This window comes from Bacillus rossius, chromosome 13, assembly GCF_032445375.1.
Source record: "Bacillus rossius redtenbacheri isolate Brsri chromosome 13, Brsri_v3, whole genome shotgun sequence".
Classification (NCBI taxonomy): Eukaryota; Metazoa; Arthropoda; class Insecta; order Phasmatodea; family Bacillidae; genus Bacillus; species Bacillus rossius.
Window position 1 is genome coordinate 12,289,503 of NC_086340.1, and position 72,089 is coordinate 12,361,591.

Here is a 72,089-nt window from a genome sequence, read left to right on the forward strand (position 1 = left end):
TCGTTCTCTCGTTCTCTCCGCGTTTTCGTTCTTCCGAATCTTTCAAGGTACCGGCTCTCAAAGAGCCGGTTCTTTACATCGCGAACGAATCGCAAGATTTCGTTCTCTCAAAGATTCGTTCTTTTTGAACGAATCGTTAACGAACGACCCATCACTAGTACGCAATACGACTCGATTTGTTGCTGTAACATAACATAGCATGTTATGCGGTATCAGAAGTAACGAGTAATGTAACGATACGAAAGTAACGAGTACTAATTACTAATTGTTATAGTAACGAATACATACGGGTACGCTTTTTTTTTGTTACTTTTACACCTCTATTTATGATAAATATTCTTAGTAACGAACAACAACAAAAATCAATGTTGCCAACCATTACTTTCAAATAATTTACTTTCGAAACGTTAACGAATTTTAAGTTGTTAGGTTGCCTATGTTAAACCGCACAGGTACTAGGGATGGGTAGTTCGCGAACTACCAGTTCATTTGGAACTGTTCTGACGAGCGAACTAGGTGACTAGTTCGCTGTTACCAAAAACAATCGTTCTTTCGTTCTTTGCGTGTTTCTCTTCTCCTACACTGTTTGGTCCTTACTGCACATGCGCGAAAGATCCCTAGGTGACTAATTCGCTGTTACCAAAAACAATCGTTCTTTCGTTCTTTGCGTGTTTCTCGTCTCCTACTGTTTGGTCCTTACTGCGCATGCGCGAAAGATAAACCACCCCCCCCTCCCCCTCCCCAACCAAACCACTGTCACCCAATATGCCACGTCTTTCTTTCTTGCTTTCTTCCCTCTCTTACGTTTGTTCTTTATTTGGTCTCATCCCCCCCCCCCCCTACCTTTATTTCCCCATCGCTTCGTCAGTTCTAGACTTGCGCATAATAGTTCGCGACCGGGAGCGCTCCTTTTAGTTCGCAGCTCCTTGGCGAACTAGGTCGCTCTTTTAGTTCGTCCGCTCCCATCTCGAATTCAAAGAAGACAGGTCACAGATAGTTCGTTCGCTTTGCTACCGCTACTGCAGGCGATCTTCTTTGTATGTTATAATAGTTATTTTTTATAATGATCAGTGTTGTGAACGCCTAGATTATTATCCTTTTTTGGGTTATTATATATCAAATGAGTAAATAAAACAATAATTTACATAATTGGGTAAAATGGCGTATATAACAGTTCTGTTTTTATTCTTCACTTAACATACACTATAATCGAAACATTTTAATTTATAAAAGGATTTATTTTATAGCTAGTTTAAGAAATATTATTTATGAAATGCGTTTATTTTAGTGAATAAAATACCGTTTTATAAATATACAAATTATATTTTTTTTAAGAAATAATCAACAAAAATGTGTTATTATGTGCAGGCTACAAAATTACGTAAATTATTAAGAATAGAGACCCATTACTCTTCTAATTTGTTACCTTACAATTAGATATAGAAAAAAAGCCGTAATTAATACCCGAAAGGGAGAACGAGTGACGACTTTTGATAAGAGCCAGATCATGTGCACAGAACTAAAAGAAGGAGATCGGTAAAAGAACGAGCTAATGAACTGAGGAGCGAGGGATCTGGGAACTAGTTCGCGTAGTTCGTCTGTGGGAGCGCTCTTCCGAACTAGTTCGATCGCGAACTACACAAGTCTAGTCAGTTCCAAGCAGAGACGTTCCAAGTACTGATCTGAACTACGAAGACCGAAGAGAAAGGGAGTACATATACACACTGAACTAGCTAGTTCAAAGACATAGATAGTATCGTTTGACTATCGTGAACTCTTAATTTTTATCTAATATTCTTTAGACATTTACATTACATATTGACATTAAAAAACGTGTCACGTAAATAAGTGTAATTACGTTAAATTTCAGATAGCCTATATAACCTAAAATTAAACTTTCATTACACATAGACCACACATTACAAAACTACACTAAAATTTAAAGAAACATAATAAAACTTACCTAATACGAAAAAAATCAGCTTAGGTTGTCACAGATGAGAAAACATGTGAAAATAAGCACTTTACTTGCAGAAAATAAATTAATACACATTCAAAAATGTAAGAAGTGTGTGAAAGAAAAACAATATGATAGTCGCTCATTTGTAATGGGAGATATTGTTTACAAGCATCGGATTACTGTGTGCCTCTTTTATTTATAGAAAAAGAAATGCCCATAAAACAAAAAGTCTGTAACGATTGTGTTGGTGCAATGTATGGAATATTTTGTTTAAACATTGGAAACCGCGATACAGTCCGCGACCGATGTAGTTCAATAGAACGGTTCCTAAAGAACTAGTCTTTGAAGTGACTAGTTCCGAACGAACTAGTTCGTTCCAAAGAACTATATTTCCCATCCCTAACAGGTACTGATTTCCAAAGAAAATCAGGGCGTTAGTTATAGCACTCCATGGTTATAGCACTGAATCGCTACTTTTTATCCTCTTTGCTTTATGCTCGGACGTGACTATTTTCCAGAAGGTGAAAGTGTGCTGAAGCGTCAACTAGGCTATGCGGCTGAAGAATCGCACTGGGGCAACCGATTTGTGAAAACGAAACGTTTTCGTTTCATATAGGAAACGCAACACCGATGGCAGTTCTTCGACCAACAAGGTAATAAACTTAACTTCAATTTAATTTTATTGAGTCGTCGGCTTTGTCAGCTATACTCGAGGCAGGAACCAAGTACTGGGATGCAATTTTTATTTGCAACATGTAATTTTTCGTCAACTACAGGTCCAAATTTATGAATTTGTTTTCGTCACTTCATGTGTATGCAGAATTTACATACCTAGCATTGTGGTTGCAAAATTAACTGGCACAGTATATTGGGGTGTCCTATTTGATTGGGCTTGGTCGAATTGAGTACCTACACGAATCTGCCATCGTACGAGTAACTGTCACGCTACGTCATTACGTTAGGAGTATTCAAAAGTTTACGCGAACTTTCAGAACGTGAAGGCAAGAAATGCATTGTGTTTAAACCGGACAGAACGATTTTCAGCCGTGTTTTACAGTAACTTGCGTACATACCTTGATTGCGCACCAAGTAAACTAAAATATTTCATCGAATTTTTAATACTGCAGTTTTGAGTACGTTCTCAATGTTTTATAACGGTATTTTAAAGTGTTATGTGATGTTTTATTTAGCCGTAATCCTTTCTGAATTTTCCAGTCACGATCATTTTTTGAGCACAAAAATACATTTTAAGTGACTATTTCTTTCGCAAAATATTTTTGTAAAATAGTTTAAAGCACTTGTAGGCACATTTTCGTTTAAGGAATGCGGGACGACAGTTTTTGTTTGGAGCTTTTGTCGATTCCTGCTGCAATTTGTAGATTGAAGTACGATTAACGTTTTTGCAGCTTAATTGGCAATATTGCGGGTTTTGGTGCTAGTCATTTTAGGTTATTGCGTGCTGTGTGCATTTGGCAGGTTCTGCATGCATGTGCCCGGTATTTTAATTTCTAAGGGCATAGTTTTTTTTTGTAAAGAAACGGTCAAAACCATGCTGTGTATTATTATCGCGTCTATGACTTTTATTTATTTGAAGAAAAAAAAATCCTTTCAGAAACGTTTTGTAATCCTACGCCCTATAACCACTCATTGTTTTATTTACAGCTCTGCTTCACCACCTTTAGGCGATACCTTTTTCAGTAATATTGATAGTTGTGCACAGGGCCGGTGCAAGGTAAATTGGTGCCCTAGGCGGAAAACCTTAATGCCTCCCCCCCCCCCCTTCACCCCCCCGGCCGGATACCCCAAAAAAAATTTTCCTTGCCTCAAAATACATCACGAAAGCCTAAGATTTTGTCAACAATCAAATGTAAGCAGGCTTGTGTTTTTTTTTCTTTTTTACTTATTACAAATCAGAAACAGGTCGCCGTGGACTTTAAATAATTACTTATATCAATATAATCATTCCAAACTGTTACAAAAATCCATTTTAATCTAGTTTCAATAATCGTTAAACATATTGTATCAGCTGTCATGTGTCGTGCTGCGCCGCCCCCAGCTACTTGGCGCCCTAGGCGGGTTGCCTAGTTCGCCTATATGGACGCGCCGGCCCTGGTTGTGCAGTTAGTCAATTATAATTTTTGTTTTGTTTTTATAAAGTGAATCCTATCCGGGTATCGTGTTTGAAATTTTTTTCTGGAGCTGAGTTCAAGAACGGCAAATTTTTCATTTGTTAGGGTGAAAAGAGTACAATCTTCTGAGGGACCGACATTTAGTATGGAGAAAAACCGTGGACCATGGTTTTTCGGGATGTTCCCGTCTCACCCCTCCCACCAATGCGTTGCATCTCTACTCAGCCTCTGAACCATACTGAATGACACAGAGGTCGAAGAGACGTAATTATTTGATTAGTTTTTCAAGTCCACCGCAGTCGAGCTTTGTTCGCGGGTGTCAAGGTGCGTGAGAGACATGATCTCTCACGCAAATGAACGACAGTTGCGTGAGCTACGTACACGAGTTGACAGGGGAGGCTCCACGAAAGGTTCTCGGGAGGGGCTTTCGTACAAACATTTGCCAAAGTTTTTAATGTTGAGCAACATCTTGGCTCTCGGTGTACGACATTTAGCGGGAGTAATTTCGTGAATTGAAACGGAAATATTACCATGGTGCTGCAAAACTGTGGCGGATGGCGTGAAACAAAGTTCACATAAGCCAAAGGTAAACTTTTATAGAGTATTATTAACAGTTTCGTGAATTTTAACAAGATGGGCCAAAGCCGGGGTCTCCCCCCCCCCCCCCCCCCCCCCCACCATTTCACTATACAGTTAGAAATTTCCCTCTGCAAATGGAATTACTCGATAGTCGACGTAGCTGCTTCGGCAGCGAATTTTAATAAACTCAAATAAGTAATTTGTAATTGTAGATGAAATTTTTTAAAAATATTTTATAACTTTTTTTAAAATTGAATTTAAGTGTTTTCTAAATTTTAATTTAAAAATACGCCTATACATTTTACGAACCTTAGGGTTTGAATTTCGCAAACTGGTACAATCGTGGTTAGTAGTGATATCCGTATGTTTATTAGTACCGTATCTACCCAAAACGTATAACTTGGTGTAATACCAAAATCTCTTGTCTGAATAAGTTTTTGATACGACCAACGATAACTGCAAGGGGTTGAAGAAACAAGGGTTGGGAATAAAAAATAATATAATTCCCTTAATGATCGTTTGTAAATCTTATAATTTTTATCCAAACCTTTTTTCTGAAACATTTTTTTGATACAATCCATTGCTGCAAAGATTAAAAAAAAAATGGGATGGAAATAAAAAAAAATTAATTAAATCCGTACCTTATACACTATTAAATCCATTCCTTTTTGTTGTAAAACCTAAAAATATGATCTACAATTTTTGTCTGATATTATTTTTTATATGACCGACCATTATTGCAATGGGTGGAAAATAACAGAGGTTGAAATACAGAAAAATTCCTAACTCCTTTAATATGCTCACTATCAAATCCGTTAAACTTGTTTGTAAATCTTATAATTCTTTCAAAAACATTGTTGGAAACAATTTTTGACCATTAAAAAAATTATTACAAGGGGTTGAGAAACCTGGGGTTGGAATGAGAAAATAAAACTTCCTTACCCGGTACACTATCGAATCCATTAAAACTATTATTAAAATAAATTTTTTTTTAACCCAAACATTACTGCAATAAGGTTCGAAAGTAAAATAAAAGTCATTACTTTTTTTAAATATATTTACTATCATATATTTTGATTAAACGTATTATCGCCGTAAATACATGCGTTTGGAATTGAAAAATAAATTCGAAATTTCTTAGTACATAATTTGATTGTCACGTTAATAGTGCAAGGATGCAAATTAACGTTTGAAGGTAAAACAAATTAAATTACTTTAGTTGGCATATAATATGAAATTCGTTCTAAGCTATTCAATGCTGGATACATAGTTGACGTCGTCCAGCCGAAGGCCACCTGAAGCCCGACCTGCACCCGCCAGTATCCGACCCCGCTAACGGAACGCACCCCTAGCCATGGCCCACCCGACTCAGGCGAGCCCCTGATGACAAGATAGAACCAAGGGCCGTGTCTAATTAATCAAACACCTCGACCCCAGTTCATTAACAATTAAACCTAAATTAATAGTAACTCCACTATTAATTAAAACCCCCGCCCAGAGAAAGTGCGATGCAGAAGTGCCCGAGTCACTCATGTGTGAACTTGCCATAATAAGTTTGTGAGTGTCTCCGTTGCGGCCTTCAGCCTTAATTAATTATAGTGTTGTGTTAACGTAAGTATTACCTCCCCGTTTTTTATGTGTAACTAGCCACTGGAGCAGTCAGCAAGCGATGAACAGTCTCTGAACATTGAAACTTAAATTTACACAAATCAATTAACCGTAATATTATTAAAGACCATCTGCCAATCATATTAATTAAGAATAATTAATGTATGAATTTAGAGCTGCTCTCAGCTTATTATTATTAAAATAAATTCCGAATAACGGAACTTTAGCAGCATTGGCGCGAGAGAACGCTGAGACCTTCCCTCGCGCCAAGGCCAGACGCCAGTACAGAGCGACTCGCGGACCGGGGCGGACGTGCGTTCAACGGGGAGCCATCATCCTTTGTTCTACACTGAGCAGTATTTCTGGTAATTATAAGTCATCGACCTAAACCTATTTTATTTCTCTTTACGTAAACTGCCCGTGCGTCCCCGGTTCTTTTACGGTGCAGGGCCTAACCCGACCGCTTAACTTTAAACTCCCCGCACGAGCCATCACGCGGTGGTTGTTCATCTTACGGAACGTGCCGACTCCACTACCTACGAACTTTTACTTAAATGCCGAGTGCACGGGCGCCGACAGCTACGTGTAAAAACTTTTCGTCTAATTTAACTGCGGGCCGCGACTCACACAGGTGATCACGGACGCCGCCAAGTTAGTAACTTTCGGGATTGGCCGTCTCCAATCAACCCCCCCCCCCCCCCCCCTCCTTCTAACCTCGGCTGGCGTGAGGGCTTAAACTAGAAATAGTGCGTCAGAGCACTATTTTTTAACCAAGTGTATTTTTTTGTAGGGTAATTCCTTGTGCGCCGTGCAAGTGTAATGTAAGTGTAATTGTCCAGCTGATTAAACGACCACTTCGCACACTCCGTGCGCGACGTGTCATCGACAGTATAAATCTCGAGTTCGTGTTCGTTCTTGTATTGAGTCTCCCTACCCCAGCTAGGAATCAGTGTATTATGCTGCACAGGGCATGTGATGTGATACCAGCTAGGGACCCCTCCAGCCACGAACTTCGTCGACGGTCCTAGCAGGCCACGCAGGGGCAACGCACCCACGAAACCCGAATTTGGTTAGACGCCGAGTTAACCTGGCGCCCTCCCGGAACACAATTATAATAAGAGCCAATTTCCCGCTAGGATACACGCCCGGTCTCGAACACGAGAACCCGGACGGCGGCATATTTAAAAATATTCGTATTATTTTCTATGCATGGAGAACGAGCAAATATTCAATCGATTATTTTGTAATAGTGGAGAACATTATATATGTTCCAGAAGTCTCCAAAATGTTTCCAGAATAAATAGGTAATTCTAAATCTACCTATGGCTGTAGGCTGTGCCGAAAGGGATTTTTTTGTTTGTAGCTTTTTTTTTAATCCTTTGAAAATTTAGTTGCATGGTGCGCGCGCATTGTAAAAATTCACTCCAGTTTTTTTTTATAAACACCCCCCACCCCCCTAAATAAGTATAACTTTAAAAAAACTAGACTTGAGGCCAAAGTTACGTTGTGAGATCAAATTGCGTTGTCTTAGGAGGTGTTGAGACGAGTGGTCCCACCTCAAATTATTTTATATTTATTTTGCAATAAATATTTTTTTTTGTGTTTGTAATCTTTATTACTGTTAGTTATTGGTTCTGCCTTCCGCAATTGTGTGTCGGTTCAAGTTTTGTAACGCTACGTAGGTTGTGTTGGTACGGTTGTGTACATTATCTATGGCGCGCCCTGGTTGCTTTGTTCCGTGGCCGCTGCGATTGTCGCTGCGACACGGCTGCTGTCGCGACAGGGGTTAAGCCTAGTCCAGACTAAACAAATTTTTCAGAACAATGTTCCCGATGTTCCTGAACAGCTCAAATTTGTTTATGAATTGTTCCTGGAACTGTTCAGAAATGTTACGAAACAAAATCAGTCATGTTCCTTGTTTCCCGTTGGAGATGGAAAAACACGGGAACATTGAACAAGTTGCTACTAAACTGCTACTTGATGCGGCATTAGACTTGGCAGCATGGCCCAGCTGCATCTACCGAATGAGACGTTTGGCAGCCTATTTAACTGAAGTTACGTTCAACACCTAAGGTGGACGATCTAAAATAATATGTTCTTGAACGGAGGGCCGTTTTTTTTTTTTTTGCTTGTTGATTCGTGACACAGTGAGGCTATAACTTTAAGCTGCATAATAGCCAGGGGCGGAGCCAGGGGGGGGGGGTTTGGGGTGTTCTAACCCCCCCCCCCCCCCCCCCCCCCCCCCCCCCGGGCCCACTATTTTTTTCTTATCTGAAAGTAGGTTAGCTAAAAGCCTGGGTGTCTTACTGCTATCACCGGCCACTGCACTGGAGGGGAAGAGTAAGCGAGCCCTACCGATTATCCTTCCCTTCCCCTACCCCTGTCGCGAGCAGAAGCTATAAGGTTGTGACGCAGTGACGGGTCCCAAGTTTTCAAATATCTTACAAATATTGTATTTAACCAGCGCGGTAATTATAAGCAGGTGGTGTCTGGGTAACTCTTCAAACTAAAGCTTATTGTTTCGAAAAATAGGCCAGTTCTGCCGAAACCCAGCCATTTTTATCCTTTTTTTTTTCTGTATTGTCGAGCTTCGAACATGATTTATGATTTTGAGTGGACGTGGACAAGGCACTTGGATTGATTAAAATATCTTTAATTAATTTCTTTCTTCATCACTCAAACAATTTTTTATTAAAAAATTAATAACATTTTTACCATTACAATATTTAAAGTTAAGTACCGAAAACTGCTCAAACAGCACAATTTAAAAACGTTAAAATCCAAATTTTTCCGGGGGGAACCATGTTTCTTAACCCCCCACCCCCCCATACACAAATCCTGGCTACGCTACTGATAATAGCTTTCATTTGTGAGTGGCTGGCACTTATTTTTTTTTTTACATGCTTTATATTAGCTTCACCTGTATGTTTGTCTGTCCGTCTGTAACTCTTTCGACTAAGAGTGAGTGGCTCATTACTATAAAATGTCCCACCAATTTTATTACGTTCGTTAGCCGAGTGGTCTAAGGCGCGCAACTTCTGTGACGTCAGCTTTCGGATTCAGCAATCATGGCTTCTACTCCCGGCCACGCCGAAAAAAAAAATGTTTTTTTTTTTCCCCTGGTAAATTCTAAGATTATATCCATACATCTAACTGTAAATGAATCGGAGAGACTTTACTATTTCTTTGTGACGTTGCAACTCCAAATAGTTATCTCAGATGGTAACAGGTAGTGTCGGTAACTCATTTCCCTATGATAATTATACATAAATATAGTTTAAAAAACTTAAAAAAAAAAAAATTCTTTTAAAGAATTTCAAACTAAAAAGTTAAAAATAAATATAGTTTAAAAAACTAAAAAAACATGCTTTTAAAGAATATCAAACTAAAAAGTTAAAAATAAATATAGTTTAAAACACTAAAGAAACATGCTTTTAAAGATTATCAAACTAAAAAGTGAAAAAATAATTTTAAAATTTAATTTATGACAATAGTATATAAGCAATACTAGTATAAATGAGAAAAAAGCATGGGGCGCTTAATATACAAAAAATATGGCACAAAGCGCCTCAAGCTTATTTCTCATTTATACTAGTATTGCTTATATACTATTGTCATAAATTAAATTTTAAAATTATTTTTTACTTTTTAGTTTGATAATCTTTAAAAGCATGTTTCTTTAGTTTTTTTAACTATATTTATTATATCGGAGGACTGAACTGCGTAAATTTCAAGTATCATACTATTACAGTGGATTAATAGAAACTTTTACTTAAAGCATAATGGATTTATAGATATGAGTCTTGATTTATTAAACAGCAAATACTCTATCGCATTCATTGTTGCTCACGACAGACTCTACGGCAGGCTTACAGCGGAGTGCGTGGTGTTGGTTAATACTGCTTGTTCCACGCAGCAAGATCGTTTCATAGCTAATCTGAGGTGACACACTTTATTTTGGACCTGTAATGTTCATGTTAGTCCGTATGATTCATGGCAGAGACTAAAAGTATATGGACGTTTGAGGTTTCTGGAACAATGTTTTTTATCAGAATTAAATGACCAGGAAAGCGGAAGAGGCTATGTGTAATAGAGCTGTAGCAAACCGTATGTATTCGGTACTGAGTAACGGGTGCGCAATCTAGTACCGCGTAACGAAACGTTACACACGAATGGATTTCGTTACTCGCATTTTTCGTATATTTTACGCATGCGCGCGCTTATTCGATGAATTTAAAAACATACGTTATAAAGAACGATGTTTGTTTATTAATTCAACAAAAACTGTTAATTATCAAATATTATTAATTGTTTATAATTATCAAATATTATTAATTGTTTATATTCGATTTATTATTATTTACGCGACGTCATACTGTACGCGTATGCAATACGACTCGATTCGTTGCTGTAACATAACATAAGCATGTTTATGAGGTATCGGAAGTAACGAGTAACGTAACGATACGATAGTAACGAGTACTAATTGTTATAGTAACGAATACATACGGGTACGCTTTTTTTCGTTACTTTTACACCACTAATGTGTAAGTAGGCGAGCTATAATCCAGCAAATTTGTTTTCGACGTGCGCAGACCCCAGTGTCAGGCAGCGGTCACGTGATTCTAGCGGTGGAGTGGAGGGGATCAGTTGACGGTTGTGCTTCCTGGATACGCAGCTCCCGAGATAGTGCTTCGCAGGTCGGTTTACACGATACTGTTTGCGTTATGGCTTCAACTTCAGGAATTAAGTCACGCATTTCAGCCGGTACACCATTACGTGGACAGGCAAGGGAAATCGTTTACAATGTTGTAACACATTTAAAAGACCATAAACGTTTATATAAATTAAATTACAACGTCACAGAATCGGCAAGTGCGGCGACAGGTGTTTCGCAATCAACCATTAAAAGTATCATTGCGGAAGGTAAAATTAAAAGTAGTTTATCATTTTCCACACCCACGGGTACGAACAAAGACCGAAAGAATTGAAGTTGATGACTTTTCCGAATGTGCGATTCGTAGGAAAATTCATTAATTTTATACCGTTAGAAAAACAGTGCCGACATTAAAGAATTTGACAAAGTCCTTACGAGATGACGGTATTTGTGAACTGCAGCAAAAAAAAAATACTTGCGCAAACTGTTGAAACGTCTCGGTTTTCGATGGAAAACATGTCAGTCTGGAAGAAAACTTTTGATAGAGAAACCTGAAATTACCGCATGGATAGGAAAATATTTACAAGATATTCGTGCGTACCGAAATGCAGGGCGGAATATAGTATATATTGATGAAACATATCTACACGCTACTCGCAGTTTAAGTTCTTGCTGGCAATCCAGCACTGAACTGGAGGTCACATAATCTATCGGTAAAGGGCAACGATTGATAATTGTGCATGCTGGTGGCGAACAAGGCTTTGTCCAGAATGCGTTATTGATTTTTAAATCAAAACAAAAATCCGGTGACTATCACGATGATATGAACTATGCAAATTTTTCGTTGTGGCTAGAACAAAAGTTACTACCAAATTTGCCAACGCACAGTGTCATCGTTTTAGACAAAGCTAGTTACCACAATGTTCAAACTAATAGAAAACCTTCATTAGCTACTCTTAAACATGACATTCAAGATTGGCTTAGGGAAAATAGCATCCAGTTTTCTCCTGACATGAACAAATCAGATTTGTTGTGTTTGGTGAAACACCATCCTTCCCCAAAAATATTCAAGGTAGATGAAATCATAAACAAATATGGCCATGACGTGATTCGATTGCCCCCCTACCACCCGGATCTAAATCCGATCGAGCTAGTGGGGGGGGGGGGGGGGGGGGGGGGGGGGGGGACATCAAGAGGAAGGTCTCTGAGGAAATAGGTAACTCGTTGGACGAAAAAAGAAAACTATGTGAGAAATTGTTTGCTTCGTACTCCATCGAACAGTGGAAAAAGTGCTGCGAACATGTTAAAGGTGTTGAAGCTGAATATTTCAGAAGTGATCGAATCATGGACATCGACAAAATTATTGTAACCCTTCAATCATCTGATGAAAATTCAAGTGGAACAGATACTGCATATAGCTTCGATTTTGATTTCGACTCGGACTAGGTAAGGTTAATATTTCTTATGGTTATTCAAAATATTAATTACTCTTTTTAATGGTTCTTTTGCAGCTGTATGTGATAACTATGCAGGTTGCATAGCCTATGCGAATTAATGTTCTATTGGCTTAATATATTAATATTACTTATTATGGGGAATGGTGTACTTATACCTGACAGCAAACATTTCGACTCAACTTGGTTGTCAATTTTGTTTACATTTAATTGACACTTTGCGATTGCCGGGTGCATGTAATGTATAGTTTTTTTTTTCTGTCCAATGCCCTAAATAGACATGCAGTTGTTTCTCAGAGGTTCCAATTTCCTATGAGACTTTCTTCGGTGACAGTGACATTTCATTAATGGGATATATTTAGAAAAGTTAAGTGCATGCTTCTATAGATGTGCCCGTGCATATGATCAATATGTTCATCTAGATATATAGAAGTGGGAATGAATATGTAGTTATCATAATTTTGAGGGTTTCCAAAATACGTTTCAGGAGTCTTTTCCCCCTCGATTACCGATATCGGACGTCGATTTCATTATTGCGTCAACCAAATGACCCCCATAATGCTGCGTCAAACGCAACAAATATTTTGTTAGTGCGAATACCTTTCAGCCTCATCGCGAAGCGAGTGAAGTGCGTTCGTGTAAGTTGACCTTGAGGGAGGAGTGGCCCTCCCCTACCTGCAGACGATAAGGAGAGGCAGGAGGGGTGGAAGCTAGGGAGGGAGGAGCTGCGCGGAACAGAAACGTACAAGGTCAACATAGTGGTTGAGTGGTTCGACCCCAGGCCTGCCACCTAGGTGATCCAGGTTAGATTACTTCAAGGGTAGGGCCAGCGATGCTGTGGTCTGTGGGTTTTCTCAGGGTTCTCCCGTTTCCCCCACCAATCCATTCCGTTGATTAAATCTGCATGACTGGGTTGTTTCTTTCCAAGTGTAAAAATAACACATTTTGTACAATAATTTTGTAAACGGTCAAAAATATGTAGCAGTAAAATGAAATTTTAAAAATTTAGCTGAAACAAGCAGCATTTATGTTTTAAACTAGCAAAATTATAATCTGAAGTGTAAATTAGCGAAGAAAGAAAACAGCATCTATGGCAAGATGCTGATTTTTTTCTGCCCCTAACTAAAATCAGCAAAAGATGTAGACATAATTTGAGACCATTGTAGTATGTGGTATATTTGTTGTGCATTGTCTTGTCCCAGTATTTAGATGGTTGTTACAAGGAGCAGTTAATGGGGATGTGTGGCTCGTATACATGGAAGCGTCGTACTCATGTAGTTGTGTTTTGGCAGGACTGTCTACGGAGATGGTCTCCCGGTCCATGTTGTGGACCCAATCGACTCAGTTGGACTGTAGCCTGCCTCTGATGGCTCAGCGACCAAAAAAGGTACAAGTCAGAGTTGGGGGGAAAAAAAACAGTTTTTTTTTTTTGTTTAGGTTCAAACCAATTTTTTTATTACATTGGTTATTTTGGTTCTCAGCATGTTCAAATGAAAGCCATACAACATCCACCTTTCTGCCACTCATGTTGAACTCATGTTGACTGAGACTTAACCACAGAAAAGGGTATTTCCCCGCGGGAGGAAGATTCTCCATAGAAAGGGGATTTGCAGTACACCTATCCCTTACACGTCTTCAGATTGCGCGAATTAATTTAGCACGATGTTGATTTTACTGCCCCCAGTCTTGAGTAGCACGTCTGTAAGTTCCAGTAGCAGTTTTACTTGGTATGTACCTTAAAAGTTTAATTTTTAATGACGGTGAAGACGAAATCCACTTTTTAAAATTATGAAATTTTGCAATTTTATTACTCAATAAAATCTTGGCTCTGCCTATCTATTAGTAATTACTACTTTGACTGTGCTGCTGGTTTCATTACTTCTTGGTTTATTCCGTGCGTGCTCTCGGGACGGTGGGCGGGCGAGTGGGTGTTGACGCCGTGTGTTGCAGTGCGCCAACTGCGCGGAGTGCCAGCGCAAGGACTGGGAGAGCCACCGGGTGGAGTGCGTGCTCTCTGCCACGGATGCCTCCACCATCACCGCCTCCTCGGGCCAGGTGCTGCTCGTCGTCGAGTAGAGCTGTAGCAAACCGTATGTATTCGTTACTGAGTAGCGGGTGCGCCGTCCAGTAACGAGTAACGAAACCTTACACACTGCTGCATCTCGTTACTCGCATTTTTCGTATGTTTCACGCATGCGCGCGCATATTCAATGAATTTACGTTACAAAGAACAATGTTTGTTTATTAAGTAAAGTATAATTTGGAAAGTCGTCATCTCAAGTTTTTTTGCTGTTTATTAAAGGTATTGAGTGTGTAGACAAAGTTTGAGATTGGAACAGAAACAACGTAAGAAAGTATTTTTTACAATTTAAAAATATGATATGTTTTTGTTTTTTATTGTTGTGTATTTTCACTTTTTTTGTTCTTTTTTTTTATAAAGCCACTCTAAAGAGATTTAATTGTTTCTTGGTTAACAAAAACTGTTAATTATCAAATATTGTTAATTGTTTATATTCTATTTATTATTATTTAAGCGACGTCATACTGTACGCGTACGCAATACGACTCGATTCGTTGCTGCAACATAACATAGCATGTTATGCAGTATCAGAAGTAACGAGTAACGTAACGATACGATAGTAATGAGTACTAATTGTTATAGTAACGAATACATACGGGTACGCTTTTTTTCGTTACTTTTACACCTCTATCGTGGAGAGCTCGGAGAAGGTGCTCCCGCACGAGGGCTGATTATCCCCCGTGTCCGCCCCCTTGTCGCGAGTACTCGCGGGAGACCTGCCAGTTACAGGGATGGTACGAGAGCTTAAAAAAAAATGTTCCGTGTTCGTGAATGGTTTGATATTCATAACTGGTGACTTAATTTGACAGCACATCCGACATTTCAGATAGAATAATTTTTTTTTAAAATTTACATTTCACCGATAAATACACCAAGTGGTACTAATCCAAAGTATACTTAACAGTAAATGAAGGTGAGATTCGCAGAGAGTTTTGGATTTTCTTTTTCTGCAACATTTTACATATTTTTTTTTATATGTAACAAGTAATATGTGATGATTTTAAAATTTTATTATCAACTTTTTTTTTGTGTATAATCTGTTGGATCAATGAAATTAATTTCAAACGTAAAATTTTTATTGAATTTTTATTGAAGTAATTTTTTTTGACACCTCTCAATTATGGTTCCATATTTATTTATTTATTTTTTTCATTTTGTTATTGTTTGAATCGATTTTTCTTAGAAACCTTTGAAATGTGGAGGGAAAAAAGTTTCACTATATGTTAAAATTCTGTTTGAAGAATATTAATTTGGTATTTATGAATACCTAATGTGATCTTAGATTCGAAATTGTTTGAAGTAACAGTTTATCTGTTAAATTATTCAGTTGGGACCCAAGCAATTTTTGAAAGAAAATGTTGGGAATAAAACTGTATATACTAGCCTACTTAAAAGCTTTTTGGGTGAAATGAGTCTGTAGTTAACTTTGTGCATACTACCTTGCACCTGTTATGCATGCCTTTGTGGATGATTGTACCTGAAAATATCTGTTGGGTTGGTGGTATTGAAAGAATAGGTATGTGCACACGCCGTCCTCTTATTTAGGCTTCCAGGTCGACGGTATAAGAATCTTGCACTGTTAGGCAAAAAAAGTGCCATCTTTACTCGTGTAGCTGTCGAACGCAACTTTCAACCCTAAGCCCCACGTAATTCTTTGCAAAGTGGTCCGTGACAGCAGGATTTTGAGCGTACTTTTTCATTGCGACAAGAGTAATGAATGGCAGGAAAAAATTTCAAATTTTTCAGTAAATGCTTTTTTTTCTTTCTACATGGCATTTTGAAAATGTTTGTTGCATGTCCGCTATGCGTAGAAACAAGATTTTATGTTTTTATTTTTAGTCCAGTTTAATTTTCGAAGCAGAAGATTTTCGGTGTGATTATTTTATGTGTATAATAGCTGTTTTTAATACTTATTCCACCTAAGTAGTGATAAAATTTATATTCTGCAGTTTTACGAGAAAAAAAAATATTGTTAACAAATTGGCCTAAAACATACATTCTGAACAATAAAAATAAATAAGTGAGCAGTAGTGGTTTCCAAGTGATTCTATAAGAGATGAACAATGAAACAAATTAAGTTAATTTATCTAATCCATCCATTTTGGTACAGATTTGTCCGGAAATAACAGTACTTGAATTTTAAACATTAAAAGATTACATTTTTTTTTATGATTTGAATTAAGTTTTGGTTCAATTATACTTAATTGCATGGTATAACGTGAATTTTGGTGCTACACGGTGTATTAACTTGCATTTTGCTGTTATGCAGGGTTTTGGCTTGCTTTTCCGTGTTATTTTGGTTTTATCTTAATTCACCATATAAATGTGTCCCTAACTATGCGTTTCAGAACTGAAATTTGACACTTCAGTAACCCACTGAAGCGGTTGAACAAAATATTCAATGATTCTTTTTAATGATAAAACCAAACAATAAAGTACAAAAATGGTCGCTTTTGTTGTAAACGTGGCATGGAAAACCTTTATTGTTTCTCCTTCCCCCTCTGGAATCAAACACCCCATTGGTGTGTGTTAATGACTCTGCACAGGTGCAATGCACTTGCAGTACGGATGACCACGCCATCGCTACCGCCTGCTAGCCGGTTGTGCTACTCTGAGGAGCACCGCCGGCCGGAACGAGCACTACTCCGGTCGTCATGTAACCTCCGCAGCTGGAGCGGAGGTAAGGCACGAAGAGCACCGACACCTTTTACATTTCCACAGCTGTTAGTCTGTCTGCACTCATCTCCAATTCCTCTAAGAGTCTAAAAGTTTGTTTCGTCAGACATATCTTACCTTAAAACTTTCAAGCACACTTTATCAATTCCCAGTACTTTGTGCTCGAACTAGACTTTTTTTTTTCCACATATGATAAAACTTATTAAATATATTTACTATATAACAATTTTGTGGTTTTAGTGTTTATTTTAATTGTTGTTGTCTTTATTTTTTATTTATGACATCTTTTTAACCATTTATGTTAGAAGGGTTGTGTTGGATCTGTGTGCACATTCCTAGTCTTAGGATGGTTTGTGTGCATGTTGCAGTTTTATAAATAAATAAATATCATATGTAAAATATCAATCAAATTTAGGTCATAGAGGATGGGACAAACATTCTTAAGTTTTTGTAAATTCACTTGATTATTGAAATCTAAATTCTTTTTTACACTGGACAAACACACAAAAAAAAGTTTTGTTCAATTATCCGGGCAGTTTTTACATTGCACATCTTGACTGACCAACTTCCAATCAGCTAGTAGTATTTTAGTCTCGGTGAGCTTGTACGTAACTTTTTTTTTCATGTCTGGAAAGATGCTAATGTACTTGCTCTCTTGACCCAGCAGTAAACAGACTTTTCCCAGTACGTGTGAATAGTGTTAATATTTTAGTTTATGATTTTGTAAGTACTTTTCAAATACATAAATTGTACTGGAGGCAAACCAGATAAAAGAAATAATGCCATGGGTAAACTAAGCACTGATTACTATGCTTTCCAAGTATAAGCAAATATTTGAAATCTCGATCCTGCTTGAAATCATGTTTTTTCATAGTCTACCAACCTTAGTTTGCTGAAAATTATCAAAAAGTCATAAAATAAATCAAAATAGGTAATAACAGCTTATACATACTAGGTACAGTAATAAGTTTTTTGTGTTTGCAGGACAACTTTTATGCCAAAAACAGTATTGCTATTTCAATGTGCTGCATAGAATTTGTTGTGCTTCATCGTACTGATTTGTCTTACAAACTCTGTGGGCTGTGTGTGGTGATTCATTCTTGTCACATGTTTGTTGAGGGATAACTGGGATTATTTTAATCCACATGTTTTAATGATAGTAATTTGGATTTTTTTAAATGCCATGTTACTTTTTAATGATTTTCTCACCAGATGTGTACTAAATTTTATTTTCGACTTGAAAATATATATTTCAAGTGGTCATGGTTTGAACATTTAAGCAATTTTTTTAGAATTGTTATTTGATAATATTTAGTAAATATCTGTTGAGAAAATTTTAGACCAAACAAACTGCAAGAGAGAGCTATCATGATCAGTTCATAGGAAAAGTCCTTTAGAAATAAAAAGTTGAAAGGAAAAAAAAATTAAATAACATTGCATGTGGGACAGAGACTTAAGTTTAATGCAAAATGCAATTTCTTTTTTAAATAGTATTTTATGAAGGGATTTTAGGTATTATTCTGGCTTGGCAGGTATCTTTAGTATGGAAACTAAAATTGTGTGAATTAATAATGGCTTGTGTGTAATTATGGTAACTTATATGATGAGGGTTGACATGTGATTGGGGTTTCAGAAACAAGAATACCCTGAGAATCCGTTGGCTGTTGAATGCCCACGAGAAATACTAGGGAAACATCCACCAATCAGGTAGGATGATATAAACAAATAATGTTTGATTTCTGGCATTTGTCTTGCATTGAACTCATTATAAACTGCTGTTTGTTAAAGGGGCAGACATTGATTGGGTTTTACTTGAATTACAATTTTTTGTTTTGCATGTGTTAACCATTTCGACTGTAGGAATGTTTATTTTGAAATTAACTTTTTTTTAACAGCTTATGTACATGTAATTTATTAAATTCTTTATATAATTTCTGTTTTAACTCCCAGTTTGGAACTGAGCAAAGTTTGTGGGTTTTTTTATATGATTGTAATATTGGAGCATCTTCATTGATGCATTTTTTAATGGTTATTTTTATTATTCCTGGTCATTATACATTATAATTTCATACAATACAGCCCTTACAATCCTTATTTTAGTAATTTTTGTCCTTTTATGAGTATTCATGGTGGGTCAGCTTAGGGTTTAGAGATAGGTATTGGAAGAAGAGAAGGTATTAGATATAGTGTTTGTTGTGTTGGTTAGGTCAGTGAGTTGAACAATACTTAAATTCATTGTGAAAGTATTTAAATTACTGATTAATTTTTTTATTAATTTCTCCCCACGTCTAGGAGACCGTAACTAAATGTAGGGTTAAGTCGAGTCCACGTTAGATTATTTTTCAGTCTAGTAGTTGCAGAAATTAAGAGCAATTTTATGTACCACGAGCATCATAATTAAGTCTGTACGTGTCGTCTACCTGATGAATATTTTGTAAAGCTAATAGGTGTTGTAAAATTATCCTCGCTGAATACTGGAAAATTAAATATTTTTGAAGCTTGAATTTTAAAAAAATTGTGTGGTTTAGTGCATTAAAAATAAAAAAACACAAAAGTTAACATTTATCCTCCTTTTAAATTATTTTACTCTCGCAATTTCCTTAATGATAATTCTGAATGAGAATAAAAAATTATTTTATTTTTTTAACAGGAAATTCTGATTTCAAGTAGTCATACGTTTTTTAAATGAGTAGTGAGGTACATTAAATTTATTTTTAGAAAATTGTGAAAATTTAGAAATGAGATTATGTAGTGAAGTTTTTGCAAAATAATGGTATGTGATTTGGTGCTCTTTGCACGTGTCATATGTGTATCAAGTTTTAAGAAAAATACTGTCTTGTATAATGAACTCAAATTTTTAGTCTATTCAAGCTGCAGTTACTCATTTGACACATAGAGTTTTTGGATTTCATCTCATCTCTGTTACTTTGATGACGTCAGCAACATTTAAAATCCAATTTTTTTTTTTGTTCCAATCACGAAGTTGCCCATATGGTCGGCAAACTGTGGTTATGTTCTTGGACTTACCAATTAGGTAGATCAAACCCTTGAGTGATGCGTACTATAGCAAGTACATTTTTAATATCTGAATAGCATCACATTTTGACTAGGATTGTTTCAGCATTTTTCAGTGATAAAGTAACGGGCCATGACTTGGTTTGCCACGTTTTTGCCTTGCATGTCTGTTAAATATAATTAAAGTTGTTGCAAATATGAATCTTTCAACCACTGTTTGTGTCAATTTGATTTGTAGCATGCTGATGTGGTTGCAAACTCTGTTTAACTGAGCATCTTAATAATTAATGGTTGCCATCCTATTGTATATTAAATTGAATCCACAGCAAGGGAGTTTACTGAATTACCAGAGACAATTAACATGCAGTGTAAAAACAAATAAAAAAACAATTATTTTTGTATCATTTCGTATATATTTGCACTATAATAAACTTAATCAAATTATCTGATAAATATTTCATGTAGGTATTTTAAATTAGTGTTTGTTATTCATCATAATTTTCAATGTGCACCGTTTAGACTGACTAGTATTGATGATTTTTTTTTTTTTCGTTGTTGCAGAGTGGCCGCGTGCCTACCATCAACCAACTGTGTCAAGCCCGTGTTCAGTGAAGAGAATATAATGTTTTTATGTACAACTGACTGGTCCCAAGCAAGTTATGAGCTGTTCTTCCGTTGGTAGGACGAGTAGTTGTTGAGTACTACGAGGGGCAAAATTATATGGTGAATAGTGATAAAACACAAAATGCAATGAAATTAAAACTATATGTACTTGATACCAAACAAATGAGGCTAAATGCTTACAGAGAAAAAAATGGAATTTTCATCATTGCATGTGGTTTTTTTTTATTCACACTATTAGTATTGTAATTAAAATCTGATAAAATGTAAAATTTAAATTGGACTTTATCCACTGTTAATATTTTGGTTCGTTAGCTCCTGTAACAAAGTTACTTTTTTTTTCATAAATGAAATGTTATATGTAATAGTAGTGACATGTGTTAAACATTCAAAAAAATCGAAGTGACATAGACATAACTATAAATATGAAGCCATTATATCTTGCCTCTCTAGTACTGATGAAACAAGAATGTACCCGTGGATGTGTTAAGTTCATCCTTATGTATTCTTCTAAGAAGCAATGGCCAAGCCTATAATGGACTTAAATGTTGCATGTGACAAGCTGAAACATGTGATAGTGTTAACCTATGTTCTGGCTGTTTTTTAAGCCCAAGTCTTACACATCAACTTCATTATTTCATGATGTTGTCATTCATGTTGATTAATTAGGATCTTTTGCATTTATTGTTGTGCTACAAGTTTTCTCACCAGATACTCTGCTAAATTTTTTTTTTCAAGCTGTAAAATGTTACGCTATTGAACCCTGTTACAAATCTTTTCAAGGGGGCACAAAGGAAGAAAAAACATAAGTAGGAAATAAGTACGTACATCTGATAAAACACTGGAATGGCACGGAAATCTTTTTTTCCCCAAGCAGGGGTGCCAACACACATGAGTGAGAACATTTTGTACTTTTGATATATCCATCTATGAAAACAGTGGTTGTAAACAAAAATGAATGTAAACTTTTCTGTAGGCATAGTTAGGTTTTTAAAACTTTTTATTTTTGAATTTTGGAAAGTAATCAAGCAGGAAATGAACCATTCTGCTGCATTTGTGAAACGTAATGAATACATTGTCCTTGTGGGGAACATTTCGGAGACTTACATAATATGATGGAAGAAGGAAAAATAAGCAGGAATATTGTAACAGGGTTCTACTATAATTATCATGAAGTTGTAAAATGTGATGTAAGTGTATATCATGTGATATTACTGATAAAGCAGTTTCCAAGGACATTAAGTTGAAACTCCTAACAAAATATTACTTAATGCTAGGGATGCGTGAGTACCCGATATTTTCGGGTATGGTTTGAATCCACAATTATCTGAACCCGAAATCGGACGTACATGGATTCTAACAGTATTACGAATATTCACAAAAGTTACAAATTTAATACGGCTCAAAAATACTAGCAGTGAAAAATAAAATTAGGCTACTATTACGTAAAGTATTTATAATATGATGTATCAAAGAAAGATACTTAAACTAAATAATTCACACAGCGACATTAAAAGAATTTCCAGAGTTTAGACTATAATTACGAATTTCGTTGTATAGCACACTATAAACTAAAAACAATTACATATCTACAAGAAAAAAATGTCTTGGCTATTTATTGCAGAATAAAATGCTTTCGTTTGGTGAAACGGAGATTTTTCCCTGTGGCGTACAATTGAGTTGGAGAATCAAATATGTTTTGGTTTTCAGATTTTAAAGTATTATTAATTAAGTTTACATAATTATAAACATTTCAATCTCAGTGTAATAAATAATTGCCAGGAGTCAGTTAGAAAAGAGAGTACATACATTATTTCTAAAATAATCAATTATTTTAATTATTCTGTGCTTAATGTTTGGAATCAGATTCATATTTCAAATATTGCCATAGATTCGAATCAGATTCAAACCGAACTGAAAATCTAGGATTTGTACAGCCCTACTTAATGCTCAAAACTTTCACATGTTAATTGATAATGAAAAAATAAACATGTGAAAGTTTTGTGTTTGAAGTAATAATTTGTTAGTTCAACTTAATGTCCTTATTGCATGAGATATACTTGTCATTTATTGCTGAACAAATTGTATGAATTTGTATATTGCTGGAGCAAATAAACTGTTATAAATTGAAGCTGTCAGATTTTTTATTACCATGTTTGTATTTTATTCCATCATTAAACTAGAAAACAATTTTTTTGATGTTGGACTTAGGGCGATAATTTAGAGCAATTTTGGGGAAATATTTGTACATTTAGTGTAGTTTTGTTCCCATTGTGCAATATATTTGCCCAAGTCAGCAATATTAGTGTATACACTATGAAAGGTTTCTAGTGTTTTCTCAGTGAGTCACATATTTGTATTGTTAAACCGTCATAATTACTGTTTTAACTATATTTTGTCTTACCACTGTGCTGGTTTGGATAAAATGTATAGTAATATTGTACAATAAGTGAATAAATATTACATAAACAATTAATCTTTTGAAATCCATACAAAATAAGATTTTCGAAAATGTTTTTCAATTAGATTTAGTAAAGATTTAGTAAATTGAAATTTGGGTGAAATATAAATTGTTTTCACTGAAAATACACAAATATTCAAGGAAAAAATCCTTAAATTCCACCTAAAATATTGCCCTAAGTCCAACACCAAAATTTTTCATTCCTAGTTATGTACAATAGAATATTCTTAACCAGGGAAGTTATAAGACAAATCAAGTTTCCTGTTCAAAAAAATTTATATCATATACAAAGTAACTTTATTTACAAGTTGTTTGTTACATGTTTCACAAAAAATTTTTTTTATGTTCATCAAAAAGTACTCAAGGGTCACCTAACATTCTTAATGAAAACAAACATTCAATGCTTGGCTGTCCACACATGTTAGAATCATTTCTCTTTAGTCTTTACCACAGTGTTTCATTGCATAATCTTTAAACATTTTAGATTAACATCACATTTGAAACAATCAAAAACAATACATATTGCAAGTATAAAAAAAGGATGCAACAAAGACTTATTTACTTTATCAAATAGAGAAAAAACTGTAAACCTAACATGAGCTGGAAAGCATAACTAATTATAGATTTAAACTTTAAAATACATAATTTTATATGGAAAAAAACTTTGTCTGCATTTTACATGGGAAAAATAACATATATTGAGCAAATGGCTAGACTTAAAACATTGACCATATTATGGCAGTTCATTTTAATTGTAATACTATATTTTCCCATCATAACTAAAAAAGTGTCCGAAAGCAACTTGAAAACCAAATGTTGTTCACCCGTGCTTTATCCTGTCATGTTTATAACCTAGACACAGAGCCAAGAATCTAACAGCAGGACCAAAAACATCATGCCACATTTGCGAGATTTTTTCTCAAAATTTTTAGATCCTAAATTAACTGCGATAATACACTGTAATCAATTTAAACAACAAAATAAACAATTCAAACATCGTTTTAAAATAAAACAAAATATTAAAAAACAATATTAAATACTCTGTAACATTCTAGCTGCAAGGCTGCAAGGCTGCAAGACAGCCTGAATGATTTTCCAGCAAGTTATCAGCAGAATGCAGTTAACTACTATGCATTTAAAATTTTGTGCATCTAAATTTTATGAAACTACTTTATTCAAAAATAAGTACACAACACCATGTTTTCTCGTATAATCGTCGCACATTTTATTCTAAAATCAAGTTTGAAAAGAAGGGGTGCGACGATTATGTGGAAAAAAAAAATTTGTTTAGGTAAAATTATTCATAAACTTACTTTCCATGAACAGGTTTTGTTTTTATTTAAAAAAGGTGGAGTATACAAGAGCACGCCAAACAATTTATATTAATAATTCATTAAACAAAAACCTTTCTTCAACTTTAAATAGAAAAACCAAACTGTGACGCAAACGTAAGCCACTTGAACCTCTGACGTGAACTAACGCGTAACTTGCCATGAAAGAGTGCGGGCCGTCAAATGTAGTTAACTCGGCACCTGACAGAGCCCGCGTTGCATGCAATCGGCGAGATATCGATATTCGACTACGTGCGCACGCTCTATACGGGAAACAACATAACCAAACATGAATGATGCCAACTAACACTGGTTACATGTTTACAAAGCGGTACACCGCGGCGACGCAGACAATCAGAAAAAGGAAATAACTTTTAAAAACGTCTTTAAAAGAAAATTTACAAGTCAGACAACTTCGTATTTCCGTTTATTAAATACTAAGTAAGTGGTAATGTCCGAATAAACATTAGATTTTGACTTTAAAATACATAGTTTGATACGGTAAAGACACCTACACAAAGCGCTCGGCATCTAATAGCGGGACCAAAAACATAATTCGACGTTTGCGCCAGAAGTTTTTTTATCCCAATTTTGACGGCCAAAAAATATAGGTGCGACGATTATGCGATAAAAGAGGGTAGTACTTCAGTTAAACCTTATTACGTTAATACTATTTTATTTGTTTTTTAAATAAACTAAAACAAGGATGTTTATGTGTATACACTCAACACAGAAAGTTTTATCTACTTTCAGTCTACCCTATTTAGTATTTGTGACCTTCTGTCCATATTTAATATAGAATGTACAATTAGAATGATTGACATATTGTATCTCATATATATATATATATAAAAATAAATAAAACTCATGTGTGCTGCTACTATTGCAGTTCTATCATCATGCATAGGACAAAAAAGACATCTTTACTCTACCTACTAAAAACAATAATAAAAAAACCCACTTAAATGCTTTTCGGTACACCACTCAGAGTCTTCAGCAGTGGTGATATCACTTGTACATGTTCCCACGGGGAGAGGCAGGCTGCAGCGGGTGTCCACGGTTCCTCTGCGTGCCTCGAATGCCAGTGGTTCACTGCCGACTGCTGGCCGCCAGCATCTAATGCACAGAGGAAACGTGCAAAAACGTTTTGTACCAACTTTGGCAGGGGGACAAAAAAGGTCATATATAAAGTACACTATTGAGAAAAATCTGTGATATTTGTGTGTTACTATAAAATAACTCTAAATGTAAAAACCTCCAAACCACAAATTTTTAAAAGTAAAAAAAAAGCAATACTTTAATTAAGTGCTGTAAACATTTGTGTACTAAATCTCAGGAGAGAAAAAAAAAAAAGAAAGCATTCACTGTTTTAGCAAAATTTCTCATAAAACCGTAAAATCTATGGCTGATGAAAATCTCAACGTGTAGTGTTGAAACTAGTAAATTAAACCAAAGACGTTTACAGTAAGTTTCTAAATTTACCATTTAATCTCACTCATGAAAATGTTCTTTCAAGCATTGACATGAAACATATTTGCTCTAAAACATTTTTAAATGAAAAAAAAAAACATACTATATATGGGAAAATATTAACAATCCATAAAAAAAAGAAAGTACTCACAGTTGAGACCTCGGGCAGGCACGGGATAGTACGTAGTGACAGAGATGTGGTGCAAGGAAGAGTTTGACGCAAACCTTGTCGTCGGGCACACGTCATCTGGAATGCCAGAGACCTTCGCTACCAACTGCAAAACACCGTGCAATGCTCACGTGAGTTCTCTACATCGGCCGAACAGTGAAGCCTTGGAGTTGAGCTGTTGTTGCTTCAAAGGCAAGGATACATGATCATCATAAACCATATGATGCTAAAATAGCATGATGTATGGTACTCAATAATAATTACATATTCAAATGATTCAGGGGGAGAGATAGGAACAATATTTTATGGTTGTGATGAAACTGTATTTTCCAACACTTATCACATTATACAAAGAATGTAAAATGATCATAAATTTAACTTAACATTCATTAAGGATGTGACATGAAACTGTACCAAAATTTAAGGACCAAATGGATAAGAAAAAAAACTTCACTTTTATCTTGCATCTCCTATTAATTAATTTACCCATAACTGGCACTCATACATTTTTCAAACACCAAAGTACTTTTAATTCAATTTTCTTTTTCTAAGTAATTCTGTACTCTAAAGTTTATTACATATTATTTTATCATAAAAATGCATAATTTCAGTGAAATCACCATTATAAAACAAAGTGCTAGACTTCTTGGATAATACATTAACTGTAAATTATACTTAATTCATAGTTAAATACAAAAATAACATTAAAAAAAGTTTGGTTCAAAAATAAAAACCATAAAATTTTGTCTACGAATGCCATATTCATTTCAAAAGTTTTTAAAGCTATAGCATTTTTTTCCTGTTGTTTAGTTTTCTAAAAAATAAGTTTCATTATAGCATTATATAATTAAGTGGAATGTCAGCAGTTATTAGACGCTACCAGCTACAAATCGTTTAGCCAGTGAAGTTATTGGCATTTTAGACTGAATTAATTTTTGTCTTTGTTATTACTTCGGACTATAATGAAAATTAAAACAAAAAAAATTTTGCTTGAACAAACATTCCTGAATAAACACACTTCCGATCTGTGCTGCATAACTTACCTATTCCCTTGTCTCAAAACACTTGTGCAGTATTAAAACAATATCTAATGTACCTTATACCTAACCTCACTTACCTTCATTGACGTTGAAATGCCATCTACCAAATCATTTAAATTGCTTTAACTCCATGGTCCCTAACATATACTCTTCACCTCATACCATCTCTCTTTAGGCCAACTGCATAAACTTGCTCTTCTTCCTTAATTTATCTCACTTATTTCTTTTCTTATATTCTGTCACACACTTATTTTTATTTAATATTACACTGTACTTCACCTGAACTCTTCACAACCATACCTTAGCTCCCACAAAAAACTCATTATTGATAAAAAAAAATTTCTACACTACTAGATTCCAAACATTTGATTTCTTACTGGCCAGCTTCCATGATATCTTTTACCTAAATGTTTCTCTACCACCAGTAAAAACAAAGTTGATCCATTACAATTTTGCATACTGAATTAAAAATGACCTGTATTAGTAAATTTCTCCACATATTTTTTAGAATCATTAGTACTGTATCATAATCTATTATTTTATGTCATTTCCGTAAAGTCTTTAAAGGACTCTCTAGCATAAAGAATTCTTGAAAAGTGAATGTTAAGTAAACTTGAATGTAGCTAGCTGCATGCAGTCTTCGGCACATCAAAGTAAACTCTAAGTTTTTAACTTAGTGGCATGGAGAATGTTCAGACAATACTATAGTTCTTGCTATATTCTGTGGAGCATTTCGGCAGGAATAGTTGAGGAAACTCCTGATATGGGTATTTAGATAAAAGTCCATTAATTAGTATTTGGAACACACTGCTAGTGACATAACTCCAAAGGAAGAAACCCAGATGTGTCTTAACAAGTTAGCCACACACCCTATGCCATCTACAGGTTAAAAAAAAATCTTCTAGAGCATCACATCAATGTGTTGAAAACAGCATGCAACCAAATCTATAAGTTTTCCTGCCATACATTTCTAGGCATCTTGATGTTACACATCACTGCATCTCGTTTTCACAAGGTAAATCTGAGGTTTACCAAATGCATTATGTTTATACATCCAAGTATCTTTCACACATAACCACACAGAAAAAGACAAACCCTCAATATATTACCCATCAAAAAATGATGTACAAATCGGAACACCGTACTAGACATTTTATCACATACACGGTACATTTGTAAAAACTTATAAAAACTTTAAAAAACATGCTGATGAAAAATTTGTACGTACAGCTTAGAAGACTAGAAATTTTTTTTTTTAATCACGTGGAATGGATTTATTGTTTGCAGTTGCATCGCTGAGCCTGGCTCTTGCCGCTGTCCGACTTGGCCACGCTCTTCGCGCTGGACGAGGACTTGATGGAACACCTCGAGCTTCCGGCGCTCTTCCTCTCGTCTCTGGACGCGAGGTTACCGTCCCCGACCGGGCCGGCCAACTCCGGACAGCCCGCGTCGGCGGCGGCAACCGGCTCGGTGGCTGCCGTCTGCTCCACTGGTTCCTGCGCCGAGACCTCGGCCGGCGGGCTGACGCCGGCGTCCCCTGCGGCGGGCTCCTCCACCTTCCAGACGGGGTTCTTCCAGCGGAATATGCCGCCGTCGGAGCCCACGCTCGTCACAAACTGGTCGTCGGGGGAGAAGCAGACGGAGGTGATGATGCCGGCGTGGCCCAACCCCACGTGCGTGCACACGCCTTCCAGGTACTTCCACATCTGAAAGCACGACGATCCAACCAGTGACGGGTAGAGGAGAGATTACGTGGCGAATACATAGCAATAAAACCGAAACAGCAATGTCAAGTCAATGCGCTGCCAAACACCCGAAACGCAGCTAAATTCACCTCAATTGCATAATTATTTTGTTAAGATGTTGACGTCGACCAGGGCTACGCCCTCCCCCTGAGCCTGATGTGCCTCACGCCGTCGCCGCCTCCCTCTCCTACCACCACCACCACCCTCTGTTTCAAACCTCCCACTGCCAAGTAGTGCGTGTGTGCGTGTGAATCTTGGCCCTGCAAGAGGCAGTAGCTTCAGTGCCACGTTCCCGTACAAACTTAATTAAAATAATAAGTAATCATAATGTAAACCTTTTATTTTCATTTATTTTTAAATTCCTAAGTGTTTATGTTTTTTTAAGTTTTTAGTTAGTAAGGACGACGCAGCGCCCCAGGCGGGCAATGCCGGAACTACCCGCAACTACTTTTTTGGAACTTTAACAAATAAATAAAAAATATGTTAAGTTTGGTAATGATAAATCATTGTGTTCAGTTTTTGATTAGGGTTTAAGTGTGTTTGTCATGTTAATATGTTACCACCTGGTAACATAACGGGAACTTAACGCTTCCTGGCGGCCATGATGTCCTGGCCTCAGTCAGATTCCGTTCGCCGCCCGGGGTAGAAGGCCTGCGCGCACCTCGTCGACTTCAATTTTAGTTTCACTGATCTGGTAACATCCGTTTTTAAACCTTTTTCTTTTCCTCGAGGTCTACCCCAGGAGGTTGGCTCTTTAACATAATTATTTCAATCCAGTTGGATATTTTATTTCGTCTTAATACGTAACGAACTTTCGAGGCAAGGCCACGAGGTGACCTGGGCAGCCTCTAAGCCGGTGTAATATTCCCGTTGGCATGTTATTTCAGTGTTATCAGTTAGTAACTTTCTTTTCACGTAGTTACTTATGTAACGTTTTATTTCCTTGTGCCGCTCGACATCAATAAAGAGCTTCCGCTAGACTTCTGCGAGTTTCACTGAGCAGCCGTGTGAATCCCGAGGCGTGCGGGAAGCCTTAAGAGCCCACTAGTGCTACTGCGCAAAAGGGGGAGTCGAGCCTAGTCCCCACACGGGTCACGTCACGGCCCCGAGCCAGGAGTCTACGGCCGGGTCCACGTGCCCCTACACGTGGTGGGGCGCCCAAGTTACACAGTTTCAGTCTATCCGAAACCTACCCCCCTCCCCAACGACAATGATATGCAGAGGTCCTAAGGTTGGTTCACCGGTTGTGACACACAGAACGCACACTCTCTCTCTCACGAACGCTACCTTCACGATCTGGTCGTTCCCCCCGGTGACGATGAGCCGGCCGTCAGAGCTCACGTCCACGCAGTTCAGGCTGGACGAGGTGGATCCCTCGACCTCGCGGACCAGGGAGCCGTCAAACACCTCCCAGTAGCCGATCTTGCGGTTGCTGCCCACGGTAATGACCTGCGTGCCCGACGGGTTGTAGCAGGCGTACATGAACTGCGTGTTGGAGAAGAGAGTCTGCAGCCTCGTCAGGCGGCTGGAACCAAGACAGACAACCATCCCGTGCCAACAACCATCCCAACGACATCCACTATTTTTCAAGTAAATTTTTAACATTCAGCGAAACTACGTTCGAAATTCACAGGAGTTCAAAATTTTTTATACAAAATACAGGAACACTAAAATGAAAAAAGAATATATATTTTCATCACAGATTATTTTTTTACATATAAAAAAAAAAGTGTGCATGGTCACCATGCGAGCCAGTAGTGAAACTTCACAGGGATAGTAAAAAATTTTAGGGTACTCTGATATTGATACGTATTTTATCATTTATTGCAAATTTACCTTTAGTTACTAATGTCTGTCCATGTGTTCTGTGGGATCTAAGAATAAATTAATGGGTTTATAATGGCTAAAATATTATACACACATAGCCCTTTAAGAAATCTCTATAAAAATTATATTATAATGCTAACAATAGATCGAACTTCTTGAGTTGAGAGTTTAATTTTGAATTATGAGTTACAAACATATAAATAATACCCATGCAGAAGTACCCATGCAAGAGTACACCTATCCCTCACTTAGCACATCTTTCAGATTGCGTGGATTCATTTAGCGTGATGTTAATTTTACTGCCCCAGTCTTGAATAGCACGTCTGTAAATTTCAGTTAGCGCGAAATCTCTGCAGGCAAAAACAAAAAAAGTCGTGCCAGACGCCACAAAGTCTGTTTCAAAAGTTAAACAACAGATGTGCCGTGGGATACAGTTAGCCAAACAAAGGGGAAAGAGATGCACTCGCAGCTATCGGCTGTTGTACAAACATCAGCTATGGCAAGTTAAATTGCGACTGTGGAGTGTAAAGGACTAAATGTTTTTACATCTGCGCGTATGCCACCGTGCCATACCGTCGTCGCCTGGCCACAGACCGAGCCATGAACTCAGTCTAGCCAGTGGCAGGAAATTCACTCAAACAAAAGCAATGTCTGCCCATTCAGCTGCCGGTAACTGTACGTGCTTGATCACTCATAATGCATCATGTTCAAGTATTTGAGACAAAACTAGAAGTATTACTACACGCAGATTGTCACAAAGGCCACACTTATGTTGGTCGCACTTTAGTTCTAAGCAAGTCAACTGTGCGCACAATTGTACAAAATAAGGACTCTTAGCAAAAGTTTATAGAAGTCTGACGCTGTTGGTTGTACTAGCGGGAATATATTTGACATTAGATACCGGAACAGAAATTAACAGATGATTCACATGGAAAAGGTTGTTAAATGAAGGTTGCAATGAAATAAAATAATCATTGACTTGACAGGATTGGTGTGAACCAGGTGGTGATACGTGAAAAAGCACTAATTTAAAAGGAAAAAAAATGTAAACATACGGACAGTTATATGGGTTTCACGGTCAGTAAAGGATGGTTTGGAAAGATACGCGACGTGAGTTGAAGGTCACACCCCAGCAGGCAAGTCAGCCAGCAGACTGACGATAAAGTACATAGCCACGTATCTCCCGTTACGCGGTGTAATATGTCATACAAAGTGCGATGGGAGGCATATAAAGATTAATGGTGTGACGTATTTATAGTTGAATGTTATTCTACGCATTTATATTACGTAAAGAGGGATAGGTGTATGCTAAAGTATGAGAAAGTACCTAAATGTTTACAAAAGTATTGGAAAGTTTACAAACTCATGCACTGCCACCATCTGTAACAGGCTGTGAAGATGTTTCAATTCAAACTCATTTTTGAACCCCGCACCATCGAACTATATTCGTTACCGACATTTCGCACGTTAACTCCGTTACCTACGCACTTCCTTTACACCGATACCATTACTCTACCAGCTGTAAAAAAAGTTTCAATTCAAAACTACTATGTCGCAGAAAACAAATCAAAATGCCTGACTGAATCTTACCGGAGATAACATTTTAACAATTTCCAAAATGTTATGATAAAAATTTTCTTTCAACTTTTTTTCATCACAGGTTCATTTTTCACAAATAATAAGCAAAACTAAAAAAAATACACAGTACAAACTAGATCTGCTTCTCATAGAAAAGCTCTGATTTTTACATTATAAATAGGGGCAGGAATAATTTGTGGGTTCAATGACCTGCAGGATGAACACCATAGTTGTACGTACACTCGGTCAAAATGCCACCCACTCATTGGCTGCTGTCTCGCGAGGCGTCCCAACGTAGCAGCCTGTGATTCGATAAAGCTTCGGTCGGGTGTTTCTCATCGGCCCAGAATTATCTAGGTTGAGTTGTGGGCCGATAGCAGAGGCAGCACTGAGGTACAACTATTTTTATTTTAGCCCGACGCGAAATGAATTCGCGAATTTTTCCGGTCTCCAGTTATGAAGCTGAAATCTTTCCAGAGGTCTCCACGCGACTATGAGCTGAAGAGGGGCGTCACTCACACAATGTCCCAGATGATGCACGTGCCATCAGTGCTGGCGCTCACGACCGTAGTGTCGGTGTGGGCCAGGTGCAGGCTCGACACGGGTGCCTTGTGCTGCTTCAGCACGCCCACTTGCGTCTGGGACGTGGGCGAGATACGCCACACTTGCACCTGCAACGAGCGAGGGGCGCCTGCCAGCCAGCCGGAAACACCGACACACTTTTAAACTACTTGATGTCAGTTTTCGGACATACGCCATTGCTAAGAACTTTTTCTGTTGAAGAAAAATTAAAAACTAAAAATAAAGAAATAAATAAATAAAACCCATAAAAGGACCAAAAAAAATTAAGCAAAAAATTGCTGTTGTCAACAAGGATATTTCTTTATTTTTTATAGTTTTTTCTTCAACAGAAAAAGTTCTTAGCAATGGCATATGTCCAAAAACTGACATCAAGTCATGCACTCCCATTGCACAAATCTTTCAAAGATAATACTTTAAACTACGTCATCCCACTCATCTCGAATGCTTCGAACATTGCTCGTGTTGACTTTTTCAAACGGCGTGTTTTTACAGACTGTGTCGGAACTACCTAGTTTTTAATTTGGCGTTGACGGTTGTGAAATCGAAACCTCAAAGTGGCAAGTGCTTTTTTTTTCTTCCTTCTACATAAACACACATTTTTACATTGAGCATGATTAGGGTAAGCAATGATGTGAATTTATATGTTATTCTTAGAACCATCGAAAATAACAAATTTTTAAATAAATTGATTATTCACATGTCTCATACTTTTATACACTGGTAAGGGGCTGTATACTTCGGTGTAAAAAGTAATTAAGTACTAAAAAAGAATTATTTAGGTTGTATATTAACGTTGTTATTTTAGGCAGCAACTGGTGATTGTTTGGCGCTGACGGCTAAACTTTAATGGTAAAAATTGCATTTCCATTTTCCACAGCAAAGGAGTTAAAGGCTCATTCTCACACACCTTGTTAATATTTTTTTGATAGCATCACTCTCTGTATATGGCGGGAGTAATTTTGAGAATGCAATGGAAGAAAAGGCACGGAAATGTGTAGTGCTGCTAAATAAGGTGGATGGCGCAAACCAAAGGTCACACAGACACAGTGAAACTTTTTTAGTATTAACTTTTGTACAAATTTTAAAAAGATGGGCAGTTTTTTAACAAAATTCATTGTCGAAAATCAGGTCCAAAGTCGAGGTTTAGTATATTCTCAAGTCTTTTAGGCTTTCATCGGAGCCATTTCATTAAATAAGTTTGAAATTTCGCTCTGCAAATCAAATGATTCAATAGTCAACATCGTTGTTCCGGCAGGGAATACTAGCAGTGAGTGTGGAAACGTGTGATTTGGATCCAGAAATGTAGTTGAAAACACGATTTACTGTACTTATATTTTATCACACTCAGCGTTATTTTGAAGAATTCTATGACCAAGGACCCAATTGCCATTAAATGAGTGATGCACTTGTCGAGTCTTTTTCCCCACGGTTTCAATCAACTCTGGAACTTTGATATCCTCCAGTGCCCTTTGTGAAGCTGTTTTTACCACCTCCACATCATCGAAATGCTTCACTTTTAAATTTTTCTCCATTCCCGAGAACAGGAAAAAGTCGCAGGAGGCTAGGTCTGCCAAATACGGAGGGTGGGAACGACAGACCACCCTGAAAGGCCAAATAGAGGGTCACTCATAAGGCCGTGAGTGCGGGGGCATTGTCGTGATGAAGGAATCAGTCACCCGATTACCAAAATTTCTGGCGTTTCCTCCGCACATCCTCTCGCAAACGTCTCAAAACTTCCAAATGAAAGTGCTGGTTAACTGTCTGGCCAGGGGGGAACAAATTCCCGGTGCACAATTCCATGAACATCAAAAAAGACAATGATCATCTTCCAACATTCGACCTCACTTGTCTTCCTTCTTTTTGGACTGGGGGAGTTGGGAGTCTTCCACTGGCTTGACGGTTGCTTGGTTTTATTTGGGTGATACCCGTAACACCTCTCTCATCAATTGTAATAGCTGGTCAGAAAGTTTGGATCACTTTCAATTAGGGCTCTGCGAATGTGACTTTCTCAGTGCAAATCAAATGTGAATCAAATAATTGCAAATATTTGTGAATATCGAATAATTTGCGAATATTTTCTAATTAAGTTTTAAGTATAAATCTGAATAATTATAGTCAACATTTGGCATATTATAAATTGTTGTTTAAAAGAGTAATGATCTTTAGCTTTATATACATTTTTATTACTCAAGTAACATGTAAATTTTATCTCTCTTCTAATGGTTTAGTAATAAAACACAATCAGTGATATAGAAATGTCTTCATCAAAAGCCAAGCCTACACCTTGCCATCAACATTACGTAAATTGCAGTGCAAAAAGACTAATTCCTTTACATGTTCTGAATCGAGGCATTGCCTCTTGGAAGTGACAATGTTCCCAGAAGCAGAAATACAACGTTCTGAACTTCAATTCTTCTACTGAAAATTAAAAACTGCAAAAAAGGTTTATGAAAGTAAACATATCTTCGATGTATCAGTTTTATTTTCCGCAATAAATAAGTCAAGCGATTACCAATTGATATATCGAAGAGTTGTTTATTACAACTGCTCATAAGCATGGTCAATATTCCATTCTCAGTCTTTTGGAATCAAACGTGTCAAGGCAAAATAATTTTTGATGAATTTTGTTTATAGTGTCTTTTTAATTTTATCTAATTATTTACGTAACATTTTCGGTAGTTTAAAAAGCGATTGCGCTGGAGCAATTCTAGCAACACAATTCTCTGGCCATGATGGCCGCTGTGTTTACTTTTCTATCGTTAAAAAAAAATTCTCTAGATTTGTATTAGTAAAATTAATAGAATGGTGACCAAAGAGTATGTGTGCATTAGTTTTTAAAGGTTACTATTGAAAACTGATGCGCTGGCATTGTTTTAAATAGTTTTACACTTTTATATGGCACATGGCTCGCCCAAAAATTGTGCTAAGGACAACTGGATATAATAAATTAATTATGCTACACATCACGTAAAGTTTGCAGTAAAATCGTAAGCATTTATGACAATTTTCACGCTACATTGGCTTTAACTGTTCTCAGTATGCCCATTTACCTAACCTAAAATTTGATGTAAGTAAAGGTCCGCTTACAGTATTTTTTTCTTCCATTAAGTCTCTCGGGAAAATTATTTCTCAAGGTTCGACATATTATTGTATCACACGTTTTGTCAAACAAAAGTAATATTTTAATATATTCGAAAACTTTCGAATACTATTTGAAATTTTCAAATACCTAATTTGGTTTCAAATGTGAATCGAATCAAATATTTTATTCGCACAAATATTTGCAATTTCGAGTATTTGCACACCCCTACTTTCAATCTCTTTTTTCAAGTCCTGACTTAAATTAAATCCAATTTTTTTTTTTTTGGATCCTGTTTGAGAGGGCGAGGAAATTTTTTTAGAGGCAACACGTCTCATTTGGAAATCCTCAGTCAAAATCCATTGGCATAAGCTCCAACTCACTCCTGTTTCTTCTGAAATTTTGTCGATTGTGAAACGGCTATCCTTGTTGGTTTTTTTTTAACATGTTCATTTTGAGATGTTGAAAAGGCACCCAGAACAAGCATGGTCTTCAACACTCATCTCACCACTTTTTAAGTGCTCAAACCACTCGAAAACTTGGGTGCATATCACCCTTCTTCAAAGCCCGTTCAAGCACTTGTTAAGCTTTTGTTGCAGATTATTCAATCAGGAAACAAAATTTCAAACACACTTTTTGTTCTTTTAAATCTGCCATAATGAATTTGTAGGCGGAACACGAGAACAGTACGAGAAAAACAATACTACGATCAACGTTAACCTACAAACTGATGCCGTCTGGGCAGCTGTTTAGTGCAGGTATCTACTAACCCCATCTAGTGGAAGAATTCTCTACTACATCTACGAAAGGCAACGCGCTCTCAGTACGTTTTTTTTTTGTCCCCCCTCATATGTTAATGTTGTGTCCTAGTTTCATATTATATTTTCAACATGAGAACACACTAATTTGCTTGTAACCAAGGTTAGATGTTACACATCACTGATAACTTGAAAGACATGGAAGAATATGTTTATATATTTTCCTGCTGCTAAACTAAAAAAAATTGTAATATGTTTATTTCACTGCCCTTTTACAAATAAATTAAATGTGGTATATATCTTCTGCTTATATGGAAGAAAATCAGTAGAAATTGTCCTGTATAAAAATTACTCGTATGAATACAATAACCTATCATAATAGGAGAAACCAAACTTTCAATTTAAAAAAATAGTTATAATCAAGCAGGCTTTGTAGGTACGGATTTGGCTTTTATTTTTGCTTGCCTGCAAATTTTGCCAAAAATATAAAAACTGATTATAACAATCACAGCTATTTGCAAGACACTATACTGAAATGCAAGTTTTTCTAGTCTCTGCTCAACAAGACTTTAAAAATCATTTTTGACACACATTATGAATGAATTAAGGTGTAACATCTCTCTAGTACTGGGACCACCATTAAAGTTGACGAGGGATGATGGAGTCTGGAGCATTGACAGCCCAATCCAAAGGCATCTCAGTTCCGCAAGTAAAACCTTCGTTAAGAGATTCTCAAGAATTAACCATGGTTATGTTAAAATAAACAGAATCATGCAATTTGTAATTTTTTTTATTGTTTTAACATTTGAAGGGAAACCACATCATCTTAAATCAATAATGGACGACTTTTAAACAAAACAAATCAAGCGAAATTTATTTTTATTTTTTTGAGTAACCTACACCAAGTGCATAAGATACAAAGTTTGTATATAAAGAAACAAAGCTTCTTGTACCCTGTGCTGCCATTTGCAATGCAGTGAACCAATCACCATCTAGCTAGATTTCATACAAAAACTATAATTTTACAACCTGTTTTCTCAGTGTTATGTATAGGTTCCTTGGTTCCTTTGATACATATGTCCCAAAACTCAAAGTCAATCCGTGAACAATTGATAAGCCAGTAAATTACACTTCTGAATTAAATGCAAACATTTTTGTAGTTTTTAAGTTAGCAAATATTTTCAAATGTTTTTAAATACCCACCATGCACCAAATTATTACATACTATGACTAAAATTTTAGCTATGCAGTTATTTATAACTCTGCAATGAGATAAAAATTCAAAATAAAATCAAACATTCTATACTGTTGGGAAAAAAAAAAAATTATTTGCACCACTTAATATGGCAACTAATTTTAATTGGATAACTTTGACTAATAACACTGTAAAAATAATTACTTTGCTAACTTAGCAAGTTCAATTATCCATGTTATTTTAACATAACTTGTTAAATTACCAAAATAATTATTTTTACATTGCGACTAGTCAAATTTACCATATTCACGATTATTTGCCACAGAATTCTTTCAAGTAATTTTTTTCCCTAAGCATTGCAAGTTTTATTTCATTTAGAATTGTTATCGATAGCAGCATTATTTCTGATTCCGTAGCAAAAATGTTTACATTCGCAGTATCTAATAATTTTGTACAGGGTTGGGATTTAAAAACTTTTGAAAAATTGCCTATAAAACTAAACTATCACACATTTGACTTTTGGCTTTTTGATTAAGAAACGTAATTTACTGGCCTATGCGACCCTATACAAAAGCCGTCCATAAGAGCCCGTCTACAATAGTCCGAACCTGTGCGTGGTCCGTGTCCTTATCCGAATGTGAGTGACGTCACATTGTCTCACCGAAAACTTCCCTGTCCACAATTGCGATGTCCAATGTCCGAATGTATTGATTTCTAAAGTTGTCACCAGAGCGCAGTAAATGTGCCAAACCAAATGTTTTTGTTTATTGTTTTGATGCTTTGTAGTTTGAGATTGAACTTATGAAAGTTGTGGGACTTCAATATTATATATTCCATTTCCTTCAATAACAGAAACAAACACCACGTTTTCAAACGGGAACCGGAAATTCAAATAAATATTGTGAGTGTTCTGTTCTTTTTCTGTGTCCGAAGTGCACAGGTTGGGAAAAAAAGTTCAAATTGACGAATGTCTTCGGACCAAGTAGGTTCGGACCTTCGCCCACTTGACGCATGACGTCAGAGGGTCCACGTGGACCAATCAGCGACGAGTGTCCTTCGGACACAGTTTAGGACATTGCTATTGTAGACGGGCCTTAAAAGGAACGTTGAACGTTCGGCAGTTTGTTTCATTACCTGGCCGTCGCAGCCTCCCGTCACCACGTGCTGCTGCCCCTGCCTCGTCACGGCCAGGGCCGAGATGCCCCTCCGGTGAGCGTTGTGGATCAAGTAGATGAGCCGGCCCGTCTGCGGGGTGAAGGCGCGGATGGATCCGTCGTTCCAGCCTCAAAACAAAGTTCAAACCGTGTCGGGACACTTGCACTGCTGACAGATACAAAACACCGCACAGTCCTGCAGTCCGGACTAGACGGAACTAAGACCCTGTCCGGATCATAAAAACAACCGGATTAAATGGAATTTGCCTTAATATGCACGTAATATAAGTTTAAGATGGGTAAAACTAAAAATAATAGATTTTTTCTACCATAAATATAACTTTTCTTACAGCTTAATTATAGTAATTATTTACATTTTTTCCCTACACTCTGATGTAGGTATAAGAAAACAAACATATTTGATATCAAAATTATTTATTATTTTTAAATTAAAAAGAGCCCGTCCAGATTAACCGGATATGCAAGTTACGAATTAGTTTGACTACTGTATATTCATTTACCCAAAGTCACACACCCAAATAATCCTTGTCCGTGCTTTTACGGATTATTTTTGCTGTGGAAAAGGTGAAAGGTTAGTTATCTTTTTCCGGAAGGGTAGGGTTTTTCGCACGGCTACATGATCGTAGCTGGTTGGTTAAAGTCAATAACATTTGAAATACTCTAAAATCAGGAAACTGTATGGATTCTCAAAAAAATGGTGCTTTTGATTCTCACAGCGAAGTTGCACGAGCGAGCCGAAAATTTTGGTTATGTTTGGGGACAGTGAATTGTAGGCATTCCACATTTAGACCATAGCTGCTGTGTTTGTAGATGTAGTAATACCAACAACCCATTACATGTACTTACCATGCAATGAAATAAAGTGTAGGCTACACCAAAAAGTAATTAATTTTTGCTAAAAAATGCATGTTATAACAAAAAGAAAAAAAAAACTTATATACAGGTATGGAAAACAGTTTTAAACTTACCACTGACGATGGACTTGCCATCATATGTAAGTCGCACACATGTGCAACTGAAATTTTGTACGGTAATACGGATAAGCTCCCGCGAAGTTTCTGTTTCCCACACTCGAATGTCATTTTTGCTGCTGGTTAAAAACTTCTTTGGGTAATTGCTGAAAAGATTAGACATGTATGTTCATAAACTTCACTTTTTTGCCACCAAATCATTTACTATTTATGAATAGTGCTTATACGGCTCTAGGTCCACACTTTGTAAAACTAGAAATTAAAAAGTATATTTTTATACAGTGGAGTTGAGCAAATCCAAAATAATTGGGGCAGAGACCTGTTTGGATCACCATAACTGAATAATTTTCATAATGCAAAAGCATGTGGTAAAATACATCCCTACACACATTTAGGTATCACGTAACACAGCTTTTAACATTTTTATAAGCACTAAATCACTAAACATGTTGATAATTAGATCAAGACATCAAAAATAAATATTAAAATCATTTGGATTACTCAGATTCTTTGGATAGCAGGGATAGGATTAGCCTGACTCCACTGTACATTTGTACTTCAGAGGCATAAAACACTATATCACATAAACTAAATTGTTCAAGAGAGCAGTAAATTATTTTCTTTCCAGCTATTTGTCATGGGTCTTGGCTGATCCAAAGAGTTGGTAGTAATGATTTGTCAGTCAAAGTAGAGACTTTTGAGTGAGAGCAGTTAAATGTAGACAGAGCTAATAATGGAATGAAGAAAAGCTTGCAAAAATTCACAATTGGGACCAAGGTCACCATCTGAGAAACAGTAATTTAATTTATAGTCATGTTATTTTTTTTAATGTGGTTAAAATAAAATTTTTACTAATACTCAAGTGAAAAAGTGGTTGTAATTTGTATAATTTTTACCTTTATTTTATTAATATGAAATGTTTCTAAGTATTAAAAGGTTTTCAAGTATTTGGCAGCTATGAATTAAATTTTAAATGGGCTACGCAAGCTATACGTACCTATTTACGAATTTGGTTGTATGTTAATATTTAGATGAAGTGCCGAGGTGTGCATGACATCATAGCAGCCAGCCGATCATTGAAGAAGCGCTGCTATGAGTGTCTAAACAGACCCACGACGGGTCAGTTGTGTGCAAAAATGGATGGAAACTTTCGACGAAAGAGTGAAGTTTCGCACGGCGTCTTGTGTGCTGCGGTGCGATGAAAAGGACTCCGGAAAGTGGGCCCAATGAAGTACACTATGGACTGTGTTTCAGACCGTCTGCTCAGGAGCAACAAGTAAGTGGCCATTGACCAGTATGATATCCCCCCCCTCAGAAGTTTGTAAAACGTGCAACAGCACAATTTTAAGAGACCTTTTTTGCGAGTCCATTTTTGCATACACAGTGAACACCCTAAGGTCTTGCGACTTAACGACCAGACATCGGCTCTCCTCGAATACGATGAGGGGTGAACTGATATGGATGGGGCTGGACACAGATGAATATTGGTAAGGGAGACCGGGAGCGTCTCAAGAAAACCCATTGGCTCACCGCTACGTCAAACGTGCAAAAGAAAACCTGAATTTGAATTCAGTAATAATATACAGTAGAAGTAGCTTGGCTTTTGGGTTGTAGTTGTGTGTCCAAGGCACAAATATATACCCAACGTTTCAGTCGACATTGAAGCTGCCATCATCAGGGTAGAGTTATCTACTGAGGTTGTAGTTAATAGTAAGGCAGTATTTCGGGGGAAGTCCCCAGCCAACTGAATTTTTCATAGTGTTTTTTTGATGTATTGTGTTTCGTCACTCATTGAGCAAGGGCCAGGCCGAGAAGTCGTGTCGACTCGGCGATTTGGTCGTCGATAAGAATTAAAATGGAAATTAATTTCAGAAGATTTTATTTAGTAATCATTCCGAAAAATTTAAAGTCAATTAACAGTCATTAACAAAATTCTACATTTACTACCTGCAACAATTGTCTAGTTTCGTCAAGCATTTTTTGGTTCGTGCAAGCAACAGTCGACAGCAAACTGCTGAAGTTGCCGACTTACTGCGGGAAGGTGACGCTGAAGATGGCGTTCGTGTGGCAGGTGGCAAGCAGTTTCCCTTGGAAACTGTCCGTGTGGACGGTGTACATCTCGCACAGCTCCGTGCCCACCAGCAGCGAGTCTCCGCAGAGCCTCAAGGACGTCACCTTGGATCCGACGTTGGTGGTCTTCACCTGCGTGCACACGCATCGATCCAGAGACTGACGTGTTACAATTCTGAATGCCACATCCAACCCACGATTTTCTTTCGATAAAGAAGCATTAGATATAATATTGACACCATCACATATAAACAGGGACACCTGTATTTCGCGAATACATTTCGTGTCAAGGTATTTCACAAAATACTGTAGCTTTTCTCCTGTGGTTATTGGCCGAGGTCGGTGAGAGGTGTCGTCCCGCTCTTGACGGGGCCAATGAGAATGTGGTCACCGTACTGCTGCACCCTCACAATTTGCCATGGCTCTTAGAAAAACCTACAGTGTTTTGTGAAATGCCTTGACACGAAATGAAATCGCGAAATAAAGGTGTCCCTACGTATAAATCATCTTCATAGAATACAGTTGTCAGCAGACAATGTTCAAAAGCCAAAGTATTCGCACAGAAATAATAAAAAATACTTATTTAACCAAACTATATATTTTTCAATGACTATTCTTTACATTATATAATTATATAAAGTTTCTAAATACAATTTTGACAATACTTAGTTTTCATTACTTCAAGCTAGAAACAAGATTTATGGTGTTATTTTAAGGGGCCCGCCTACCTGGTCACACAGACGGTGTGCAGAGCTTCAGGAAAAACAACACGATTTCAAAACTACTCAAGATATCCTAGTGGGGTCTGTTTACGAAAGCTATTAAGAGTTCGCTGAGGCCCGAAAAGTACTTTTAATTTTGGATCATGTTTTTAAACTGTATTTCTAGAAGAGTTAAAATGGCTAAAAACGCATGTTTTCAGAGTAATTTTTAGGCGTAAAACAACCAGTACAGATTATTAAAAGCACTTAAGGGACTTGCATTACGATTACACCTTTATCTTCATTTCTCCACCATATAATGTTGCGGTCACCGTTAAAATGTCACGGTTATCCTGTGACGACGAGAAGACTGCGCGTCAATTCAGAGACTTGCGCTTAGAGGCGACACCGTGCTAGAAATACCATCCAAGCGTCGCACTTATCATCCCACCTCACTAACACACATACACCCCTGACGAGGCGGGCCCCTTAAGGCCAAATTCATTTTTCGAACAGGAGATTTTGATTTGATTGTTTTTTTTAAATATTTTTTTATTATGTATTCTGTTTATTAATAAAGATAGCAAGTTATTAAACACATATGACACACATTTTATGATACTTATTTCACTAAAACAGTGTCACATAGATAGATAAAGCAATAAGAATAAAAATAAATCTGCAAGAACTTGTTTGTACATTTTTCAAACATCAAAATTATATTAAGTATTAGGTTTAATAATATGAATTAAGTTTTAATAAAAAATGCTGATTATGTTTATGACAGTAGTTTCATTTACTATTGTATGGTGTATTGACCTAGTATTTTGGTAGTACATGGTGTATTGACATCATTTTCGGTGTTATTTGGGTTTGATATTAATTCACCAAATGAAAGTGTGTCTATTCATCACATGCCCCACACAGTATTGGTTAGTCACTGTACAGAAAATAGACATAAAAAAAATTGTTGTAAACCTGCAATATCAATTTAATATATTTGTTGTAGGTGCTGATTGAGTTTCAAAAAATTATATCCATCAAAAAAAGAGTGAATTTGGCACTCAATAGTAAAAGTCATAACCGACTGAAGTTATAGCTTTTTTCTACACTACCTAAGTAGGTACATGTTTTTAAAAGTGTGTGTGTGTGTATATATGTGTGTATGTGTGTATATATGTATGTATATATATATATAATGTGTGTGTATGTATACATATATGTATGTGTGTGTGTATATAAATATATATATATATATATATATATGTGTGTGTGTATGTGTGTGTACATATGTATATATAAAATCTAAAATCACAATCTCTACCATGTATTTGAATACTACACTAACATGATTTTTTTTTTGCACTGTTGATAAATTATCTAACACAATGCCTACAAAAACCTGGTGAACCAATTTTAGGAAATTTTCAGGCCCTTTCTATTTTCTTAGAATTTTTTTAAAGGGTCACTGTTTGTATATCATCAGCAAAATTTAACACAAAAAGAAATGGTGTACAAACATGTGCCAATTTTTATTGCAGAAAGCAAAATTCTTTTCAGAGATAATTTCCACAAGATTAAAATGGACAAAGTCCAACTATTTATTTTTAATGTGCGACTATAAATTGAAGCTAATCATCAATAAAAAGGGAGGGGAGAGACATGTATTCAAATTGCTAAAAGCTACTAAAAAAATAAATTTTAGTGATTTCCACCACCATTATGGTTATTTTGGGATTTTTCATGACTAACCCATCCAGTTTTTTTATTTTTATTTTTCATAACTTTGTCACCTGTATGTATACTGACTGATTGGATAAAATTTTGTAAATAAAAATTAAAGGAACACATAGTGAAAGTTCAATTTTTTTATCCCATTGATTTAATTATCGGATAAGGTATAAATATTTTGGAATAATTGTTATTTTATTTGTTATTCAGCTGATAGTCTGAACTAGGATGAGGCACTGGTTATATCTCAAATAGCATTTTTACATGGTCACTCACAATATCCAGATTGAGAAAAATATGTGTGTTATAGATAATAATTCTGACAACATTCTGAAACATAAAATACAAATGAACTACATAATATTAATGAGATAATGCCTTATGGTTTGTCTTGTTAACATTGATATCACAAAATATGGATAAGGTGTGAAACTGTGAGCTGGAGTAGCGAAAGAATGCACTGGTAGGGAAATAAATGGGAGTACTCTGAGGAAATCCTACCGCTAGGGTAAACATCCACTTCCAAAGAATCCTAGATTGACCCCACTGGTGTAATATTAACCTTAATCACAATCTGTAAAAAAAATTGCATGAACTTATGTACATGTGTAAGAAGTTAAACTTACTTGGTATACTAAAAAAAAACAAAGTAATTTTGCATGCAAATAATTAATAGAAATAAAATAATAAAATGACTGTAGTGATATAATAACACTGTAAAATTAAAATATCTAAATAAATATTCAATATAAATATCAACACATGTATAAAATTAATTATTTAATTTAGTATAACAACCCAGATAAATTTTTATTAATAATTAAAATCATTAATGCTGAATTTTAATACTAATTTATTAATTATAGTGATTTAGTAAATAATGTAAAAATACATAATTTATAATGCAAAAAATTATAGATACAGGAACATAACTTCAATTCAATAAATACACTTCAAACCGTTTTTAAACACATTTTCCATCACTGATATTCACAATCAATAAATGTTTTTAATTTTATGGACCAGTATTCAACAACAATCATTACAGTACAGGGTGAGCACAAATGATCAGAACACTTACAAACAATCATAAAACCTAAATGGTGTGGACGATTGAAAGAAGCTTCAGATGAATCATCCACACTGTTTTTCTTTATTGTGTACTTATAACCTGTGCTCATACTATATATGATTTAAAAGCACATATATATTTTTTATTTAGTTTTTCCTCATCCTGTCAATATTTTTGCATTTTGTGCATGCATTGTAAAAATTCATTCTCATCATTTTTCCATTTCGTGCCGAAAGATGCATGACTTCAAAAAAATTGCATTTCAGTTACATACAAGTCACGAGGGAAGCATAGCAACACACACAAGCGCGCGCGTGTTTATAAAATAAATGGCCGCCATACCTTTCTGAGGTGTGGCTCGGAAGGGTTCCTCAGCAGACCAGTGCTCGGCACGCTGACAGTCACTTCCTTGACTACTTCCACCGTTCCGTCGCCAGCTCCGACCACAATGTTGTCGCCTCCTTCCGAGCTGGGCAGGAGCAGCAAGGCTGTCACACCTGCATCCAGAGGCAGTACAAATTGTTAACTGAACCAAAAGTACCTGCTTCAGTTTATTTTCCACACTTATGAACTACAATGTTCTATATTCCACAGTTGTTTGGTGCTTAGTGTGAACTCTTGTATATAGAACTGTGTTGTGAGTTAACTTTGTGGCTCTTGTACCGGGCCAAGTGATAGACACAGTTTAAATCACCCGCGCCACAACTTTCTACAGTTGGCACCATGTTGGAACACTGCAAGTGTTGGCGTCCATAAACCGTGAGAGTGGCATCCCTGCAGTGAGAAACAAAAGACAGTCTTTGTTAGATCGGCATGATGGCGGTAGGTCGCAATGGTGCGGGCTGATGCTATCATGTAATTTATGTTGCATCGTCGGTTAAAAACTTCTCGATACAGTCCACATATATTTATCAACATTAACAACAGTAAACAGCCATACCAAAACTGACATCCATGCACTGATAAGTGAACTTCATAAGAGCAAGAGAACATGTTATTGTTAGTTTTTAAATCTCCTTCTAATAAATCATACTCAAAACTATTATTTTGATAATGAATAGTTTTTAGTACAATACGTAACGTGTAGGCATTTTTCGTGAAAAAAAACTTGAACACCCACATTTACTTCCGCGCTGAATTATTTTGATTGGTGTGCTGACAGAAGATGTTTCTGAAAAAAAAAACTCTCGAACAATCACGAAACACAGACAACGCTACAGTGTTTTCACTCTCAGCCAGTCTTAAATTTTTTTTGCGAAAAACACACGCCCCTAGTTAAGTGTTATACCGCTTCATTAATAAAGTCCTTCTTACACACACTATTTTTTTTTTTTGTGTGTCGACACTGGTAATTTTTGTACAGAGAAATAGGTCAGTATTTTTTACCTTCTTCAACTTCCGCAGCAGGTTCAATGCTAAATGACCGAGCCACATGAAACGTAATGTCGCACATGGCTGTCAGGGTGGGCAGTCATAATGTGCAGTTTTATCATGTCTGATCAGTGATCACACAAATAAAAAAAAAAGGTGCTAACAGCACTATTACATTATTTCCTTTGACAGGCACTTTGAACATAAAGTACAAACTTTCATTATACACCAATTTTTAAGTACCACAATTATCTGATTTTACAAATTTATCTCTTGGTACTAGGCCTGTGCAAATATTCGACTACACAAATCAATTGAAGCTCTTTTTAGTATTTGATTTGACTTCACCAGGAAATTTGCAATTTATTTTAAAAGCTTCAGTTGTAATGCAAAGCTTCACATTTGTTGTAAAGCTTTGAAACATTGGAAGCCTAAGACTCGCTCATAAAAATATTTAATTTTTTTGTGTTATTTATGTTTAGCTGAATAAAGTTGGTTACTTGTAAAAATCAAAAGGCGGCACTCCACTTGCTTTTATGAATGCTCAAGTGAAACTTCTTTGGCATTTCTAACCTCGAATATTAAATGCTCTCTTTATAACTCTTTGGCGTCAGTAACGTTTCAAAACAATGTTTCACGAAAACGTTGCATTAAAATTCAGCCCTGAAACTGTAATTGAATTTACTTTGATCGCGCTCACAGAAATTTCACTTCAAAAAATATTTAGTTACACAGCTAAAACAAAACTCATATAACACTATTTAACAATACTGATTTACATAAGTAATTAAATATATGTAGTTAGAACAAAATTTTCTTGCGAATATGACCCGTGGCACAGTAAACAACACAACAATAAGCTCAAACCTGTTGTGTTGCCCTCTGCCCAATACTCCCTTACTAGATGCCAGCATGTTGGATGACGTCAGGCTTAGGCGGGTCCCTACCGCAGCGACCCGCCTATCACTGCAACATGGCGGGGTTCAACCTGAGCCGCAAGCCGCCACGTGGAGCCCACTCAAGGGAACGAGGCCTGACAAGTTCTCTGCACCGTCCTCAACCTATTCTCCATCCTTATTGCGTCAAAAATGTTTCAAAATTAATGTTTCACAAAAATGTTGTTTTGAAAATTTACTCCCATCCCGCCCAAAGAAGTTTCATTTCAAAAACATACCATTCTTGAAGTTTTCAGCTGGCTCACTGGTGTTGATCTTCTTCTTGTTGACGAACTTGGCGAGACATCCCACGAGCACAGGGTGCTTGGCTGTCTCGCCGTCGCTGTAGTTGATTTTCACCTTCATTATGTCCCCTGTCGTGGTGCCGCAATACAGGTACTCGTCCCTGCTGTCTACCTGGAGATACAAGAGTAGCAGCAAGACAGGTACTCGTCTCTGCTGTCTACCTGGAGATACAAGAGTAGCAGCAATACAGGTACTCGTCTCTGCTGTCTACCTGGAGATACAAGAGTAGCAGCAATACAGGTACTCGTCCCTGCTGTCTACCTGGAGATACAAGAGTAGCAGCAATACAGGTACTTGTCTCTGCTGTCTACCTGGAGATACAAGAGTAGCAGCAATACAGGTACTCGTCTCTGCTGTCTACCTGGAGATACAAGAGTAGCAGCAATACAGGTACTCATCCCTGCTGTCTACCTGGAGATACAAGAGTAGCAGCAATACAGGTACTCGTCTCTGCTGTCTACCTGGAGATACAAGAGTAGCAGCAATACAGGTACTCGTCTCTGCTGTCTACCTGGAGATACAAGAGTAGCAGCAATACAGGTACTCGTCCCTGCTGTCTACCTGGAGATACAAGAGTAGCAGCAATACAGGTACTCGTCCCTGCTGTCTACCTGGAGATACAAGAGTAGCAGCAATACAGGTACTCGTCTCTGCTGTCTACCTGGAGATACAAGAGTAGCAGCAATACAGGTACTCGTCTCTGCTGTCTACCTGGAGATACAAGAGTAGCAGCAATACAGGTACTCGTCTCTGCTGTCTACCTGGAGATACAAGAGTAGCAGCAATACAGGTACTCGTCTCTGCTGTCTACCTGGAGATACAAGAGTAGCAGCAATACAGGTACTCGTCCCTGCTGTCTACCTGGAGATACAAGAGTAGCAGCAATACAGGTACTCGTCTCTACTGTCTACCTGGAGATACAAGAGTAGCAGCAATACAGGTACTCGTCCCTGCTGTCTACCTGGAGATACAAGAGTAGCAGCAATACAGGTACTCGTCCCTGCTGTCTACCTGGAGATACAAGAGTAGCAGCAATACAGGTACTCGTCTCTGCTGTCTACCTGGAGATACAAGAGTAGCAGCAATACAGGTACTCGTCCCTGCTGTCTACCTGGAGATACAAGAGTAGCAGCAATACAGGTACTCGTCCCTGCTGTCTACCTGGAGATACAAAGGTAGCAGCAATACAGGTACTCGTCTCTGCTGTCTACCTGGAGATACAAGAGTAGCAGCAATACAGGTACTCGTCCCTGCTGTCTACCTGGAGCTACAAGAGTAGCAGCAATACAGGTACTCATCCCTGCTGTCTACCTGGAGCTACAAGAGTAGCAGCAATACAGGTACTCGTCCCTGCTGTCTACCTGGAGATACAAGAGTAGCAGCAATACAGGTACTCATCCCTGCTGTCTACCTGGAGATCCAAGAGTAGAGAAATACAGGTACTCGTCCCTGCTGTCCACCTGGAGATACAAGAGTAGCAGCAAGACAGGTACTAGTAGCAATACAGGTACTCATCTCTGCTGTCTACCTGGAGATGCAAGAGTAGCAGCTATACAGGTACTCGTCCCTGCTGTCTACCTGGAGCTACAAGAGTAGCAGCAATACAGGTACTCATCCCTTCTGTCTACCTGGAGATCCAAGAGTAGAGAAATACAGGTACTCGTCCCTGCTGTCTACCTGGAGATACAAGAGTAGCAGCAAGACAGGTACTAGTAGCAATACAGGTACTCATCTCTGCTGTCTACCTGGAGATACAAGAGTAGCAGCAAGACAGGTACTCGTAGCAATACAGGTACTTGTCTCTGCTGTCTACCTGGAGATACAAGAGTAGCAGCAATACAGGTACTCGTCTCTGCTGTCTACCTGGAGATACAAGAGTAGCAGCAATACAGGTACTCATCCCTGCTGTCTACCTGGAGATACAAGAGTAGCAGCAATACGGGTACTCGTCTCTGCTGTCTACCTGGAGATACAAGAGTAGCAGCAATACAGGTACTCGTCTCTGCTGTCTACCTGGAGATACAAGAGTAGCAGCAATACAGGTACTCGTCTCTGCTGTCTACCTGGAGATACAAGAGTAGCAGCAATACAGGTACTCGTCCCTGCTGTCTACCTGGAGATACAAGAGTAGCAGCAATACAGGTACTCGTCCCTGCTGTCTACCTGGGGATACAAGAGTAGCAGCAATACAGGTACTCGTCTCTGCTGTCTACCTGGAGATACAAGAGTAGCAGCAATACAGGTACTCGTCTCTGCTGTCTACCTGGAGATACAAGAGTAGCAGCAATACAGGTACTCGTCTCTGCTGTCTACCTGGAGATTCAAGAGTAGCAGCAATACAGGTACTCGTCTCTGCTGTCTACCTGGAGATACAAGAGTAGCAGCAATACAGGTACTCGTCCCTGCTGTCTACCTGGAGATACAAGAGTAGCAGCAATACAGGTACTCGTCTCTGCTGTCTACCTGGAGATACAAGAGTAGCAGCAATACAGGTACTCGTCGCTGCTGTCTACCTGGAGATACAAGAGTAGCAGCAATACAGGTACTCGTCCCTGCTGTCTACCTGGAGATACAAGAGTAGCAGCAATACAGGTACTCGTCTCTGCTGTCTACCTGGAGATACAAGAGTAGCAGCAATACAGGTACTCGTCCCTGCTGTCTACCTGGAGATACAAGAGTAGCAGCAATACAGGTACTCGTCCCTGCTGTCTACCTGGAGATACAAGAGTAGCAGCAATACAGGTACTCGTCTCTGCTGTCTACCTGGAGCTACAAGAGTAGCAGCAATACAGGTACTCGTCCCTGCTGTCTACCTGGAGATACAAGAGTAGCAGCAATACAGGTACTCGTCCCTGCTGTCTACCTGGAGATACAAGAGTAGCAGCAATACAGGTACTCATCCCTGCTGTCTACCTGGAGATCCAAGAGTAGAGAAATACAGGTACTCGTCCCTGCTGTCCACCTGGAGATACAAGAGTAGCAGCAATACAGGTACTCGTCCCTGCTGTCTACCTGGAGATACAAGAGTAGCAGCAATACAGGTACTCGTCTCTGCTGTCTACCTGGAGATACAAGAGTAGCAGCAATACAGGTACTCGTCCCTGCTGTCTACCTGGAGATACAAGAGTAGCAGCAATACAGGTACTCGTCCCTGCTGTCTACCTGGAGATACAAGAGTAGCAGCAATACAGGTACTCGTCTCTGCTGTCTACCTGGAGATACAAGAGTAGCAGCAATACAGGTACTCGTCCCTGCTGTCTACCTGGAGCTACAAGAGTAGCAGCAATACAGGTACTCGTCCCTGCTGTCTACCTGGAGCTACAAGAGTAGCAGCAATACAGGTACTCATCCCTTCTGTCTACCTGGAGATACAAGAGTAGCAGCAATACAGGTACTCGTCCCTGCTGTCTACCTGGAGCTACAAGAGTAGCAGCAATACAGGTACTCATCCCTGCTGTCTACCTGGAGATACAAGAGTAGCAGCAATACAGGTACTCGTCCCTGCTGTCTACCTGGAGATACAAGAGTAGCAGCAATACAGGTACTCATCCCTGCTGTCTACCTGGAGATCCAAGAGTAGAGAAATACAGGTACTCGTCCCTGCTGTCCACCTGGAGATACAAGAGTAGCAGCAAGACAGGTACTAGTAGCAATACAGGTACTCATCTCTGCTGTCTACCTGGAGATGCAAGAGTAGCAGCTATACAGGTACTCGTCCCTGCTGTCTACCTGGAGCTACAAGAGTAGCAGCAATACAGGTACTCATCCCTTCTGTCTACCTGGAGATCCAAGAGTAGAGAAATACAGGTACTCGTCCCTGCTGTCTACCTGGAGATACAAGAGTAGCAGCAAGACAGGTACTAGTAGCAATACAGGTACTCATCTCTGCTGTCTACCTGGAGATACAAGAGTAGCAGCAAGACAGGTACTCGTAGCAATACAGGTACTCATCTCTGCTGTCTACCTGGAGATCTAAGAGTAGCGGCAATACAGGTACTCATCTCTGCTGTCTACCTGGAGATCCAAGAGTAGCGGCAATACAGGTACTTGTCTCTGCTGTCTACCTGGAGATACAAGAGTAGCAGCAAGACAGGTACTCGTCTCTGCTGTCTACCTGGAGATCCAAGAGTAGCAGCTATACAGGTACTCGTCTCGACTGTCTACCTGGAGATCCAAGAGTAGCAGCAATACAGGTACTCGTCTCTGCTGTCTACCTGGAGATCCAAGAGTAGCAACAACACAGGTACTTGTATCTGCTGTCTACCTGGAGATACAAGAGTAGCAGCAATAGTTAAACCTCGATTATCCGGCCCTCGTTCATCCAGATCCACTGGTAAATCCATATCAGATCTGCAGACACTTAATGTCGACGCAAAATATTTTTTTAATTTTTTCATTATATATCTTACGTATGAACATAACTGGACCAAAAAGGCATTGGACTTAATACATTAAAATTTCCATTGCATGGTGCATACACATTTCATTGCATACAAAAATTTCACCCTCGGTGTGTCTATAGTAGTCTACTTCAAAAACCCCCATGTGGTCGTAAAAATATTAGTGTGTGTTTCATTTTAAAAATTTTATGTAAATGTGTAACACACAACCAAAAAAACTATAACTCTGCTAACAAATTTAGGGCCTACCATGAACAACTTCAAAATTAACTCCTACACTACAGATTCCTGCATTTCACTGCCCAAAAAAGTGCTGCTTATCAAAAAATACTGTAATAATCACAGTGAGTTTCTGTCCGATAACAACCCAAGCATTTTCTAAACACATGCTGGACACTCACCACAAGACACAGAACAATTCTTCGTATCATGCCCATGGCAACATCACTTGCCGAAAGACTTCTGGTCACGGGATGTATCGTCCACACTCGTAAGTTGTTCATGCCCGCAGAACAAAACGACTTAGGTTTATTCGAGCTTCTGCACAGAACTGTCGCATCGCCAGACGTCCCTGTGACCGACAGACTTCCTACAAACAGCATTTACAAACATGTTTAATTTCATGAATTTATCATAAAATATTTTTCCTTACCCCAAGTCCTAACAAGAAAGGTAAAAAACTAAACGTTAAATATTTTAAATAAATTAAATACCATTTAAATGACAACTAAATAATTTTATTCCACAATCAATATATAGCAAGATTAAATATTAAATGTTTTTCATAAACTGACCCCACTCGGATATCTTGAGAAGTTTTCAAATCGAGTGGTTTTTATTTCTATGTGTTGCCAAGTAGGTGAGGACCATAATTTTAAGAATCTCTTTTCTCAGAAAAAAATCAAATTCCCTCCAACTTCCGTAATATTTTGAATTTGGATCACATACATACCGCACAAAGCTTCGTTGTTTTCAATGTCCCACACAATAACATAGGAATCATCGCGTCCACCAAGAGACGTCAACAACTTGCTGTCGCAGGAGAACGCTAGAGATTCCACTCGCACCTTGTGAAGCTCATGTTTCATGATCTCCTCGCGTTTCTCAAAGTCCCAGAGTCTAACACTCGCCTGAAATGAGAAAAAATAACTCGCAAAACACCCGATAATTTGGGATACAGCCAAAGACATTAGTCGCACATGATTAGGGGCAATACTGCATGTTGAATTATTATTAAACAGAAATAACACAAAAAATAAATATAAAAACACCACGCAAAACCAAAATACAACTTAACCATAAAAAAAAAAATAATAATTAATCAGCAACTTAACAAAACCTTCAATCAAATCACAAACTATTTAGATATTAATATTTTGAATAATTAATTAATGTGTTTTATTTACCATGAATTTTGTACCAAAATACATTAATTTAATAGTAAAAAAATTATTTTACTTTAGTGAAGCATCTTACCAACTCATTTTTACATTAATGATGAGTGTACTTTTTCAAACACACACATTTTTTCCAATTTACTTTTATTGTTCTGAGTGATTCTATCCTAGACATGCCTGTTACAAATTGTTATTTAATTGCATTGTTTATCGCATTCACAATGATCCTACATTGGTAGACAAGTATTACGAAACATATGACTGTCATATTTGCTGAACAATTCTTTATGAATGAACAGAATTTTATTAAAGTTTATACAAACTCTGAAGTCTTCTATTTAAAAAATAAAATAAAATAGGCTTAAAAATAAACCCATAAAATCTTGCCTCTACACATTTACATTTCTTCCAAAGCGAAATTTTACAGAGTACATATTTATTATAAGAATAGGTAATACAAAGTGTTCTTTCATTTTCTTTTCAGAGTAAATTCTATGACATCTAACAAATGTACATACTTTAAAAATATCATGAAATAATCCTTGAAGCAGTAATTTATTTTTGATATTTTACTTTTACTGTAGGTAATCATGCTGCAACAAACACTACAATCACAATACAAAGATTTTCAGGCAGGATGATAAGTGTGACACTCGCTGTTTATAGAAATGGTTCAAACCCTCTTGTGCAATCAACAATTAAGGAGTACATATTTAAGGACCCCTTAATTCATCACCTTCGCCACAATAGAGAGATAGAAACCTTATTTAATAATTTTGTAATATCACAAAATCCCTTTAAGGGGAAAAAAAATGTTAAATAGTTCATGCACAAAAAAATAATTATATTGTTTAGTTTGATTCTTACAGATTAACACCCTGTCCTACCCCTTCCATATGTCTATAATTATTACTGGAAAACACATCCAATTCTAACCTTAACATTTACTTTGATTATAAAATTACATTTACTTTATAAGTACACAATAAGACAAAAAAAACAACTAATTTTTAGTTTAAAGGTGGTATACAAAAAAGTGAAAAACACACTCATATTTTTACATTTAATGTAATCACATGGCCCAATATTCTTTGATTTTACTGGGAATGCACAAAGTGTTGTTTTTTTTTGCTGCAAATCAGAAACGGAAAAAATTATTACAATACCTGCATTTACCCATTTTTCGTGCTAATGGTCTTTCAGGATTTTTTGAGGATTCTTATTGAAATTTAAGAGCCCAAATTCAATTAAAGACAAATTAAGGACTTTTTAAGAATATTAAGGAGGCATACGTACCCTGCCAGCAATGTACTGCCTCTAAACATATTTCACAAATACATTGCTTGGTACGTTACAACCACAACCATACATAATCAGGTGTCAGGTTGAGAAATTGATTACACAAAAAATATTTCAAAAGCCCATTTGGGTCTGAATCTGAGATAGATCAACGTAATATCAGACCAATGAACATAATATTTGTGTAGGCTATATTTACATAATACAATAATATATTTTCTGAAGATTGGTACGTATTGTTTAGTCAACAATATTTTGTTCTTAACAGCTGGTATCATGAGGCCTACCCAACTCTCAAATTTTCAAGTGAGCCATTAGGGGTTTTAAAAATATATATACACAAAATGTATGATTAATTTAGTTCTGTTAGTATAGGCCTAAAAAAGTAAAAAAAATTATTTGTGCATTTTTCAAAGGATAATTTGTTGGAAAATTTGCATTATTTGCAGAAACATTTTTTTGGTAAATTATGGAATATTTTCCCAAAAAAAATAATTTTCTGGAAAACTACAACATCTCCAGTTACAGTAAAGTAATAGACAAGTAGCTGGCTTACAGCGAAACCCATGTGGTTAAGCTGGCCCGAAGCTATCATTTTGCCGTCAGGCGAAATGTCGAGGGCAGTAATGAAGTTGGTGTGCCCGCAGAGGAACTCCTGCCGCTTGGTCGCCCGGTTCTGGACGACAATCTTCGAGCCCAGGGGATAAATTAAATGGCACATATCCGGGTGTAGCAGCAGACCATTCGGTGTTATGCCTTAAAACACAATCATAATATCGCACTGTGAAAGTAATAGAGCCATATCTCAAAAAAATGTGAAATTGAGTTAAGATCGCCAATGGAAACAACATCTGCCAATCTTACCAATGTAATAAGGCCATAGCTGAATTTTGAAAAATAACGGTCAAAATACGATGTTGCGATGGACGCAAGTCTGAAATTTAACCATGTTATTGCAATAATATAGCCTATTGTTTGTGTTAAAAAGTTTTTACTTTTGACATGTGGCCATATTACTTTGACAGTGCGATTATTATTATACAAGGGTGATTCAGATATAAATCGGAATTTGGTTCACTCGACTCAACGGAGAGGTGAGAGGCATGCACTCGGCCCTCATACTCATGTCAGACACTTCAGTGCCGTTGTGACAGTATCAGCGTCAGTTTCATGACGCGTTACCATTTGTTTTCTCGCCAACGATGGTATGAAATCGAGTGAAATTTTGAAGACTCCAAGCACAGTTAGGTGATGCTACTCCGAGTGAAACCCATGAGTTTAATTGGGCCCTGAAGTTTCGAAATGATCATGAAAAAGTGGGAAATCAAAGACATAAATGGCATCCGGTGACCAGCGTCGATGAAGAAAATCCCTTAAGATCTCATTGAAACCGTAAATGATTTTTTTTTTATTTGAATCTAAAATCAAATTATTCACGAGTTTTCAAATAAATTTAAAATCAAATTTAAAGATACAGTGAAAATGAAACTTTTTTTCCCCTTCAAACATCACAGTTGCCCCAGAAAAAAATTATTCAAAATACAGTAAAATGAAAGAAAAAAAAAAGAGAACAATATATGGTACCAAAATATAAAGGTGTGAAGTTAAAGATAATAAAACATACCAAGGCATGTTCTTGAATTATTTACATTGCAGGTTTGGAAACAATTTTGTTGATCTAAACAATATAAAAATACAAATATAATACTTTTAAAATTTTAATGATAATCACAGATTTCTTAATATGTAAAATGAATGCATTTATATGTTGCAGAAAACACACTGAATTTCTCACTAATTAGGTTCATACAAATAAACTTTTATATTTAAATTTTTTGTGAATGTGTTCCACTTGCTGTATCTACTAAGACACGTGGAAATTGCATGGATTCTTTTGGTAGCAAGATTAATTGCAAAAATGTCTACCTCTCTATTGCTCTGATGATTGTATCTCTACGACTGTAGTTAAGTTAACTACAATCCAGCAATAGCGTGACAGAATAATATCGACCCATTCAAAAGAAGGGGAGGTTCTACATTAAGGAACCAGCTAATAAGAAAGCATATTTGGGTAGAGTTCACACAGAACTGTCACTATTAGACTGACATCAAATGAATCCTCTAAATTTCCCGGTAATAACTAATAAAAAAAATATATATAGGTATTTGATTTGAAATGTTGAATCAAATATCAAATTTTTCACAAGTATCAAAGGCTGATTTCTAACGCCATGGCTTTTCCAGGAATAAATTAATGTAATTCCTAAGTTTTTTGTTAACACTACTGGTTTGAGAAATTACAGTTTACAGGAAACATTAGATAGGCTGTGAAATGATGCAACCATCGCAATATTGTGCTTAATTTCTTGTTACAGTAGCCGAGACTGTTTTCCACAAGAGATTGGCCTGATTGTTGTCGCCACCCTACTGTTTACGGTAATTATTGGACATTGTGGATTTTTAGAACGGAAAACATTGTTTTCATACACTAGCTTACATTACTATACCAGCATCGGACATTGCAGCTTCGGGAAACGATAAGTAAATAAAAACAGAAAATATGTTTTTCAAGGACTTATCCAAGTACAAGTTTTTTTTTCACAAACCAGTAGGAATTAAGAAATCTTTCTTGCAGGGTTAATTCAAGAATGTCTCTAGTAGACTATATGGAAAACATATATTTCTATCTATTGCAGGTAAATAATAAATGACAGTGGCAGTGTAAAAGCATAGGAAGTGAGATGTAAGTTATCAAAATTTTTAAAATTAAAATAAAAACTGTGTTTTTTTGTTTCTTTTGCCAATTTTGAAAGTAGCCACTTAATGGAACCATAAGCTCACGTAAAAAAAAAAGAAATCTTAACCTATCTTTTTTACGGCAGGTTACATGCTTTCACACATGACAAGTCAGTGCTGTGTACTCCCATACTACCGAAAATAATCGTTGTCAAAGATTAATACTTGGGTTGGGTTTGGATGAACAGTACAGATTTAAGTTTTTTTTACCTTCCACATCACCACAAAATTCAAATACAAAATTTCAACGTACTTACGTATAGAGAGCCACAGTATCAAGTTTCTACGGTAAACCACAATGGCGATGCGTCACTGCACAGGCTATCTAATGTACCCTATAAATGATAATTTCTCAGAAACCAGTAGGAATTTAGAAAGACTGTTTTCAGGGTATACAGAGAAACGTCTTTCGTGTTTCATTTTCGGAATTTTATTATTTTACTTACGAAAAACCCGTGGCGTTAGAATTTTACTTCTGCTTATCCGAGGTGCCGTCTACACTAACTCGGTTATTCGAGACGCTTCTGTATCACAATTAGTTCTAGTACATCGCGAATTTAAAATTACCTCTCATTTTGTTTATATTATGCCTCCTTGCGTAGATTTTTAAAACTCAACTTTAAATTTAAAACTAGGCTGCTTAAGCAAATCTGATTTGTACAGCTGTATAAAAAAATTAAGCAGTTGCAATTAAACTCCTCTAAAGCAAGATTTTATTACCATCAAAACCGATGACAGACAGTAGTTCTAAGTTTTCAACTTCCTCCACTTCAATTTCCTTCGCCATTATACAGAAATTGTGATGGACGAACAAAATATTTCAAACACTACGCGACTACACCGCCATTTATAAACAAACCAATCAAGTCAAATGCGCCATAGAAGTAAGTAAAATTATGAAAGCAAATCACTGAAAACCAAGGAGTATGGAAGTAGAGAGAGATTTCACTACCGGTTGAACCTCTTTGCTTATTTGTTGAGTAATAATACCAACAACCAGCGTGAAATAAACCTTACAATAATATACTTTAATACGTAGTTTTATTAATGCTTAATTTTGAATTATGGTTTTAAAATAGTGTCATAGCTTTTCTTAATTTATTATATGTATGTACGAAAATTAAATTCAGTTACTGATTAAAAAGTTTTAATTGTCCCAATAGCACAGGATATAGCGCGTATTTGTATAGGATCTAAGGCACTTACTATGTTCCAGTTTGTTGGAAGTATTTTTAATTCCCCCCTCCCTTCCCCAATTTTTTTTTTGATTTTCATAATAGAATCGTTTTTAGAAGAATTTAGGTTATCACCTATTCATCAAATTAGTAAGTTATTCTTACGTTCAGCAATTACACATAACCTAAAATATGCATGTTTACTTTTAGATGGGCATAAATTCCTTTCAAAGATTTTTTTTAGAGGAACTAAAATATTTCACGTCGTTTCTAGGCTTTGCACAATGCTGCACTCAACATCTTCCACAATTTTCTTCTTAACTTTATCCATATTAAAAAGTTTAAAGAACGCAAAGTGACAACAAACAATTCGTTTCAAATTCACACTATATAACAGTTTGAATTTTAAAACAAACAGTGACACCAGCCCAAAGTAATAATTAATACCACTCCTACATTCAAACGTCAAAGAAATAAGTTATTTAGCATAAATAATTTTAAACAATTAAATTATAGTAGATTTCGAAAATAAAATCAGATTTTTTTCATCAAAGTCAAATTATTGAACATTAAATTATTTAGTTTAATATAGCTTTCTCACTTCATAATCTGTCTCCACAGGCTTCAATAAGCCCAGCGTAGGCCCAATCTAGTGAAGACCCCCTGCTGAAAACTATACCGGGCGAAACGGTTACCTAGAAACATCGTAATTTGGTCGAAACATATTCTTACTACCTACAAACAGTGGCGTCTCGTCAGGGCAAGCAAGGCAAGCAGTGCTTGCCCAGGCAGTTTCCAGACATTGTATTTTTTAAATAAATATTTTATTCAGAATAGTATTTTACTTTGGCTCGTGCAGTTAGGTGTATGTATTTTTTACACTATCTTCTTGGGACCCAATACTGTGCGCTGTGCGCTATAAAAAAAGAACTCGTTGACACAAAAACATGCTGTTTTAGAAGCGTTGCTAGGTTTAGAAGCGCTGGCAGGACCGCTTTCAGCAGGAAGGCTGCCGCAGTAGTTTCCTTTCGGGAGGGGGGGTGGCATGGTACAAAGGTTCAGGGAGGGGATTGGCTGGAAAAATACGCGGTAGAAGCTACGAAGGTAACGCTTTCTTGCCGAACTGGAGCGAACATGGCCGAAGCAGACTGTGGAATTTTTCCGCCGACTGCTTCGGCTATGTCCGCCACAGTTCGGCAGGGCAGGTGGCGATGTCGCGTTTCAGTCGGCGGTCGTCTCTCGGGGCGCGCGCATCTCTCCCGCGGGCTGTTGGCTGGCAGTGCGTGGGGGATTTGTGGGCGTACGATGATACTCCACTCCCACTTAGTATATAAGTAATGTAGAGTAGGTATTTTACTATCAGAATAATGTAAGTCAATCATTATTTTTCAAAAATAATGTATTTAAAAAAAATGTCAATTTTTCTACCTGTGGAATAGTCAATGTTCAGTTAAGAAAACTACTTAAATAGCACCATTTTGTACCTTGAAATCCATATTTTCCCGGCGGAGGGCCCCCAGACCCCCCCCCCCAACCTCATCATGTTTTGGTGTGAACGGAGTTATTGCTTCCCCTCATGTAAACCTCACGCCTCGCCACTGCCTACAAATCACAACAGATAATTGTTAATATATCTAAAGGTATTTCTAGTTCTCTGTTTTATACATTTAGATCGATCTTATAATTCGCGAACAACCCCACTGAGTTAACTATGTATTCCGATTGCCATTATCAAACCAGTGCAAAAAGAACATACAAAGAACAAAACAAAAGCAAGTGTTCCCACGGATGCAGTTAAACCTTATGATAGTTTACAAATTACAAAACGTGTAAAATCACCAATTCTATAAAAATATATGCCTTTATATTATTTGAGTACTTGGAAGATAGTGTCTTCGTACCTCCTTGGCCCTTAATTAAAGCCCACAGGGTGGCACAGATGAAGCTCACCCTGCCCAGACTGCTGCGGTCAATCGCCATCTTGTGTGTGGCGATTCATGTATTGTGTTTGAGGCATTTTGAATGAAGGAAAGAAGATAATCGCAAAGTGAAAATTTTTTCCATATTTTTCAGTTTGATTGAATTGTCTTTATAACATCACTTTTACACCATGTGTGCAGAAGTGGCATTTCCGAGTCCTTGTGTCTAGGCCTATCCGAGCCACCGCCGAGGACAGATGCAGTCATGAGGTGCTTCACCTTGTTTTGCTTTATCACCACACATTCGCTTCAATAGTTTTTTCTACATTTTTTTTTTGTTCCCGGAACCGGAGGCAGTCCTAGGGACAGTGTTTGAGTGTGTGGTCAGTCCCACCAGTTAGATACCGAATGGATAGCATTATATGACAGTTTTGTGGACATAGAGAAATTACACACAATTGCTTTTTGTTTGTCTATGACCTATGATTTTCTGTTTACCCACGACGATCGTTTGAACGGTCTAGAAGTTGATGCGCTGCAAGGCCATCTAGTGGTGAAAATACACTTTGTGTGTTCAAATATCTATGAATGCCAATTTTCACTGCGACCGGTTGAACATACCCACATCCTACTTTATATAGCCTATATATAAATAGATTTATCATGTCTAATCAATGACAGTGCAAAGACACAATATGTATGTTCTATGAATGAAGTCAATATTGTCAGGCAGCAGCTTGCTGTCACTTAGTTGAAGTCACTTTTTACCACACCCAAAACAATGAGGAAATGGTGCTTGATCACGTTTGATGACGATTAGTAAGAATGATTCATGGTCTCCGCCATTAAAAGCAGTCACTTCCATAAAATGCAGTAATTTAAAACTGTTTCACACAATGCAAACACTACACTTCAGTCGCTCAAATGTTTTTTTTTGTGGGGAAGGGGGGGGGGGAGGGAGGTGAGTGGCATACATATTTTTGATTTAAACTTAGCGGAAGTGGTCTGTGTCATTATCGGCCCATGACACTGACCGAGGCTAGACAGTGAAACGGATTTACTGTTGAACATGCCATACTTGTCAAAGCTTCCTCGCCGCTTCGAGCGCTGACAAATGTCACGCTTCATTCGCCGAGCGCTGCTGACGTCACGGCCGAGCCCAAACACGGGGGACAATGGCGCGGGGACAGGATGTGCTCGGACTGAAAGTTCAGAGTCGGATGCAGTGCGTGCCGCCACAGCATTTTTTTTTGTTTTTTGTTTTCTGTAGGCTCCATAAGGAGCATAGTACACCAGGGTTTATAGAACATTTCAATATACACATCAAACTGTAAAAAAAATTTTTTTTTTTGTCTAATTTACAAGGCAAATCCCTTGGAAACTCAAGTTTGCCAACGAATATATCACTCGTAAAACTGCAAGGCAGAGCAAAATTGCAAATGGCACAAAGCTCTGACTTGTGATATCGTTGGCAACTGAGTTTCCAAGGACTATCATTGTTAAAGTACAAAAACACGTGTTTCATTATTTTTGAAAATTTATCTCCTAAAAAAGGTGGGGGGGGGGGGGGGAGGGGGGTTAAAGATCAAAATTCCCGTTTTTAGTAGAAAATCCCCATGGCAACGAATGTTGCATTGTTGATTCATTCTTCGTATCCGTTAAAATTTTGTGGGGACAGTAAATCAGCTTCCAAGAAAGTGAAAAAAAAAAAAAAAAAAAAAACCGGGAGAATTTGGGGGGTGGGAGGGGGGGGGGATGTTTAACTCGAACAACGCCGGTTACTCCAGCTAGTTCTTTATGAAAATGTTGGTGGTGGCGGTAACTATGCATGCAGAAGGGCATAGATAAGCTTGTGATACGCCATGACAAGTGTTAAAAAAATTGCATGGCGACTACGTGGAAAAACAGATAAGGTACCAAATGTTTTGTAAAATAGGTTTTGTTTCATTCTATATAAATTAGAATGTAAATGTTCGTTAAAAAAAATTATTTAATCTCCGAAAGTTCTTCACCAATTGCTTTGAAATTTTGACACGACGTTGCATTCGAATACGCGCGTGTGTTTACATATGCCTATGCCAGATAAAAATTAAGAATCTAATATTTTCTTGCTATAGGCATATATATGATATATATGTAGATAGAGAGAGAGACAAAGATTATTTTTATGTGTGTACCTATTTCAAACAAATTACAACAAAAAAATGGTTGAGACATTGCAACGCATACCGTGCATAAGCTAGTCTTAAATAAAAATATCTAGAGAAACAAACGTTCTTTCTTACTTTAGGAACGAGCCTCGCACATTAACTCTCCGCATGCCAGCCACCGGGGCTTAGAAAAATTTCCACCGCCTCCTTGTCGCGAGATAAAAGTTCCAGACTTGCAACGAGGTCGTTCACTCTCCCGCCGGCAGGCACGAAAAACGCCATCAGTCTTAAGTCTCTTTTCCCTTCTTCTTCTAAGTGGGCCATCTTCGGGCGCCCGGGATGTTTACCGGCAGTTCGTTTGAAAGGAGGCCTGACTTTCCCCCTCCCCCCCTCCCCCTCCACCTCCCCCTCCCCCTCACCACCCCCCCCCCCCCCCGGGCACGTTTCCCACGTGTTGCCTGCCATCCCGAGCATTTCGCAACAGAAAAGTCCCAACTGTAGTGCGCACAGTATTTTTTTTTTTTTTTTTAATCGAACAGAAATCCTCACGTGAAATTACAACATTACATATATTTGTTAAATTTATATATTTACATGAAAACAACTGTATCACAACAAAAAAAAATAGTGTTCGCAGTTATACTGGGTTCGAATTCTTACCCGGGCATTTATGCTTTGTGTCGTTCCAGTAAACCGTTACCTGAATAGTTTTCCAGAAATAAAACAAAATTCGGCATGGCTTGAAAAAAAATAATGTCTGAATGAAACATCAATTAACATATGTATATAAATTATGCGCAAATTTTCGTAATAAATTCTCAGTATTATCTCGAAAAACGTATTCGTATAAGACAAAAAATAACTATAGTTATGTGCTGTACGTATTTACAATATCTTTTTTTTTTTTGTGGTATTACAAACTATTTATAGGCAACTGATTTCCAAAGGAATCTTTTTTAAAAGTATAGAAATTTTTTTTTTCTGTGCAGCCAGCAGTGAAGAGACCGAAGCACACCGAACCACTCCAAAGACGGGGGAGGTTCTACAGTAAGGAATCAGGCAATAGGATAGCATATATGTGGTTGGAGTAACCAATAACTGTGCATTTTTAACCTGACACCAAATAAATCCGCGAAATTCCCGGGTCTCTACTCATAATTAGGCTTAAAATTCAAGAAGACTAAGATATCGCCACTACATCAGGGATTCATTCTAAGGCGTGAACGCAAAAGTTCGGCTGTGCACAGAAGCTTTCGTAGAGTTAGTGAATTTTCACAAATCTTACTACATATCAACAGGATTTGAAGGCTAGGAACGGTTTTAAAAATTTTCAAAAGTATCGGAAAGGAAAAAAAGTTCTAGGGATGCTTTATTTCACATTTCCCCCCCTTCCATTAGCTCGAAAAACAATAATAATCTTTACAACAGTGTTCATACGAAATACAGTTTATTAGCTGCAGTACACAGAGTTGCTCGGGTTGAACACATATTGTTCGCGAGTTAAAGGAGTTGAAGCAAAATGGATATTGCTATATGAAAGTGTGGTGGACACAGATAAATTACACACAATTGCTTTTTGTATGTCTATGACCTTTTTTAACAGACTTCAAAAAAGGAGGAGGGTTCTTAATTCGTCTGTATTATTTTTTGTTTACCTATAGCTATCGGTTAAATTGTTTAAAAATGGATGCGCTGCAGTGACATCTAGCGGCGAGTTACACAAAAATAGATAGCATAAAAATCTTCTCCATGAAAAATACACCTTGATTTGCCATTTTTCATGGCGATCGGTCAAACGGTGTCAAAAGTTTATCAACGTCACACATGCATACCAACAACCCTTTTTTTTTATATAGATAAAGAACTCAGATTAATACTAATGTAAAGTATTTTCTGTTGCACAGAAATTTTCTAACGCGTGAAGACGTTATTTAAAACTAACATTTCGGCGGTCATCTTCTACGAATATGAGCTTGCGATTCAGTCTTGACCTTGAATAAGGCGAGTGAACTTAAGTTTTCGATGACCTTGAACTTAAAATAATCGCGCTAGACTGAGGTAAACAGCAGTTCAGACTATTCTCCGAAGACATTCTTTGAAATGAACCTACAGTAGGTAAGTGAGTGCATTATTCTTGCTCCATTTAGTCCTTAACACTGCCTGTAACCATCCTAAATACTTCGCGCCGGTCTTAAGGGAAAACCCCGCGGAAACGCATGCTTGCAATAATGCGGCTTCAACTTAGACATCTAGACAAATAAAACTGAAGTGTGTGATCTTCAAATGGTACCTAATGATAATAATTCGTAATGTCAGCAAATTAAATACATAAATCAAACCCAACGACAATACGTTTTTTGACGTGACGTCTAATAAATCGATGAACGCCGGCTGTACGCACGAAAAAATGTCCCATTACGCACATTGTTCCGTTACGCTGTCTCCCGTTACGCTCATTGTACGCTTGCGCCGCATCTATCTCTCTTCCACTCGACTGTTTATAACGTGAAGTGAAAAGTTAATGTGGTTTTCATTACTTATTATTACAACAACAATTTCGCCAATAAAGGTTCATTTTTCTTGCATTTTAAAAATCTGATTACTAGTATAATTTCAAGTATTTATTATTAAAATAAAATTATTAAATTTTATTCATAAAGTATGCAATCATTTCATCAATGTTTTGTTATGACGTTGTCACGTTAAACTATTGTCCGTAAACCGACTTTACAGACAACCAATTTTTTTTACTAAATGACCCGAAGCACCACTAGAACTTATTTAGTGTATTTTATTAAGACTTCACAAATGATTTCAAAAGTTGTGCTAATTATAATTGATTGATTTATGTAAAGTACTAAATTGCGAAATTAAAACTTCAATGCATTTAATATTTATATCCACATGATGTGAGTTAATAAACACCTTGATTTTGAGCATCTATTCATTTCTATTATTTAAATTGAAACAAAAAATTCACTACAAATTAAAAAAAAAACACAAAATTTATCTTTGGAGCAACAACGACAGCATATCTCCAAAATTTCACATGTTTTATTTGTCTCACATACTCTATTTTTATGTTTGAAACTAAAATATAATAAAATAATTATCATTGGGCCCTACTTATATCTTATCGTGAATTCACACACACACACACACACACACACACACACACACATATATATATATATATATATATATATATATATATATATCAAATTACTATTGATTTTAAGTCGGTATATTAATTCTCTCACCGGGTTCGAACTGAAGACTCCATAATGTAAGTGGGTGTTTTAAATTAAAAAGTTCTTAATTTTTAATTTTTTTTTCCTGATTTTTGGTTAATAATTGCGGATATTTAAAGATCGCGACCGTAACGAATATTGCAACGGGTATGTAACAATTCAAAATGGCGGCCATGGCATCCTAATTGTCAGAGGCTTATGTCAGCTTTTAGATGCGGACCTTAAGCCACTTTGCGGACTTCTCTAGCCAATGACTTTTTTTTTTGGACAAAAACGAAAATTTTCCCTCGAAATAGGGAAATTTTTATTTTTGGCGGAATTTGTTTCCTAAAAACAGAAAAACAATTTTGCTAATTTTTGACAAATTTTGAAGGTCAAGGTCATCCAAGATGGCCACCATGACGTCAGAATCCAAGATGGCGGACCGGCACCTAGCACCTCACTTCAAATCCAGTCCTCGGACATAGTATTATATACTACTTACTACCTAGAAGATGTTAAGCAACACACCAGCGAGGATTTAGCCTTAGACTTCATTACAGCAGTTTTTTTTTATTTGCTAGCCAGATGGGAAAGATGGCCTCTGAGAAGGAAATAAACAACTTTACTTTCGTTGAGAGGAAGGTAAAACCAAGCACAGTAATCTGAGTAAAGAAGTGCCTGGCGATGATTATTACCCGCATGCCGAAACAGGAAAGTGTAATTCCTGGGATGGAAAAAAAAACAGGCAAACAAAATAATGGCCATGGAACACCGAAATAAAACGATCTGAATAAAAAGAACTCTTCTCTTTTGAGCGGTTACTGTCCGACTGCGGCGGCACTCAACAATGCTGAATGGGGAACCTTTTTGCACCTCCAAGAACAACTCACGAAATACTTTCTCTAATATTATAAACGCGAACGGATCGACATGATTATTTGCATTGAGATAGTTTATAGTTTATGGGCCGGAGAGTGACATATGCTACTTTTTATCCCGAAAAAAAAAAACGCACAGTTCCTGTGGGATAGCTCTGGAGTGAAATTCTGCAACTACCTCTGAAATAACGTATTTTGCTATTGCATTGTTGTATCCACGGTAACGGGCTTTTGCATTTTTGATACCTTTTACTTCTCCGTGGCAACGGCTGCTTGCAGTTCGGGTTGGATTTGTCGATTAGTTAATATTTCTGCTAAATTCATATTTAATAAAAAAAATTCCCTGAGTTTCCGTTTGTTTGTTTCTCATACATGTCTACAGTTTTACTCTGATCTCTACGAAATTTTAAACATGTGACCTTTCTTCAAAAGGAAGATCATTTATCTATGTGAGATTTCGACGAGAAAAAACCACCCATGAAGCAGAATTTATTGCCATTTCAGCGCTGATGCTTTCTACGTTTCCACGGCTATGGGCTTTATCATATCATTGTTGGTGCCTTCTGCGTATCCAGTGCGTAGTGAGTTCGTTAACTGTCCGTGGACCGCCGTAACGAAGCACGGATACTCCGACTAGCAAAATATATGTATGCGAGATATCTGGCAGTGATTCGTCACTATTCGTTTTTGCTAGAATAATATTTAAACGTTAGCAAACGAAGAAAGCGTGAACGACACGCACGTTATCCCACTCTGTACAATGCCCATCCTAAGTTCGTTTACGGGAATCACATTTCCTCATCCGTTTTATTTTACCATTCTGCTGAAGTTCCGTCCTAAAAGGGCGTAAATGGTTCGTTCGTAAAAGCAGGTTGGTTTGGAAGCTTCCCTGATTGCATTGTTCACTCTCATTAATTTTTCTAAACACTAAAATACTTTCAACACACACTCGCGCTGTAGCCTATCAAATGCAGTTTTTTTTTTCCACCCGGTGTTTTTCTGTTGACAGAAAGGTCACAGAATTCTTTAAAATAATGCCGAGCATCATAAATACACGCAAATTGTATTTCTAGATACATATCTGGACGCGAATCATACATAGTTTCCGCAGCCGCCACTAGAATTCACTACCACTGCGATTTGCAGAGCGAATTTTTAAAGGAAGCGGCTTTCGAAAGAAAAAGCTAAAAAATACAACGAATACTGCCCATCCTGTTCATATTCATTTACCGATTATTAACACTATAAAGTTTCCCTTTGGCTTTGCGAACTCTGGTGCACGCCATTCGCCACAGATGGCAGCACGATGGTTACACGTGTTCGTCTCATTCACGAATTTACTCCCACCGGATGTAGCATACCGAGAGCTAAGATGTTGCACATAAAATAAAATCTATAATTTTTCTGGCACTTAAGATCATTTGCCCCTAAAACGCTTCAAATATCTGGACGTCTTTGACGTCACGACAGCAGGGTTCGTTTTTGAAGTGACTTAAAAAAAATAATTATAATGGCTTCTAAAAAATGAAAAGTTGAAAGTAGATGCCATTATGTTTTTTTTTTTTGTCGCGGAAGCGAGGCGTGGCCGATTCACCACGAATACCCGCGCAATCAGAGCGGAACCCTATTGGCTGGTGCGTTGCCGCTACATTCGCCCGAGTAGCCGCAAGGTTCGCTGACAGTCAACTAGGCTCGCTGGTCGCTCACACCCCCCTCCCCCCCTCTTCTTGATGGTGACCGGGAAGCCTACGATTCACGCCGACTATTCGACATGCCCGAACATTACCGAATACTTGCCTTCGGGTGTCTTCGGAATTCTTTTGTTTAGGTGAAAAAAACGTCTGTTTTAAATGCCGGACATAAACAAATAACGGTAGGAAGTTTCATAACAATAATACAAATCAAGCCATTAAAACCAAGACTAATATTTGAGTAAATATACGAACATTGTTATCTTTTACATTCGTCTTGCAATGTCATCAAATTAAAATGCGATGTATTTAACTTAAAGATTTATTTGTTGTTTGGATAATGTTGCGCAAGTAATAAGTAAAAAAAAATTACGTGAGTTCCTACTGTTCATCCTTTGTCCCGGTTTGTTAGGTCAGGTCAGTTACATTATAAATACTTTAAAGCCAAACAACCATTAAAAAATATTTATGTTATTTTTAATGTCCGCTTAGTTTGAAAGTATTTATAATGTAACTGACCTGACCAAATCGACCATTTTAATTAATTAGGCATTCACGAACACACGGCAAAATAAAAAAAATGCGTTTTTTCACCTAAACAAAAGAATTCCGAAGTCACCCGAAGGCAGGTATTCGGTAATCTTCGGGCATGTCGAACACTCGGCGTGAATCGTAGGCTTCCAATGCTGACCACGGAGTTACTAATGAGTGCCTGTTCTCAAGTTGAAGTCAGCTGGTTAGCAACTGTATCCCAAAACAAATCGTAGCTGTATAAAATATTGTATTATATATATATATATATATATATATATATATATATATATATATATATATATAATTAAAACGGCTTGAAAATAACTCGCCAGGAAGAATCGTAAAGACGCCATCATGTAGCGAATATTGCGAAACAAGCATAATTCCAACACATCTGCAATGTATTACAGTTAAACTTCATAATAACTAAACTTTTTTTTTGCTATGCACCTAGGAAAAGGTTTTCCTCATTTTGACATCAAGTATTACCTCCACTATGGGGACCATGCCACCTCCCCCCCCCCTCCCTGATAATACTACTTCCCCCCTCTCCCCACCCAAATTGCTTATTTTCGTGTACCCTTCTCCTTTCGCAACAAAATAGTGTGACAAGTTCATTACTATGTGATTGCTTCACCTTTTATTGACACCTAATTCTCTCATCTATTGTTGGCTCATTTTAGGGTTTTGTAAATTCAATTTTCCCTCTGTGTGTACAGACCTAATTATTTTTTACGGAAATGGTAACCAAAGAACTCTATATATTCTGTTCCGCTAGACTGGTCTGGGACTGTGTTTTCCTTGCATCTTCATTGTACATAATGTAGCTGGTGTCTTGTAAGCCAATTTGCGCACACGATGTAAACAAATTCAGGTCAATAAAAGAGCACATAAAACCAAACCAACCACTACCAAACAGATTTACGGCTTTTTTTTACAGCGCAGTTTTGTTTGAATCGATTGTCCTGTATAACGCTGAAATCATCACAGCGTGACTGTGAGTTTGAAATCGAGACTCCAGAGAGTCCGTTAATAAAAGGCTTTTTTTTATAATTAAATTATAATTTGAAAATCACATTAATGTTTAACTATGTGTCAAATTTCATGCGAGAAAACAAAATTAAGTAGAGTTATCGTAATTCGAGGTCAGAGGTCAAATTACAGATCCCGAGGCTTCAATTTAATATTTTTTTTAATGTACTTTCTATTTCGAAATTTGACATTTCAAGATACCAACATTTTTTTGGGGAATGACACGCAAAAAAAATGCAACACTCAATGGGATAAAATCATGTAAAGTGGTATTTACAAGAATCCAAAATTGGCCATGGTCATAACTTTGGGTTGGGAACACTTAGGGCCACAAAAGTAAACACATCAGTTTACACTGAGCTGAATCGTGGCTGAACCATGTTCGGTGGGCAAGACTGACTGGATTACACATCGAAGAGAACTTCGTAAGCGCAAACGAATTCAGGCACAGTTTGTTTGTTTCACCTTGAAACGTCTTTTGTTGTCCCCGTTTGTGATCGTGATCAGAAACTAGTCTCTGGCGCCACTCGAAGGAGCCAGGAATAGAAAGGAAGTGTTCGGGACACCTTTGCGTTCCCTTTCCGTGAAAGCGACCATATTTTCTTTGTTTGTTTATTTGTTCTTTCGCGGCACGAAGATTGAGGAAGGGGATTGTGGTAATCTGCATAATATTTTTTATTTCTTGTATTGCTAAAGAATGAGAATTGAAATACACAGACAGCGGCACCTGTGTTATGCATAACATTTGTGAAGAAAAATAAAATATATAGTTTATGCTACTTTGCAGTACAGTTGCAAGCGTCTGAACGTATTTCATTGCAACTACGCGTTTATATAAGTGTATTAACGATAAATTAATTGCGTTATTCGTTTAATTCAACAAAGCAACTAACACAGAATTAATCTTTTGATTTGATGTTCACAATAATACTAGTAAATTATTTTTTAATTCATCAGGTCAACAAAATCAGCTAACGTTCTTCAAAATGCTCTGTGAATGCAGAGGTGATTTAATAAATTCTTTGGATTTACGCAGTTGCAATTTTGCACTGTTTGTCACGGAAAAAAAACTCAAGAATGCAAAACTAAGAAACCCTGGACAATAACGATGAAACAAAACAAGTATCATGGACAACAGAAAGACGACAGCATAACAGTCAAACTTTAAAAAATTAGACAGCACAAGAATTCCATGAAAGGATTTTAGCCACGAAAAAAAAAAACAGCACATGCGAACAC

The 72,089-nt window shown here is 37.1% G+C and overlaps 1 protein-coding gene and 2 long non-coding RNA genes across 6 annotated transcripts; 2 read left to right on the forward strand and 1 right to left on the reverse strand.

Moving 5' to 3' along the window:
- The first annotated feature begins 2,507 nt into the window (after positions 1-2,507).
- Positions 2,508-14,432, forward strand: LOC134538638 (uncharacterized). Its single transcript, XR_010076181.1, has 3 exons — positions 2,508-2,613; positions 13,680-13,774; positions 14,338-14,432. It is a non-coding gene; the product is annotated as an uncharacterized LOC134538638 (long non-coding RNA).
- Positions 14,433-18,774: 4,342 nt separating this feature from the next.
- Positions 18,775-22,831, forward strand: LOC134538639 (uncharacterized). Its single transcript, XR_010076182.1, has 2 exons — positions 18,775-18,850; positions 20,720-22,831. It is a non-coding gene; the product is annotated as an uncharacterized LOC134538639 (long non-coding RNA).
- A 711-nt stretch (positions 22,832-23,542) lies between these two features.
- LOC134538248 (cilia- and flagella-associated protein 52) lies at positions 23,543-59,150 on the reverse strand. Of its 4 annotated transcripts, none has more exons than XR_010076110.1 (14): positions 58,959-59,150; positions 55,999-56,198; positions 53,699-53,876; positions 53,148-53,335; positions 48,280-48,457; positions 46,077-46,231; positions 42,193-42,362; positions 40,158-40,306; positions 39,149-39,297; positions 32,920-33,071; positions 30,283-30,520; positions 27,328-28,956; positions 26,193-26,288; positions 23,543-25,687 (listed from the first exon to the last, which is right to left on the reverse strand). XR_010076110.1 is itself a non-coding variant. In XM_063379399.1 (12 exons), exons 1-12 carry the CDS (start codon positions 59,023-59,025, stop codon positions 28,525-28,527), a joined length of 2,256 nt encoding a protein of 751 aa, XP_063235469.1. In that variant the 5' UTR covers positions 59,026-59,150; the 3' UTR covers positions 26,512-28,524. The 4 variants fall into 4 exon arrangements, 1 of the variants encoding a protein (XP_063235469.1); XR_010076112.1 differs by having other exon boundaries at positions 58,806-59,118; XR_010076111.1 differs by having other exon boundaries at positions 28,479-28,956; positions 58,959-59,090.
- Between the last annotated feature and the right edge of the window lie 12,939 nt (positions 59,151-72,089).

Excerpts from the sequence above, each read along its gene's own strand:
- LOC134538248 (XM_063379399.1), bottom strand. The coding sequence starts at position 59,025 with ATGGCGAAGGAAATTGAAGTGGAGGAAGTTGAAAACTTAGAACTACTG. Across the intron at positions 48,458-53,147 it reads GAATTGTTCTGTGTCTTGTG|GTAGACAGCAGGGACGAGTA; the intron begins GTGAGTGTCCAG and ends TTGTATCTCCAG. Across the intron at positions 30,521-32,919 it reads TGCATCATCTGGGACATTGT|CCGCCTGACGAGGCTGCAGA; the intron begins GTGAGTGACGCC and ends TCTTGGTTCCAG.